This window comes from Heteronotia binoei, chromosome 5, assembly GCF_032191835.1.
Source record: "Heteronotia binoei isolate CCM8104 ecotype False Entrance Well chromosome 5, APGP_CSIRO_Hbin_v1, whole genome shotgun sequence".
NCBI lineage: Eukaryota > Metazoa > Chordata > Lepidosauria > Squamata > Gekkonidae > Heteronotia > Heteronotia binoei.
The window spans coordinates 40,527,253-40,599,341 of record NC_083227.1 but is presented as its reverse complement, the minus strand read 5'-3'; the positions used below and the strand labels follow the sequence as shown (position 1 = coordinate 40,599,341).

Here is a 72,089-nt window from a genome sequence, read left to right as displayed (position 1 = left end):
ACTATATTTTTCTCAATAAATTGTAATTGGTTTTACTAAATTAGAGTCCTTTTATTGAGCATCACCCTCTGGATGGTTGAGCCTGGTATATATTGGTAAAAAGATTCCTAGTGAGCCAGGTGCCCACCTAACTAATTCCCCAACCTCGTTTTGAGGGCATTTCGGCTAACAAGACTTCCCAGATAGTAGACTGACAGTGACCACTATACATGGCTGTCTATTCTTGCACTGCCTCATAGGAGCTGCAGTTATTTTTCTGAGGAAGATTATAGTTTTATAGATAAACACATATTCCTACTATGTCATGGTGCCTTCACATGCTCTTGACCAGCATACAAGGCAACTTATATACAAAAGCTCACAATGCCCAGTCATTTCATATTTTCCCCTGGGTCTTAGGGCACAGACCATTGACCATGAGATTTCTGTAGTGAATGTCAATAAATCAAAAGTAGGCTTGCAGTTTACAGATACACACCTTAACAGCATAGTCAAGACTGCTACAGTACAGACATTGTCTCCAGATTTTGATGTAATAATTCACAGCAAGAGGTGTCAGTTATCAGACTGTTAAACAAAATATTGCAAATCCGGAGCATGTTTTAGTTTAAATTTAAAAAATCTTTAGTAGTGTTTGTCTGTGCACTATAAAGTTTATATCTCTGCTACCTGGCATTACATTTTATAACACACATGGTCTGGCCCAGCAAAGATCTCATTTATGTCAGATCTGGCCCTCAAGAAAAAATGAGGTTGACACCCCTGCTCTAGAAGTTTCCTTTATGAACCTAAGTAAACACTGCAAAGTTCTGTGTCCGTAGCTACCCTACCCTATGAACCAGACATGGATTGCTGGATTCAAAAATTCTTTTCCAGGAACAGATGGGCAATTTAGATTTGGACTATGATACGTAAGGAGAAGGGCTTCAAACCACCAAGTACTTTTACAATCTGATACAAGCCCAGGTGAGCCAGTTTTTGTCCCATTGGGTAAACTTGCCTCACTGTTACTTGTATGTTTCTCCAACACAAGAGGGCAAACAGGAAGCTTCCAGGGCAGCCAAGTTAGGTTAGCAAGAAAGTACAGGAAGGAAGTTTTCACATTTTTGCAAACCAAACCTCTATTGTATAGTTTATAGGATGTTCCGTTCCAGGCTGAATTAAATTGTCTCCACATGTGTAATCTCACTTTAAGTCACAGGCAAACTATGACAGGAATAAATAAAAGTTGTAAGCGTAGCATTCCCAAAGCATGTCTGCTTGACTGGGCCACGGCAGATAAGCAGGGGCACAAGAAACTTGTGTAGAGTTCTCTTGGGATACAGACTGTATCATACACTCTTGTAAGCCTTCCAGTAGGGCAGAATCTGGCCCAGAGATTCTGTCTCCAGCAATAGATAACGATAACTAAGCATTTCTGGAGCTCAAGATAATGCTACAGAAGTAAATGGCCCTTCCTTGATATGTAACCCAGCATCTGGCGCTCCCATTACAGCAAGCGAACTGCAGAACGGAATCCAGAAACAACCTTCAGCCTCATGAGTACTGATCTTTTGAACCTACTTGGGCCTTCCCCCGCCCACCCACCCCTGAACATAATTTAGATTTTTTGACAGAACATAATTAATTTTTTCAGGCTTTGAGTCAGATGACTTTGATGGCTTCTTAAACTAAATTTATGTCAACCAAACCAAGATACATTTTAAAGCAATTAAAACTGGAGAGATGTGCTGAACTCTCTCACACTTATCTCTGGTGTGCTGGAGTGGTTAGAGTGCTGAATTAGGATGTGAGAGAACCAGGTTCGAATCCACACTTATGCCATGGAAGCTTGCTGAATGACCTTGGGCCAGTCACACACTCTCAGCTTAACTTTCTTCATAGGTTGTTGAGAAGATAAACTGGATGGGAGGAGAAAGACAGGTTGCTTACCTGTAACTGTAGATCTTCGAGTGGTCATCTGTGCATTCACACTCATGGGATAGAGCGCCTGCGTCGATCCCCAAATCAGTACCTAAAAAGCCCGGGATTTTTTCGTGCTCAGCACCAGCGGGCATGCGCAGGCATCCCAGTACGCATGCTCGCCGACGCCAGCACGAGGATCCCACCAGTTCCTTCCTGACCACTGGAAGCCCCTACTGGAGGGAGACCGTCAGCAGTGGGGAAGGAGGGCGGGTAGTGTGAATGCACAGATGACCACTCGAAGATCTACAGTTACAGGTAAGCAACCTGTCTTCGTGGTCTCTGTGCTTCACGCTCATGGGAGATTAGCAAGCAGGACATACCTGGAGGCGGGAAGACGGTCAACCAGAAGAAACAGCTTGCAGCACCACAGCTCCCAGACGAGTCCTCTGCTGAGCATGCACATCCAGGGCGTAGTGCTTTATGAAAGCATGCGGAGAGGACCAGGTGGCAGCCTTGCAAACGTCCATCAGATAAACACCTTTCAGGAACACCACCGACGTCGCCATCGCTCTTGTAGAGTGTCCGTGAATGGGCCCAGGCAACGGCTTCTTTGCCAACAAATAACACAGTTTGATAGTCTCAGTGAGCCATTTTTAAAGCTGCTGAGACGAGATTCTGGAGCCCAACTTAGGAGCAGCATAAGAAACAAAAAGATGCTGGTCCTTAGGAAAACTCTTGGAGAGACTCAAATAAAACAATAAGGCATGCTTAACATCTAGAGCATGCCACCTACGTTCCTCATCCGAGGAAGGTGTAGGATAAAACGTGGGCAACCAAACTTCTAAGTTAAGGTGAAACTGAGAAACCACCTTGGGGAGAAAAGAAATATCAGGAGCTAACGACACTACAGACTCCTGAAAAACTAAATATGGGTAATCACAACGCATAGCCGTGAGCTCCCCTGCACGGAGTGCGGATGTGATGGCTACCAAAAAAGCAGTCTTCCAAGAGAGAAGCTGTAACGAACATGTGGCCATTGGCTCGAAAGGATGCCGAGTCAGCCTGTCCAACACTAAAGTCAAATCCCACAACTGTGGGGGTAATTTCGATGGAGGATGAAGCCTAAGCAAACCCTTCAAAAATCTTTTAGAATGAGGGTGCGCAAAAACTGAATGCCCCTCAGCTGGCTCATGGAATGCAGATAGTGCTGCCAAATAAACTTTAATGGAAGAAAAAACAAGGCCAGCATCCACCAGAGATAACAAAAATTCAAAAATCACCGATAGTCCCACCCTTTGGGGTGAAACTGTAGGATTAACTAAAAACTGAAGAAACTTCCTATCATAGGAAGCACGGGTAGACAACTTCCTGCTGTTCAGGAAAACATGTTGGACTCTACTGGAGAACTCACAGGGTCGATGAACCACGCTGTCAGCTTCAGGTGAGGCATGTTGTGATGGAATACATGACCATCCTGAGCTGACAGAAGGTCCGGTTCTGCTGGAAACTGGTAGAAGACCCCCCTCGCCAGTTGGAACAAGATCGGGAACCAGTTCTGCCGAGGCCACCACAGAGTCACCTGGATGCAGCATGATCTCTCTCTTGCGATCTTGTTGACCACTCTTGTCAGCAGTGGCAGAGGCGGGAACAGATATAGGAACCGACCTTCCCACGGGAACAGCAAACCGTCTCCCAATGACTCTGGATCCGTGCCCCCTCTGGAACAAAACAGATGACACTTCCGATTTCTGGCTGTGGCAAACTCATCCACCTGAGGGTACCCCCAGAGCTAAAACACAAGTTGAAGAAAGCACCACTGTATCTCCCACTCGTGCGGGGAAGCTGCACCCCTGCTGAGCGAGTCTGCTTGCAGATTGAGCACCCCTGGGAGGTGCGCAGCCTTCACAAAGATGTCGTGCTCCAGGCACTCTGACCACAGTTCCAGTGCCAGCGCACAGAGCCGTCGAGAGACTGTCCCTCCCTGCCTGTTGATGTAACACAGGGCAGTAGTATTGTCTGTTAGCAGAGCAACAGCCTTCCCCGCCACCATGGGGCAGAAGGACCGAAGAGCAAAGTGAACTGCCAGCAGTTCCAGGGAATTGATATGACAGTAAGTCAATTGAGAAGGCCAAGGGCCCCCCACACACAGAGAGTCCATGTGAGCTCCCCTACCCCACAAAGACGCATCTGTTGTGATCATCACTGTTGTTGCAGGTAGGTGGAAGGGAGCTCCCTGACAAATGTTGTCCTTTGATTTCCACCACCTCAGTGTTCAAGGTATCACAGGTGGAATTACAAACCTCTTCCGAGGTGAGTCTCTTAATGGTCGAAACTGACGAAGAAACCATAGCTGTAGGCCTCTCATCCTCAACTTCGCAAAGAGCAACACGCTTGTAGTCGCTGCCATCAGCCCCAGCATCCGCTGCAGCTGCTGCGCCGTGCCCCACTTTCGACTCTGTAAAAGTTTGACAAGATTGATAATGTCCATCACTCTCTGCTGAGGCAGAAAAGCGCGATGAAGGTTCGTATCTAGCAAAGCCCCTATGAACTGAACTGTCCATGATGGAGTAAGATGTGACTTCTCCAAATTGACCTGTAGCCCTAAGGTGTGAAGAAGACAAAGAGTGATGGCAATATGGTCTGACAAACTCTCCTTCGACTCTGCCACAAGGAGCCAAGTGTCGAGGTATGGAAAGACGACTATCCCTTGAAGCCGGAGATGAGCAACCACAATGCTCATCATCTTTGTAAACACCCAAGGTGCAGTGAACAGACCGGATGGAAGGGCTTTGAACTAGAAGTGTTGAGAACCTACTGCAAACCGAAGGAAACGTCTGAACACAGGATGGATGCTGACGTGGAAGTAGGCATCCTTGAGGTCCAGCGTTGCCATCCAGTCCCCTTGGTTGATGAGGGGCAGAATTGTTTGCAGTGTGGACATTCTGAACTTCTGTTACAGAATAAACTTGTTCAGATTCCGAAGGTCCATGATTGGTCTCAGACCCCCGTCCCGTTTGGGAACCAGGAAGTAATGAGAGTAGAAACCTCCCGTTTTGGCCTCCACCAGGACCCTTTCTATGGCTTGTTTCTGTAGGAGGTTGCTCACCTCTGCCAGCAGAGGTGGAGAAGGGGGTGTGGTGATTACCACAGATTGGTTCAGAATCTGAGCGATGTCTATTTTGTAGCCTTCTGCAATGATGGAAAGCGCCCACCTGTCCGTAGAGATGGACTCCCAGGTCGGCAGGAATGGACGGAGGCAGATAGAAGAAGAACTGGGGATGGTGATGCATGCTACTAGAAAGTCAAAGGCCCTGCTTTTGGGAGCGAGCGCCCTTGGACTTGCCAGTGGTCTGTGCTGAAGAGTATCGGTTTCTGTTGTTCCCCCTGTATGGGGACCTACTCTCAGGTTGGGCAGAGCGAGGTCTTCATTGCTGTTCCAGGGAAAGCTTTTGATATGGTTTCTTGGACCAGGGTTTGTGCCACTGTTTTGGTTTAGCGGCTCTGGAAGACGCCAGGACACCCAGGTTCCTGGAGGTCTTTATGCTCTTATCCATTTCCTGAAGAGCATTGTCAGTGGTTGAGCTGAAGAGGCCTCCACCCTCAAAGGGCAGATCTTCAACGAAGGCCCTGGTGTCTTGCTGGAGGGCCGTTGATCTGAGCCAGGAGTGGCGGCGGAGGCAGACAGTAGACGTGATGATTTTTGCTGAGACGTCCACCATATGCTTTGCTGCAGCCAGTTCTTGTTTGGCTACAGCAAAGCCTTCCTTCTGCAACTTCTTTGCAGCGGACCTCTTCTCCTCGCTCAGGGAAGACAGGAGAGGGGCAGTTGTTCTCATACTGAGTATTGGTGTCTAGCCATGCAAGCAGCATAGTTAGATACTTTTACCCCCAGCGCTCCAGCAGAATAAAACTTCCTCCCAACGTTGTCCAACTTCTTTCCCTCCTGGTCTGGTAGAGAGGAGTGAGTCTTGCGGGCCTTTGATGAGGAGGATACAACCACTGAGTTGGGCTTTGGGTGCGTGAAAAGGAATTCATCACCAGCCTCTTGGACGCGGTACATGTGGTCCAGTTTTCTTGATGACACAGGTGTAGAAGCAGGCTTCACCCAGGGCTCCTTCACTTCCTGAAAGATGACCTTTGTAACAGGCAGGGCAACCGCTGTAGATGTATCCCGCTGCATGATGTCGAATACGGTATTGTCTACAACAGGTTGCGGTTGTGTCACTGGGAGAGAGGGGGAGAGTGCCATCCTCTTCACTAGGTCCCCATACGACTTCAGATCCTCCGATGGTGAAATGGAAAAATCCTCAGCAGTATGAGACACTGGCGGTTCCAAAGTCCTGTCCGGATTGTTGGTACTGACCTCGGAGTCCGACGATGAAGACCCTCTCCTCAAGGAATGTTCCGAGAGCACCGGCATTGACTCTCTGACGGGTGACTGGATTGACACCGATGCCCTAGGCTGGACTTCCTCCACCACCATGCCGCGTCTTTCGGGTGGAATGGACATCAATGCTGAGGGATGCCGCCTAGAGTGCTGAGAAAGCCTTGACATATGAGATGCCTCGGATTGCTGGTCCCAATCTGCAAAATCATGAGGGGGGTACCATTGGTACGGTGGGTATGGGTAAACATAGGGAGAAGGCCACTGGCACTGATCCCACGGTGGAAGCTGTGGGAAGCAGCGAGTTATGGTAGTTTATTATTATTTATTTATTACATTCAACTTATATCCCGCCCTCTCTGCAAGCGGATTCAGGGCGGCTCACAACATCAGTAATAGTGATCTCGGTTTAACAGAGGCTATAAATTAATATCAGATCGTCCCGAACATGTATGCTTTCTTCTGAATCGCCTTACACCTTGCCATTACCAAGCCACTGTCCACTGCTTCACCCCCTGATGGGAAAGCTTTTCTCAAGGCACTGTCAGAAAATACAGCTTTAAATGCCTATGCTGGAAGCTGAACATGAGTCACAACATCCTGATTGGCGATGTAGTTGGTTCCAGCTCTCTCCAACCCCTCGCCTGATACAGCGGTGCCAACAGCCCATTGGTACCGACACCTCTGCCTCCGAGACAAAGTCGCTTTCACTCCGAAACCTCGACCTGGAAGAGTGGGAACGCTGAGTAAAGTCGATCTCTTGTTCTGATGCCGATAGACGCAACTGCTGCGAAGCACTGCCTCTCAACACTGAAGGGCTACGATGCGGGGACGCCAAGATCTTCCTAGGCGGAGCGGCTGATATCGATGTCGAAGTGTCCTGAGAAGGGGAAGGAGTGCGGGACGATCTCTTCTTCCGCTTCTCCTTGGATTTCACCTTCTTCAGTGCGGATGATCGGATCCCCGAGTCATCCCGACGCTTCTTAGCTGAGGTGTCCACTAACCTTTCAGATGGTCATTTTGTGGAATGCCCGCGCTCAACCAGCATCTCGGTCCTGATTGGCGATGTATCGGCCAATGTGACCATCGGGGCCGTGGTCTCTCCCATCGGTACCAACGGGCCTGATGCCATCTTTTGAGGACGAAGTGCTGATTCCACCAATGTGGCCGAAAGCCTCACCACTTGATTCTTGCGTGTTTGTTTAGAAAAACTCAGGCAGTGCGAGCAACCATCAACACGATGTCCCTCGCCCAAACAAAGGAGACAGAGGGAGTGGCCGTCAGGAGGGGCAATTTTCTTTCCACAGGAACGGCACCTCTTAAAAAACCCCCAATGCCTTTCCATAGACACCAAGGAAAAACCCACACAGGAAAAACCCTGAGGGAAAAAACTGGGCCCAGAAGGGTGAAGTCCAACAACTTTTTTTTTAAACAACACTAACTATCTAACAACTAACTAACTAACTACCCTAAGAAAACAACAAACAGGCTATATACAACAAGAAAGATAATCCTAAGATTACTTTACCGACCAGGGACCCGAAAAGAGATCCTCTCAGCGCAGTGGTCAGAAAGGAACTGGCAGGATCCTCGCGCTGGCGCCAGCAAGCATGCGTACTGGGACGCCTGCGCATGCCTGCTGGTGCTGAGTGCGAAAAAATCCCGGGCTTTTTAGGTACCGATTTGGGGATTGGCGCAGGCACTCTATCCCATGAGTGTGAAGCACAGAGACCACGAAGAAGATCAATATAAATTGCTAAATGAAGTAAGTAAATACCCTTTCTTGTTACACAAGTCTGTGATTAATCTCAGTTTTTTAAAAATGTAATTTGTGGTACTTCAGTCATGAAGGGAAGATGGATCTTTGCCCTGCTTTCCTACAGTGAGTATTCCCCTTTCTCAGCTGTGTTACCCCTGAGGAGAAAACTTGTATTCAATTGTCAGTTTTCCCCCAGCAAGGGGATTTAAAAAAACAAAAACAAAACAGGAATGGTTAAAAGTGATATGAAAGTGAGTTTAAAGTGAATGATGCTGTTTAAACTCCCCTCATTCAAGCTGGTTGTCCCTCCCTCCCTTCATAACAGTGTGCTGCATTCCATACAATAAATAAAAATATCATTATAAAGGATGGTACAACTGCATAATGCATGAATGTGTAAAGTTAAGAATTACCCAGCTTCAGAAGATCTCTTTGTTTATGCATGAGTCCCTGTGTGAAACAAAAAACAAAACATTACACCTAGGTTGTGTCCCCAGCTTCAGTTAACCATTGCCTATTGTAAGCATTTTCCAGATACATTTTCCACGGATACATGCCAAAGCAGAATCTGGGAGTTTACTTTCCTTTCAAGTGGTAAGTATGAGCCTAATATTTGGGAGGCTTAGATTCCCCAGCCCATAAAAAGAAATGTGCTGGGTGAACTTGAGCTGGACACACTCTCAGCCTAATCTACTGCACTGGCTTGCTTTTTGCACACACACACAGGCATGTGGTATCAAGTTGAGGGGAAGAGGGAGGAGGACCCAGTTGCCCTTGGAAGAACTGCATAATCAGCCCAACAGAACACACAAATGCAGAGAGTAGCAAGGCACAAGAAATCTCATATCTTGAAGAAAACTTTGTTGGTCTTAAGGTGCTGCTGGTCTCAAACTTTGCTTTGCACACACAGAGACGTGTAGCAGCAAGGTAAGGGGATAGTGGACCCAAGCAATGAGGGAGTGGGATTTGCATGGGAAAAGAAGCTGCTCACAGCCCCTAGAAAAAGCCAGTAATGTGGTGCTGCTGATTGCACCCCAACACGAAGCAGTAAATTTTTAATGGGGGTAGGTGGAATCACAGGGGCTCTACCCATGGGCTGGATCAGACCTCAGTGGGCTGGTTCTGGCCCATGGACTGTATGTTTGGCACCTCTACCTTAGAAGGTGCTGGAACTCTGTATAATGAAATACTGCCACAGAGAGAGAGAGAGATTTTCAGCATCATGTAATAGAGTTGTCTTTGGTTTGCAGCAGTTCCTGTATATGGCCATTAATTCCACTGGAATGCTGAATAAAGCCCATGATCACAATATGATAACTGCTATGGGGTTCTGAATTTTATTTTACATAGTAGGTTTTCTAACCTTCTGGGTTAGAGCAAAACATTAAATCAACCCCGAGACCCATATATCATTTAAATTAAGGTCTTAGAAAGTAGAGTTTATGAATGTCTGGTAGTCCAAACTTGGGTTCTTTGTAACTGTTGCCTCCAATGCTTGCACATATGATCCAAGATTCTCAAGTTTCCTTGCCATTAGTAACAATTTTTAAATTAAAAAAATACGTTTAAGTCTTTGTGCGGTGAAAATGAATCATGCAAATGCTTTAGACAGTAAGTTGTGTTCATTTCTGTAACACGCATCAGTCTATGAAGTATTTCACAGGGCTGCTACAATGAATTCCACATTTGCTCATCTGTCACCATAAAATGTTGCTCTTGCCCTCAAACGTAGCCTAGGAATCTTCTTTCTCCAAGGGATGGGCAAGAACTGGGTTTTTGTGGTTTGGTTTGTGATTTGTGGCTGAACCATGAACCAATAAACCGTTGCAATAAATAAATGCACAGAGGTGACGGATTATTAATTTTCAATGGAAGCTCTTTAAGTACTGTAAAGGAAGGGGAACAACTTTGGTAGATAAAGTAACAAAAGGTTAAAAATCTACATAACAGCCTAAGGTAAGCTTACATAAAATATCAGGCAGCGGCACCCACAACAAACATACAGGCTGACAGCTAGGCAGCTAGCCAAGTGCAGACAGGTGTGAGGTTAGCAGCTCTTAGATATATGACCATTTATTTGAGTATTAGCTAATACATAAATATAAACCCTTAAGTCAATGAAGTGAATGGTTACAGATTTTCATGGTTAAATGCTTCCATAGCTATATATGTGTCCTTATATTATTATTTATTACATTTGATTAATCGCCCTATCCCAACTAGTGCCAGGTTCAGAATGATGTACAACAGTAAAAAATACATACATACATACACACACACACACACACACACACACACACACACATATATATATATATATATGATTCTAGATATGCTAAAGATAAATTTGTGGGTTTTTCTAACAACCAAAGTGAGTTCGATAATACATGGCCCAAACGAGAAATCGATTAAGAAAATATACTTTATTGTTGCAAATGAAGATACAAGATGAAATTGTAAAGGATTGTATGATTAAATGGGCTCAGAATATAGGTCATTATATTGATTTGGATGTTTGGGAAGAATTATGGAAGTTAATTTTAAAGAAAATCTGTATACAATGTTTTATAGATGGTATATGACAACTGAGAAACTAGCCAAGATTTATACTAATGTATCTAATAAGCAGGACTTTTTTTTTTGAGCTGGAACGCACAGGAACGCAGTTCCGGCTGGCATGGTGTCAGGTGTGGCCTAATATGCAAATGAGTTTCTGTTGGGCTTTTTCTACAAAAAACCCGTGTGAAACAATAGTGAAATCAGGGGTGTGGCCTTATATGCAAATGAGTTCTTGCTGGGCCTTTTCTACCAAAAAAGCCCTGCTAATAAGTGTTGGAAATGTAATTATCGGAAGGGAACATTTTATCATGTATGGTGGTCCTGTGAGGCTGTGAAAAAATATTGGAAAATTGTCCATGAATTATTGCAAAAGATATTGAAAACACAAATTCAATTTAAATTGGAAGTATTCTTATTGAACATTTTTTCAAAAGATTATCCAAAGGAAATAAGACATTTGATGGCACATATCATCTCTGCAGCAAGGATTTTAATTGCAAAGAAATGGAAACATCCAGAAATGCCAAATAAACAAGAACTGACTGAAAAAATACTAGAAACAGCTGAAATGGATATACTTTCATCTTTCTTGAAAGATAACAGTACATGAGATAAAAAACCTTTGGAATCCTTTTTTTTATATGGTTTGATACATAGATGTAATCCTGTTTCTTACATGTAATACTAGTAGAAAGAAACTAATTATTTTGATTGATTTATACTTGTCTTAAAATATTATATATCATAGGTAAAATTGTGTTATGACTTACAGTTACTGGCTTGCTTTTTATTTGAGATATGGGCTTTGCTGATATATCTGTACATGAAATATGCAGAAATATAATAACGGGCTTCTTTCTTTTCCTTTTCCCTTCCCAACCTTTGTTTAAAACTCAATAAAATATTTTAAATGTAAGATAATAAAAATAAAAGCTGCAACCATTGCCTTAATCCCTGTCATCATGGCAGCCCATACTATGTCTTCTTAGATGGCTTGATTGTGGTAGAAGGTACTGTCAAGGCACAGCTGATTTATAACCACCCCTCATGGGGCTTTCAAGGCAAGAGACTTTCAAGATGTGGTTTGGCATTGCCTGCCTCTGCACAGCAGCCCTGGACTTCCTTGGTGGTCTCATAACTTGTGCCAATTGCTTTAAGCAAGCCTGCTCTTTAGAGGCATTAGTTTGCTTCAGAACCATGCTGGGCCCACTTTTATCTATGGATTCTCCTATGGGTGACTTCAATGGCAACCGGAAAAAGCCCACAAGAAAAAAGTTCACAGAAAAAACCCATGATCACAAATGCTCACAGGAAAAAAGCCCACAAAGAAAATGCCCACATGGAAAAAGCCACACAGAAAAAAGCCCACATGGAAAAATACCATGTAAAGCACCATAGATGTTTATAATTGTGGATAACCATTCACCTCCATTTATGAGAATGAATAGGTATTACCTATATTTTATGTTGTTTTAGGATTAAAATATGTCATATTCACATGCAACAATTTGGGGTTGTGATTTTATCAAGTATAATTAAATAATAATTTTGCTAAGTTATCTGTATATGTGATGGGATGCATATGAACATATGAATCAGACCCTTGGTCCATCAAAGTCAGTATTGTCTACTCACACTGGCAGTGGCTCTCTAGGGTCTCAAGCTGAGGTTTTTCACTTCTATTTGCATGGATCTTTTTTTGGAGAAGTCAGGGATTGAACCTGGGACCTTCCGTTTACCAAGCAGATGCTCTACCACTAAGCAACCATCCCTCCCCTAAATGAAAAACCATAGCTGTTTCTGCCCGGTTTTGAACCAGGGACCTTTCGTGTGTTAGGCGAATGTGATAACCACTACACTACAAAAACCCATGGCTTGCCCATGGCTGGTGTGTGGGAGAGGTGAGGTAGGTGGCAACCTGGGGTGTCACCTCACCTACAGGGCACTGATGCGTCCCCTCTCCCCACTGCTCTCACCTTCCCAGGTCACAGAGGAAGGAGAACATGCCCCACCTGGAAGAGAACGCACTCCTCCCGGCTGCCCTCACCTTGAAAGTGAGAACAGATGAATGGTGCGCATTCTACTTCTCCAAGCTCAGCTTCCCTTGCAGGCGAAGGCCAAGCTCAGAGGAGAAGAATGTGCCAGGTTCTGCCTGGCCACTCTTGCCTTCAGGCGAGAGCAGCCAAGTGGGGCACCACCTTCTTCTTCAAGCTCAGATTTCCTGATGGAGAACGCACCCGGCCCTGCCGGGCCTGGGCTTGCCACAAACGAACTGGCTAATGCACAAGCAGGCCACGTTAGTTTCTGGCAAGCAGACTGTGTTAGTTTGTGGGAAGGTTGTGTTAGTTTGTGGCAAGCCCAGACCCGGCGCTTGGGCCTCGAACACCCCAGGCTGGCACCTACCCCATCCCCATCTGTGGGGAGGGCAGGCACAAAAGCATGGCAGGAGAGAGCTGAGAGGGCTCCGGGCTAGCCACACCCGGGCTTTCAGAAGCAATCTGAGACTGCCCTTCTTAGGACAGTTCCAGACTGCCTCTGAGAGCACACTCACAGGTGTTCTCCTCTGAGCTCAGCTTCCCTTGCAAGGGAACCTGAGCTCAGAGAACACATCTTGCTCAGCTGTCCTTACCTTGAAGGTGAGAGTGGGTGAGGCCTAGTACATTCAGGGAAGCTAAGCTTCGAGAAGAAGGCACTCCGGTCGGCTGCTCTTGCCTGAAGGTGAGAACAGTCGGGTGGAGCCAGGTGCACTCTTCTCCTCTGAGCTTGGCTTTCCTTGCTCTACTCGTCAGCTCGCTTTCAAAATGAGAGCAACTGGGCAGGACACATTCTCCTCTGAGTCCGGCTTTCCTTGCAAGGCAAGCTGGCTCAGACAAGAGCTTTGCTGACATGCCATCCAACCGCTCTGTTTCCTGGTTCTGAATCCCAGGAAGCCGAGAGCAGCTGGGTGGGGGGAAGGGGACGCCTATCGGTGCCCCATAGGTAAGGTGGCATCCCAGGCTGCTGCCTACCTCACCTACTCCCACACACCAGCCATGGGAAGCCAGGTCTCTCTGCAGCCCATCAAATATACAAATAACTTAGCAAAATTATTATTTAATTATACTTGATACAATCACAACACAAATTGTTGCATGTGAATATGACATATTTTAATCATAAAACAACATAAAATATAAGTAATACCTGTTCATTCTCATAAATGGAGGTGAATAGCTATCCACAATTATAAATATCTATGGTGCTTTACATGGCATTTTTCCATGTAGGCATTTTCCATGTAGGCTTTTCTCCTGTTAGCATTTATGACCGTGGGGTTTTTTTCTGTGAGCCTTTTCCCTGTGGGCTTTTTTCATGGAACCATCTTCAACACATAGTTGGAGGGGGGCTGATCTGGTCCATCTTCCCGAGCAACATTATCTTTTAATTGTAATGAATAACTGTAATTTAACAATGTTAGGTAGCAATGTTAGATTACTACAAAAGCATCTGATTGAAACGTCTCTTTTGGCTTCTAGTCACTACCATCTGGTCCTTTTTTGGTTCTGGAATACCACCATCAACAAACAATTTAAAACATCCAGCAGAGTAATTTCAACTAGTTCAGGTGGGGAGTCATGCTGGTCTCAAACTTTGTTCTATTGAACTAGTTTCAAATGTCAGTTTTTAAGAGGCAATTGCAGTAAGCTGACAGCAAGTTGTCTGCAGAGCCAGTTTGTTGTAGCGGTTAAGTGCGCAGACTCTTATCTGGGAGAACCGGGTTCGATTGCCCACTCCTCCACTTGCAGCTGCTGGAATGGCCTTGGGTCAGCCATAGCTATCACAGAGCAGTCCTTGAAAGGGCAGCTTCTGTAAGAGCTGTCAGCCCCACCTGTCTGTTGTGGGGGAAGAAGATAAAGAAGATTGTTAAGTCTCTCTGAGATTCTGAAAAAAAATACAGATTAGGGAGTTAAAAGATCCTCGCACAAGAGGGTCTTTCACACATGCACACCACATCTAAAGGGTAGAAATTAACAGAACAATGTGAAGTTTATCGCCTTAGAGACAAGATGAGAGATAAGGGCTCATTCTAACCGGTTTCCTGAGATCAGAATGTCCTAAGTGAGAATTATCCAGGATTCCTTTGGCACCTACGTAGTTGTTATCTTGTCTTCTTCTTCACACTGCCTGTGAAGGCGGAACCTCTGAATAATTAATTAATACCCCTATAATAATGAATATAATGAATAAGAGCATGTTTTGCCTCCAAATTAAAACGTCTGATGTAATTATCTGATGGAGCACTAACTCCTGCCTGAGCGGGTGTGTGCCTGAAGCTGGTTAGCTAGATAAGAGAAACGGCCTCTTAGAGGCGTCTTGCTGTAATAGAGAAGTAAGGGAATGATGTCATGGAATGTTACTGGGGAGAACTCTGCGAAGGAGGGATCTTTGAAATCCGATAAGCTTGCTTGCTAGAAAACTCTGTGTATGCAGAGAAAGGAATCTCAGTTCTGTTGGGCCATGCTGCCTGAACTGGGATCTGCTCTGGTACCAGAATAAAATACCTCGCTTCATACCAGAAATTCTGTGCAGACCTCATTATTTTTCTGCTATATCTGCCTATGGAAAGACTGAAGGGTTTGTACATATGGAAACCGCTTTTATTCATCCCCTTTCTGTGGGTTTGGGGCCACCTTCTTTCATCTCTGTTTTTTGGCCATCCGCAGTGTTATTTTGTGGGATAGCCAAATGACACCATCTTCTACTTGTCCACTTTCCAGGCTTTCTTCTTCCTCACTAAATTCTTTCTCAGATCTGATTTTGGTATCGTCTTTCCAGGAAGAACATAGTCCACATCCTTCAACAAGTCCTCTGGATGGGAAGATGTTCATTGTATTATTATCAAATTCCCTTATAGCCTTTTTCACTGAGAATTAAGGTGGATTACAAAGTATGAACAGATAATTCCAGCAGACAGTAAAGAATCCTAAAACAATAGTCAGGGCTGGCCCTTCCACTAGGCAAAGAAGGCATTTGCCTAGGGTGCTGGCCCTGGGGGACACTGAATTGGGTGACCCCCACATGACTTGCAGAGGCATTCCCTGCTCTCATGCTGGTTTTCTCACTCTCATGTTGGCTTTCTTGCTCTCCTGCCACCTTCCCTGATCTCATGCCAGCTTCCCCTCTCTTGTGCCAGCTTTCTTGCTCTCCTGCCGCCTTTCTCACTCTCACACTGCCTTTTATTGCTATCGTGTCAGCTTCCCCACTCTACTCCCACCTTCCCTACCTCCATCTCTCCTCCCTTACTGTGAGGGCAGAGGGGCACTGTGCCACAGGGTGGTGCTGCAGAGGGAGGTAGCGTCATGGAGGAGGGGGGCAGGTGGCGGCAGGCCTACCTAGGGCACCACACATCTTAGGATTGACACTGAGTACAGTAGTACTAAGACAACAGAACTGGAAACAAAACCTGGTCAAAGGGCAACGCCCCCCCCCCCCCAACAATTGTCTAAAGCATAACATGAACTAAAGGGAGTTAAAAATGTAAGACACTGTAGTACCAAAGGAGATATGTACAAAAATCAATACCATAGACTACAATAACATCCCTTATTGAAGCAATCTCCCAAGAAGATTATACTGGTGCTCTAATCCAATTGTAAAAATACCCTCCCGAACATTTTTGTTTTGCACATTCTGTCTTTCTGATCATCTTAGAAATCATATGGCTCATCATATGGCTCATCATATGCATCAAATCCATCACATGAATTATATGTATCAAGTGCATCCAGATCAATTCCAGTCACATCAATTGTAATAATTCCTTCCGAGTCAACCTCGATCACAGGAAACGGCTTGAACGCTTTCCTGTAAAAATCAGAAAAGAAAAAGCCTTTAGGGTTTTTTCCTTCTGTAGAGCTGTTCACAAAGTATTATGTAAATCTACATGGTAACACGTAGAGAAGTCCCAGTGTGTTAGGCTACAGCAATATGTAACTTATATTTGGTAACTGATATACAACTGTAGCTTAAAATTCTTGCGTTAAATTAATGCTATGGGATTATGTCAATTACCAATGGGGGGAGGGTAGACTGAAAAAGTCCTCTGGTGGTGGTGGGGGGCGGTATGGACTATCAAGTGAAGTGTAGAGAAAACGCAGCAGCTATATGACTTCCACAGAGAAGCCTTGTTATATGGAAGCAAGACAAGAGCTCAAAATGCATTCATAGTGCTGTGAATCTTTTTAATGTATGATGGTGTAGACTTGAATATGCCAGTTTTCCAAAGATTCTCTTGGGAGTTGATTCTATGCCAGGAAACTCTATTATATTCATTATAAAACTTACATCTGTTGCCTTTCATTTTTCTTCAGCTGAGGTGTGAATGTTTCTGGAGAGGAAAAAAATTTGAGATTTAGCACCTTTTATCTATGTCAGGCATGTCCAACTTCGAAAAGGTCGTGATCTATTTTTTCCAGATGCAAGTGCTGGTGATCTACCGCTATGAAAATTAAGTTTCAAATTAGTTTCAAATTAGATTTTAACCCACCAAAGTTGGGTTCCACCGCCCCCCCCCCCCCCCCCCCCATTTACAATGCACCTTCTGTCATTTACTGGTAAGCAAAATAAGCAAAAACAAAACAGAGACAAAGATCCAGAAAGAACTGTGAACAGTTTTTCTTAAATTTTTATTGTTATAACTTTCTTTAACTGTCTTAATAACGTTCTTTAACTTTTATTGAGTAATTTGTGTTAAATGTAGGTCAAGTATTGATCCAGGCTGATCTTGCGCAATCTTTAAAACTTGACTCTTGCTAATTAGTGAGACGTCTGAGCCTGCATTTTATCCACCAGCTTTTTGAAGTTGGGTGAATATTACATGAGGGCCAGTCTCAGGGAATTCTGGAGATGTTCATCTGTCATGTTGGAACGCTGTGTACTCTTTGTCATTTTCAGATGGGAACATGCAGATTCACACAAATAAGTTGAGCCAAAACAGGAGTGTACAGCTTTACCGCATCTTCTCAAGCTGGGAAATTTGTCTCTAGGCACTAGCTTCCAAAACGATTCTTACTCAGCACGGGTCTTGAGAAAATGTCATTTTTAAGGGTTACTATTTGGTTTTCAAGAGATGCCTTGTTCAATGAGTAATTTTTACTGATAGCAGCTGCAGTTTCCTTAATGTCCATATCTGCTTTGAATGGGAATGACAAGTACTCCACAACTTTTTCAATTCTTTGGAAGTCACAGAATCTTTTTTCGAATTCTTGGATAACAGAGCAGATTTCTGTCACATACTTCTCGTTCTGAAAAACAAAATTTGGGTATTGTCCTAGATGGTCCTGCATATTAGGAAAATTATCAAAAGTGTTGTTTGCAAGGTCAGTCATCATTAGCTCAAATTTGCTTATAGTATGAAACTGTACTCATCATCTTGCCAATGCATTTGTTTTTACCTTGTAGTTCACTGTTCATATCACTTAGTTCGCCTGTAAAGTCAGCGAGAGATGCCAGATCACATAACCACTCCTCATCTTCCAACTCTGCTTTGTCATCTCCCCTCTCCTTCAAAAATCTTTATTTCATTCAGCAAATTACAAAATCTTTGCAGAAATTTGTGCCTACTTGGCCACCTTACATCTGTGTGCAAAATGATTTTTGCTGCCCCTTCATCAAGAGTAAGATTGAAAAGCCGTCTTTGAAGTGATCTTCCACGAACTGAATTTACAATTTTGAAAGTGATGTCCATGACAGTCTTTGTATTGAGTCTCTTGCTTGCCAAAACTTTCTGGTGAATGATGAAGTGGTAAGAAAGGAAATCTGGAAAGTCGTCATGCTGTCTACAGAGGCCTATGAAACTGTTAACCTCACCTGTCATTGCTCTTGCTCCATCAGTAGTGACAGAAACAAGTTTATGCAATGGAAGATTACACTTTGTCACAAAAGAATGGAAAGAGTTGAATATTTCCTGACCGGTAGTTCTCCCTTTTAAAGAAATCATTCTAAGTAGTTCTTCTTTAACACTGAAGTCTTCAAAAACCATCCGGATAAAGACTAGTAACTGGGCTATGTCTCTTATGCCTGTAGATTCATCCAGTTGGAGTGAGAAAGCAACACCAGAAAACTTCCGCCCCATTAGTTTATTATCTATAGTGGGCAAATTGTATGCAAAACATTTAGAACTCCGATTAACTGACTGGATGCGCCTAGGCAACATCATAGGTCCTGAACAGATTGGCTTCTCCAAAGGCAAATCTGCTATGGATCACTGCTGCACTCTGGCCTTCCTTGCTGAAAAATATATGCATACCGGGTCAAAAAAATTATATGCTGCCTTCATCGATTTGAAGGGTGCTTTTGATTCAATAGATAGAGCCCAACTATGGATCAAGCTAGGTTACCTGGGAATGGACCCTCGTTTGCTGTTTCTCTTGAGGAAACTTCATTCTAATACCTTTTGCCAAGTGAAATTTTCTTCTAGCGGTGACTTGACTAGTAAAATCCCAGTGTTAAAGGGGGTAAAACAAGGTTGTGTGCTGGCCCCACATCTTTTTAATTTATTTTTAACTGACCTGGCACAATTTTTGACCCCTATCAATGGTCATCCGCCTAAACTTGCAGGCCGAGCGGTCCCCTTATTACTTTATGCCGATGACACTACCATCCTCTCTTGTACAAGAGTGGGCCTGCAAAGGTATTTGAACGCCTTTTATGACTACTGTAATTGTAATTCACTCTCTATCAATTATGCCAAATCTAAAGTAGTTGTCTTTTCAAATTGCTGGGGCCCACAGAGATGGTTTATTGGCAATTCAACAATCGAGCAAACAAAAAATTTTAAATACTTGGGGATCACTTTTAACCACAAGTTAAGCTGGGTTTCACATCGTAACAACACCATCAACTTGGCTAAGTGTTCAGCTGCTCAAATTAAACAGTTTTTCTTTGCAAGGGGCAACCAATTAGTTCCAGCAGCTATTAAAGTATTCAAAGCCAAAACGCTTGCCCAAATCCTCTATGGTATCCCTATATGGATCTCAGCTTTTACCAGGAAAGTGGAGGGCATTCAAGCCTCATTCTTTAGACAAATTCTTGGTTTGCCAAAATGTGTGTCCTACTTTGCTCTCTGCTCTGAAGTGGGTCAGTCTTTGGTGGAGACAAAAGCCTGGATTGCAGTGTTTAAATTCTGGCTCAAAATTCATTTTAGAACAGATCCCAACAGCCTCCTTGATTGTATGAAAAGAGACCCATATATTTCGTCCTGGACAGCACTGCTTCTGTCTAAACTCAATCAATTGGGGTTAGAGGTAGATGATTTTTCTACCTCTGAAGAGTCATATATCTTCAGATGTATTAAACTGAGACTGTGGGAATTGGAGGAAACGAAATTACGGCCAACTCTCCCTTATACTTGCTCTCCAGCTTCCTTAGGTCTTTATGCTTTTTGTGGCAAAATGCCCAATTATCTATCAGACCTAACCACTACAAGTCATCGCAGGGCATTTATGTTGGCCAGACTAAACGCGTTTCCCTCCAAAGTTTTACAAGGGAGATATCAGCGAGTCCCTTTAGCCGACAGACTTTGCTCCTGTGGAGCGAATACCCCTGACTCAATCCAGCATATATTGCTTGATTGTTCTTTTTACCATAACCTCCGTAAAGATTTATTTGGCAAGCTTTCTTTTTCTCCAGATTTGTCTATTCTGCCACCCTGTTATTATTTATTGAGTGATACTGAGGGGGTGGTTAGTGAGGCTGTGGCAAAATTTCTGGCTGACATCCTTAAATTTAATTCTGACCATGTTTGAATGTATCTGTAAGCTCGGTTTTATTTTGATTTTATCTCCAATGTTTAAATTTTTATATTCTGTGTATTTTTATCTGAATCTATTATGCCATTAAAGGTTTGGTATGGTATGGAGAAAGCAACACAAACTGAAACATCTCCAACAATTGTTCAGTTGTGTCTCCACACGTCTTTTCTATTCGCTACACGACAGTGTTTCTTGACAATTGTACATCTTGAACAGCAGCTACGATCTTTTTCTTATTCTTAAATCCTTCAAAAAGATTGTCTGCTGCTTCAAGAAAACAATCTTTTACAATTTCTCCTTTTGCGATCAGGTTACTGACCTTGCATTTCTTTGCGATCAGGTTACTGACCTTGAAGGATGCCATGGTTGCATTGACCAAATGTGACCTTGACTTCGCCATCAACTGTTCCTGTGCAGCCAATTTAGATTTAAGTTATTTGAGCGTCAGTTTATGAATTTAACTTTTGGGTGGAAAATCAGCATCAAACTTATTGCTATGCAAAGCCTTATAATGACGCTCCAGATTACCCTTTTTGGGCAAGGATTTACCCAAATCCTTGGGTGTAGCGGTGTTACAAAGTAGACAGCAACACTTTGTCTTTCACCATGATGAAAAAGTAGTCCATTTCCCATTCATCATGAAAGTGGTTGGTTTTGCTTTTTCTTGGAACACTCATCTTTGTTATACTGGGGTGGCAAGTTAACACTGGCTGAATCTGATCCAAAACTGTCACTGTCCCAAAGTATTAAAGATCAACAGGAACTGAAGACCTCTGGATGATGCCAAAACCACACATGCAGTTCTAAAGTAAAAATAAGAATTCATCATACTGGCACCAATAATCAAATACCACCACACCAAACAATCATCAAAAAACCCCAAACACTTGTCCAGCAAACCATGAGACCAAGTGGGGCTGATGATATACCTCTGACCCCTCTGCGATCTACTGGTAGATCGCGATCTACCTGTTTGATATACCTGATCTATGTCAAAATTTATCTAACTGTGCATTAAATAAAGGTAAAGGTAGTCCCCTGTGCAAGCACCAGTCGCTTTCAACTCTGGGGTGACGTTGCTTTCACAACGTTTTCACAGCAGACTTTTTTTTTTACGGGATAGTTTGCCTTCCCCAGTCATCTACACTTTCCCTCCAGCAAGCTGGGTACTCATTTTACCGACCTCGGAAGGATGGAAGGCTGAGTCAACCTCAGGCTGGCTACCTGAACCCAACTTCCGCTGGGATCAAACTCAGGTCATGAGCAGAGGGCTCTGACTGCAGTACTGCAGCTTTATCACTCGGCGCCGCGGGGCTCTTGTGCATCTAAATACAGACTGAGAAAAAGATCTCACACAACTTTGGGGTGTTCTCAGAGTAAGTGTGGCTGTAACATCAAGCTGTTGGATTTTTATATATGATGTTGCTATACTATGACTGTCTGTATTGAAGGGCTGAAGGCCCTGTAATTTCTTTAAGTAAAAGAGATGGCTAGAGATGGCCGAATGAACTTTTCTGGGAACATTTGGTACTGATTAGCGGCTGGCCGGATGTGTGGCAAAGTCTCAGTATCTTGGTATGCTGTGTGGTTGTACAAAAATGCTGTAAACAAAGTTAACGGTCCCAGAGCATCATTTCAGAACATCTTCTCAGAACATTTTGACCCAGGACATTTGGAGTTGGAAACAACAAGCCTATTACTCATTACGGAAGGCAACTTTATGATACAGTATGATATTATGCTTTATTATAATATATGTATCAAGGTATTGGTTAAGAATGGGTGAGATAGGGTTCTCAGACTTTCATGGGAAGAGTTTGTCCAAATGGGATTCTCAGGTTTTCCTGAGTTGTTGGTCCCAGATGGGTTTTGCCCTTTTGGTTCAGTTCAGGTTCAGTGGCCTATCTGGTACTAATTAGTATTTGCAATAACAAGTGGTTTTCTTATGTAACAGGGTTTTCGGCTTTCTAGCCAAAAGATGATGGAGGTTGACTTCTTGGGTTCTAATTGGATAGAAGGAAAGGGGTACTTTCTGGGTTCTGATTGAATAGATCAAAGGGGGGGGGAAGGTTTCCTGAATTCTGGTTGGACAGAAAGGGAAAAGGTGGATAGTGGAAAAGGTATAAGTGGGCTTACCAAGGAAGGCGTGGTTGGTTAGTTAGTTAACTAGTTAACAGTGAGTTTAGGAGAAGCCTCCTAAGAAGCAAGACCCCTCCACGTACTTCTGTATAGACCAAAAGCCATAGGGAAGGTGAGAATGAAATGCTCTTTGCTATCTTTATAATGGCTTTGCTTTTACTAAACGTAATAGGCTAAGGGAATAGGAAATATTATAACCATGTAACTAAGGAGCCATTTAACCATGAGTCATGTAATCACACACACCCATGAGTCTATGTAATCATGTACTCTTGTTAAAATGCTGCAGTAACTAGGATTTAAAATAAATTTCCAATATATTTCAGAACCTAAGTCTGGTGTTTTTCTCCCTGAGGGTGTTCTTCCCAGAGTATCTGAATAAAGATCCCCTTTTATTATATAGGGCTAGAACCCTGTATACTTTATCTGTTAACAAAGCTATTGAAAAATGGTACATACTCAATTCATTGGCTGGTTGCTTCAAAGTCCATCATCTAACCCCTACACTTTCAACAGTACAGGGAACCTCCTGAAATTCCCACCTTTGATATTCTTCAGTGTCACTTTTAGAGCAGCCGTCTTCTGAGAAAATTCAGCAACTTTTTGTGTAAGACTGGAAGTGCTCACAGGCTTCTGGAAATCCCTGGACCTAGAAGAAATGTTTTTGAATGTAATTCTCATTGGTATGTATAATCCAACATTGATTCAAAGCAGTTAAATGCCAGTGGAAGACAGATATCCAAGTGACCCTTCCCCATCTCATGGCTCACCTCCCTTTCCTCTCCATTCTGCCCAATTTCACCTCCTAGACGCTGCCATTTTTCCACATGCTTCTTCACTGACCTCCTGTGCCATACAATGACTTATGAGTGCAATCCCGTACCCCCTACCTCTATGTTGTGTGCAGAGTAGAGATGTAAAATTTCCAGAAATTTTGAAAAAAAAAATTTCCAGATTTTTTTCCAAATTTCCAGAAATTTTGAAAAAAAAATTTTTTAGAAAAAAAACAGGAATTTTAGGAAAAATTGAAAAAAATTGCTACATTAGCACTTCTTTTTTCTTTTCCAGATTGAAAGCCATTCTGTTACTTTAGGAACATAAAATATGACTATGGACAATTTTACTTGGCATGAAATTATCACAACTAGCACATAAAAAATGTAGTGCCTCCAAACAATTATTACAAACAGAATTTACTTTTTATGTGGAACAGACAAAACAAACCTCCACAAAACAATTTTTAAAAATCCAGAAGTAACAATCATATTTCCTCTCCACAGTATTAAATAAAAATAAAAAACTCATTCTTATAAAAAGAACTGAAGAGGGGTGAAGTGTATAGAAGGGAGTGTAGGACTAAGTTTAAGTGAATGGGCATGGCCTAGAACTTGCTTGTCCTCAGCGCACAGAAATTAGAATAATCTGATACCATATATATTTATTTAGAAATAATTTGGAAAATATTTGAACACCTTGTCTTAAAATATTTTATTCATCATGTTAAAATAAAACGTTCCATAATCAATTTCTTTTCTTTTTTTCAAGTTTTCCTATTTTTCAGGGAAAAACAAAGGAATCAGGAAAAAATGGGTTTTTTCTGAATTTTTCCATTTTCTTTCCGGGCCTTCACATCTCCAGTGCAAAGTGAGAACAGAACCCTGTTTCTCCTATTGTTGTTCTCACAGAGAGAAGCCTTTCCACACATCTCCCTGGACCCCAAGTTCTGTTTCACTCCACTTTTGCTTACAGCAGCCTCCAATGCACAGCAGGCTGCCATGGAAGAGCTTCTGCTTCAGGCAGAATGCCTGACTGCAATGGAGCACAAAGTCAGGCAGCAGCAAGGCAGGAGTAGGGTTTTGTTTGGTGGCTGTGGGGGAGTCACCCCACAACCTGTTCTCTGCATACATGCAAATGCCAAGGCAGCATGTCTGGACTACATAAGAACATAAGAGAAGCCATGTTGGATCAGGCCAACGGCCCATCAAGTCCAACACTCTGTGTCACACAGTGGCAAAAAATTTTATATACACACATACACTGTGGCTAATAGCCACTGATGGACCTGTGCTCCATATTTTTATCTAAACCCCTCTTGAAGGTGGCTATACTTGTGGCCGCCACCACCTCCTGTGGCAGTGAATTCCACATGTTAATCACCCTTTGGGTGAAGAAGTACTTCCTTTTATCCGTTTTAACCTTTCTGCTCAGCAATTTCATCGAATGCCCACGAGTTCTTGTATTGCGAGAAAGGGAGAAAAGTACTTCTTTCTCTACTTTCTCCATCCCATGCATTATCTTGTAAACCTCTATCATGTCACCCCGCAGCCAACGTTTCTCCAAGCTAAAGAGTCCCAAGCGTTTCAACCTTTCTTCATAGGGAAAGTGCTCCAGCCCTTTAATCATTCTTGTTGCCCTTCTCTGGACTTTCTCCAATGCTATAATATCCTTTTTGAGGTGCGGCGACCAGAACTGCACACAGTACTCCAAATGAGACCGCACCATCGATTTATACCGGGGCATTATGATACTGGCTGATTTGTTTTCAATTCCCTTCCTAATAATTCCCAGCATGGCGTTGGCCTTTTTTATTGCAGACGCACACTGTCTTGACATTTTCAGTGAGTTATCTACCACGACCCCAAGATCTCTCTCTTGGTCAGTCTCTGCCAGTTCACACCCCATCAACTTGTATTTGTAGCTGGGATTCTTGGCCCCAATGTGCATTACTTTGCACTTGGCCACATTGAACCGCATCTGCCATGTTGACGCCCACTCACCCAGCCTCAACAGATCCCTTTGGAGTTCCTCACAATCCTCTCTGGTTCTCACCACCCTGAACAATTTAGTGTCATCCGCAAACTTGGCCACTTCACTGCTCACTCCCAACTCTAAATCATTTATGAACAAGTTAAAGAGCATGGGACCCAGTACCGAGCCCTGCGGCACCCCACTGCTTACCGTCCTCCACTGCGAAGACTGCCCATTTATACTGACTCTCTGCTTCCTATTACTAAGCCAGTTTTTGATCCACAAGAGGACCTGTCCTTTTACTCCATGACTCTCAAGTTTTCTAAGGAGCCTTTGATGAGGAACTTTATCAAAAGCTTTCTGGAAGTCAAGGTAAACAACATCTATCGGGTTGCCTTTGTCCACATGTTTGTTCACCCCCTCAAAGAAATGTAACAGGTTAGTGAGGCAAGATCTTCCCTTGCAGAACCCATGCTGAGTCTTCCTCAATAACCCGTGTTCATCAATGTGCCTACTCATTCTGTCCTTGATAATGGTTTCTACCAACTTTCCCGGTATTGAAGTCAGACTGACTGGCCTGTAATTTCCCGGATCTCCTCTGGAACCCTTTTTAAAGATGGGGATGACATTTGCTACCTTCCAGTCCTCAGGAACGGAGGCAGATTTCAATGAAAGATTACAGATTTTTGTTAGAAGATCCACAAGTTCAACTTTGAGTTCTTTCAGAACTCTCGGATGTATGCCATCCGGACCCGGTGACTTATTAGTTTTTAATTTGTCTATCAGTTGTAGGACCTCCTCTTTTGTCACCTCAATCTGACTCAGGTCTTTCAACACCCCTTCCAAAATTAGTGGTTCTGGGGCGGGCAAAAAGTTTTCGTCTTCCACAGTGAAGACGGAGACAAAAAATTCATTTAGCTTCTCAGCCATTTCCCTATCCTCCTTCAGTAATCCTTTTACCCCATGGTCATCCAAGGGCCCCACTGCCTCCCTGGCTGGTTTCCTACTTCTAATATATTTGAAGAAATTTTTATTGTTGGTCTTTATGTTTTTTGCAATATGCTCCTCATAGTCCCCTTTTGCCTGCCTGATCACAGTCTTGCATTTGATTTGCCACAGCCTGTGTTCCCTTTTACTAATCTCACTTGGACTGGTTTTCCACCGCTTAAAGGAGTCCTTCTTACCTTTTACAGCTTCCATTACTTTGTTTGTTAACCACGCAGGCCTTTTCTTATGCCTGTTTGTGCCTTTCCTAACTTGTGGTATGTATTTTATCTGAGCTTCTAGGATTATAGTTTTAAATAGCGTCCAAGCTTCCCCAAGGGTTTTGACCGTATGTACCTTTCCTTTCAGTTTCCTCCTCACATGCCTCCTCATCTCAGTGTATTTACCCCTTTTAAAGTTAAACGTGGCTGTGACTAGTCCTCCACCCAACCCTGCTTTTATTTTGGTCAAGGCAATTATTTTTCCCTCTGAACCTCCTGCTGAAGAATTCCCAGACTTTCTCTTTCTTAGAGCCACCACGAGGCTAAGAGTGGCATACTCAAATCTGGAGAACCGGGTTTGATTCCCCACTCCTCCTCCACATGAAGTCTGCTGGGTGACCTTGGGTCAATCAGTTTCTCTCAGAACTCTCTCTGCCCTACCTACTTCACAAGGGAGGGAATGTGATTGTAAGCCACTTTGAGACTCTTTAGGTTAGAGAAAAGAGGGGTATAAAAACCAACTCTTTCTGAACACGATTACCTTTACTGTCACAGCCTCCCAGCTGTGCTATTCTCCTTTTCTATTCTCACACTGTCTTTTCTAGCCCTGCCTTGTATGCTGAATGTTAAACTGCTGAAGAAGACCAGCATTGTGACTAGCATATGACTGGTGCAAAATTACTGAAATGCAAGTGAAGATGGGAGAAATATGTTCACCTGACCTGAGCTCTATGTTTACATTCTTACATTTTTCTTTGCTTACATTTTTCTTAAATGCAAGAAATAAGAAAACAGAACAATTAAGTCCAAAATCCCAGAGATCAAAACCATAACAGGGGACAAATCATAAGAGGGAACTGGCTAGCCCTCCTCCCAGGAAGGAAAAACTCTGAAGCAATTAATTGGCTAAAAACTGGGCTATAATCCAAAAGCTAATAGGCAGCTGGAACCAGAGGAGAGCGATGAAGATGGTGAGGGGTCTGGAGACCAAGTCCTGTGAGGAAAGGTTGAAGCAGTTGGATATCTTTAGCCTGCAGAGGAGGTGGCTGAGATGCTATATTCAAGCACTTGAAGGGCTGTCATATAGAGGATGGTTTGGAATTGTTTTCTGTTGCCCCAAAAGGTAGGACCAGAACCAATGGGTTGAAATTAAATCAGAAAAGTTTCCAGCTCAACATTAGGAAGAACTTCCTGACAGTTAGAGTGGTTCCTCAGTGGAACAGGATTCCCTGAGGAGGTGGTGGGCCCTTCTTCCTTGGAGGTTTTTAAACAGAGGCCAGATGGTCATCTTACAGCAATGTGGATCCTGTGAATTTAGGAGTACGTATTTGTGAATTTCCTGCATTGTGTGGGGGATTGGACTAGATGACCCTGGAGGTCCCTTCCGTATTATTTTATCATTGTAGGGAAGAGGTGTAACCAGTGAGGTCAGAAGGTGCACTTCCCAGCTGAAGAACTGACATGCCAATATTTTTTTTCAGGAATAGAAACAGCCTTTTAAATCAATATCTGGTCTTAAAAAGAATGGCAGGTAATGCTTCCATCCTTTCCCTCCCTACTGCTGAGAACTCCAGTCATTTCACTTGCCTAGTTCTGCTAATGTTTGACGATTCCTTTTGTTGCCCTTTAGCAAAACTCTACTGTGACTGAGAGTTTCTCAGAGGTGCAAGTCAGTTATTTCAGGGAAAGTGTTCAGTCTGTATCAATAAACGCTTCTGAACTGCTCTTGTTCAGCTTCTACATTTCTGACACGAGCAATTTTTAAACATTTATAACACACATTATGCATAGCGAACGGTTACAAAGAAATCACTAATCTTACATTCGTTTCTTTAAATCTTCAGTTGAAAACAGAAGGGAAAACCAGCAAAACACATGGCCTGCTACTTCTGGTTTACTTTGTCACAGATTAAGGCTGCTTCCATACGTGATTTAACTTCAGTACAGAGGATCTAAACCTCAACCTTAGGGTGGCCATAATATCTGCAGGCCAGCCAGGGACACCTTGAGGGGGGAAGGAATGTGTGTGCGCACGCGCCACCGGAAACAGGAAGTGATGGCACTTCCGGTGACGTCGCTTCCGGTGATGTCGTGCCACCGCCGGAAGCAGGAAGTGACATCACTTCCTGTAACATCATTCCCCCCGCGCCACCTGCCGGAAGCAGAAAGTGGCATCACTTCCTGTGACATCATTTCCCCCAAATGACATCATTTCCCCCAAATGCCACCGCCGGAAACAGGAAGTGACTTCACAGCACTTACTGTGACGTCCCCAAAAATCCCCCAAATATCACCGCCGGAAACACCAAGATTATTTATAGAGAGGGAAAGGGGGAAATAAAGTTAAATAAAACTCTTTTTTTACTTTTTTCAAAGTGAGAAGACTAGAGAGAACGGGTTCCACGCTGAGAAGCCAGTCAGATTCCAGAGAGATTCCAGTGAGACTGTGCTGCATAATGCAGCCTATTTATTTTGTCCTGTTTGCTCTGTTGGCTCTATCTGCGCCACCTTCATCACTTTCGGGGTGTGGATCCCCCAGTGGGGTGGTCTCCCGACTCCCTCCGCCGGCTGTTTCTGATAGCCCTGCGCCCCCTCTTTCATTTGATATGTGTCCCGTGCGGGTGCCACCCTCCCGCCGGGAGATGCCGCAAAATGAGCCCCCTTGAGGCTTATGGAGGCAGGGCTTGGGGGAAGCGAGCTAGACTGCTGTTCTTTTGAGGGGTTATAGAGTGTTTCGAGCCCGTCCCTGTGGCATCGGTCCCATCGTTGTGGGACCCAGGGGGCCGGCGCAGCGGAACGCCGAAGCAGCCTGTCACTAATAACACAGGTCGAGATGCAGGACAGGAACCCGGAAGTGACCGACAGGCTGCTTCAGCGGGCCGCACGGGACACATATCAAATGAAAGAGGGGGCGCAGGGCTATCAGAAACAGCCGGCGGAGGGAGTCGGGAGCCCACCCCACTGGGGGATCCACACCCCGAAAGTGATGAAGGTGGCGCAGATAGAGCCACCAGAGCAAACAGGACAAAATAAATAGGCTGCATTATGCAGCACAGTTGAGAAAGTGCCTTATCCCATATACTGATGAAGTAAATACAGGATTTGAGAACAAAATTGCACCAGAAGACACAAACACAAAGCTCCCTTACACTGAATCAGTGCTTGGGTCCACCAAGGTCAGTATTGTCTACTCCAGGGGTGGCCAGAGTTGCTTAACAAAAGAGCAACACAGAATAAAGGTCAGATGTTTGAGAGCCGCAAGACATGAACATCGGATATTTGAGAGCCACGGAAGGAAGGAAGGAAGGAAGGAAGGAAGGAAGGAAGGAAGGAAGGAAGGAAGGAAGGAAGGAAGGAAGGAAGGAAGGAGGGAGGGAAGGAAGGAGGGAAGGAAGGAGGGAGGGAGGGAGGGAAGGAAGGAGGGAAGGAGGGAGGAAGGAAGGGAGGGAGGAAGGAAGGAGGGAGGGAGGGAAGGAAGGGAGGAGGGAGGGAGGGAAGGAAGGAAGGAGGGAAGGAGGGAGGAAGGAAGGAAGAAAGGGAGGAAGGAAGGAAGGTGGGAAGGAAGGAAGGAAGCAAGGAGGGAGGGAGGGAAGGAAGGAAGGAGGGAAGGAGGGAGGAAGGAAGAAAGGGAGGAAGGAAGGGAGGAGGGAGGGAGGGAAGGAAGGGAGGAGGGAGGGAAGGAGGGAAGGAAGGAAGGAAGGAAGGAAGGAAGGAAGGAAGGAAGGAAGGAAGGAAGGAAGGAAGGAAGAAAGGGAGGAAGGAAGGAAGGAGGGAGGGAAGGAAGGAGGGAGGGAGGGAAGGAAGGGAGGAGGGAGGGAGGGAAGGAAGGAGGGAAGGAGGGAGGAAGGAAGGAAGGAAGGAGGAAGGAAGGAAGGAAGGAGGGAGGGAGGGAAGAAGGAGGGAGGGAAGGAGGGAGGGAAGGAAGGAAGGAGGGAAGGAGGGAGGAAGGAAGGAAGAAAGGAAGGAAGGAGGAAGGAAGGAGGGAGGAGGGAGGGAGGGAAGGAAGGAAGGCCGGCCGCCCCCTCCCGCCAGCCGCCCCCCCGCTTTTGGCCCCCTCCCTCCCTGCCTGCCGGCTTACCTTCTCCCAGGGCGCGGCCTCCCCTCCGGGCAGGCTGGCCAGGAGGCGCAGCGGCGGCTGGTGCTGCTGGTGGCACTGGTGGAGGCTGAGGAGGAGGCGGCCGAGCCCACCGACCCGGGGCCTCCCGGCACGCCGCCGCCCGCTCCGGCCACCGTTGCCGCCACCGCCGCCTCCCTCCGCGGGCCTCCAGCGCTGGCCTCTCCGCCGCCTCCCCCTCCGCCACCGCCGCCGGGGCCCTACGCCAGCGAGAGGAGCCGGCGGGCCGTGCGCGCAGGGAAGGTGGCGAGTGAGGGAGGGAGCGTCCCTGCGCGTGCGCACGGCGATTGGCGGCGGTGTGGCGGGGCCTACGCCGCCCACGCTCCTGGCCCCGCGCATGCGCAGAGCCCGCCACACCGCCACCAATCGCCATGCGCACGCGCAGGGATGCTCCCTCCCTTACTCGCCGCCTTCCCCGCCCGCGCGCGCGGCCCGCCGGCTCCTCTGGCTGGCTAAACCGGGATCTCTAATGGTCCCGGTATAGCCAGCCCGGGAATTTGCGGGCAGAAACGGGACTTTCCCGGGTGACCGGGACGGTCTGGCCACCCTACTTGCACTATAGCAGGGAGCCACATGTGGCTTTTTCACACATATTGTGTGGCTCTCAACGCCCCCACTGTCCTGTCAGCCTGCTTGTAAAAGGCATTTGTCTCTAGATCACTTCTCCAAGCCAAGCCAGCCAGCGGCTTGGAGAATGCATTTAAAATTAAAGTTGCTTTCTTTCCACCTCTTCTTCCCCCATCTATTTTCCATCCTTCCTTTCTGTCTTGCAGCTGTCAAACATCTGACGTTTATTCTGTGTGGCTCTTACATTAAGCAAGTTTGGCCACCCCTGCCCTATAGCAATTCCATAAAGCTTCACTTATGCTTGTATAGTTGAAATCTACCTGGCAAACTTTACAGTAACTTACAAGTACATGACCTATCTGACTATGGCAGGTGATGAGAAAGACCTCTACCTGAGATTCTATAGAGCCACAGGCAGTCTGAGCAGACAATTGTGGACTTGGTGGACCCAAAATCTGTTTTGGTATCAGGCAGCTTCATGCGTGTTCATGCAAGCAAGAGATAAGTGAATGAATGGAAGTATGAATAAAAACCCAGGCCCAAAGAAGACCTGGGATGGCAGCGGTAAAGAGACCACCTGCTGGAAGACTCAGAACAGCCTTCATTTTTTTCTGACTATGAAAAATGCTGTCACCTCCCTATTGGGGGAAAGCAATGGGTAGTCCAAGCTAGCCCATGGCAGAGGCACACCTATGTGGCCCCCATGTGGAAGTAGCTTAATTTAGGCTGGCAACACAGGAAGAGGTGGTGTGTGCTGCCAGAGAGACCCAACTGCTAGTGTATAGAATAAGGTTTGTTGTTTCATTTTGTGTATGGTATGCAATGCAATATTAAAGTGTTTAGTTATATCTGTTCTTCAGACTGGAATCAGGGTTGCCAAGTCCAAAAACTATCTGGGGACTTGGGGATGGAGCCAGGAGACATTGAGGGTGGAGTCAGGAGCAAGGTTGTGACAAGCATAATTGAACTCCAAAGGGAGTTCTGGGCCATCGCATTTATAGAGACAGCACATCTTTTTTTGTTTCAAACAATTTTATTGGTAACATATGGTAATAAATTTCAATTTCTTACTTCATTAATAATTATTTTTTTTAAATCTATCCCATATATTACTTTCTACCCACCCCTCCCCCCGTTACTTGACCCCCGCCAATGTTATATACTTAAAATATTAATATTAAAGGTACCCTTAATTAATAAGAACCAAAATTAATATCCTCCTCCCTCTTGTACTTAGTCAATGTCCTTTTATTTTCCACTCTTTTTCTATGTATCTTCTGAACTTTTTCCACTGCATCTTAAATACTTCTAAATCATAGTCTCTTAAGGTTCTTGTTAACTTGTCCATTTCACTCCATGTCATAACTTTTACAATCCAATCCCATTTCTCTGGAATTTTTTCTTGCTTCCACAACTGCGCATACAATGTCCTAGCAGCTGAGAGCAAGTACCAAATTAAAGTTCTATCTTCTTTTGGAAATTTTTCCATTTGTAATCCCAACAGAAAAATCTCTGCAACTTTGTTAAATTCGTATCCCAAGATCTTAGAAATCTCTTGTTGAATAATCTGCTAGTACTTTTTCACTCTTTCACAAGTCCACCACATATGGTAGAAAGAACCTTCATGTTTTTTACATTTCCAACATCTATCTGGCATCTTATTGTTCATCTTTGCCAACTTTTTAGGAGTCATATACCATCTGTACATCATCTTAAAACAATTTTCTTTAATACTCTGACATGTTGAGAGTTTTATAGAGTTCTTCCACAAATATTCCCATGTGTCCATCTGTATTTCTTTATTTACATTAATTGCCCACTTAATCATTTGAGATTTCATTACTTCATCTTCCGTAGTCCATTTTAAAAGTAACTTATAGATTTTCGAAATTAATTTTTCGTTATTTCCAAGCTATATAATGCCGGGCTAGACTCCAAAGTTTCCCCTCCATTACAGCTAGAGTTAACAGACTGCCCTAAGTGGGAACCGGTTACCTGTTTAGAAATTGAACTGCTGATAAAGCAGATTAGAAGTGGGAAAGCCCCAGGGTCGGATGGTGTCCGGATAGAACTGATAAAATCATACCAGGACTGGTGGACGCCTGTTCTGGCTTCCCTATTTACCTTTATAGACGAAACAGGTAAATTGCCAGAGGAATGGAGCAAGGCCATAGTGTCTCCTATATATAAGAAAGGCGGGAGAGAGAAGCCTGAAAATTATAGGCCAATCAGCCTTTTAAATATTATGGGAAAACTATATGCCTTGCACCTACGGGAGAAATTAACAACTTGGATGGAAGAAAATCACATCCTGGCAAATGTACAAGCAGCCTTTAGAAGTAATCGTTCTCACTTGAACAACGTGCTAATACTGAAATTCCTAGTCGATAAGCAGGCTGCAGTAAAGGGTTCTCGTTTATATGCAGCGTTTATAGATTTTAAAGCAGCCTTTGATTCTGTTCCAAGGGACAAGCTGTGGCGCCAACTGTACAGTACATCAATTGACCGTAGACTTTTATTCCTCATGATGAAACTGTACGAAAATTCTAGTATGCAGGTAAAATGCACACCTCAAGGTCATCTGACACATCCAATTCAAACAAGTAAAGGTGTCAAACAAGGTTGTATACTAGCCCCGCAACTTTTTAATTTATATATTAATAGCATTGTAGGGTATTTTACTGACCCCGGTCTGCATCCCCCTAAGATCGGGAAGATTGCTGTGCCCATCTTGATGTATGCAGACGACGTGTTACTACTGTCAAGAACCCAAGTCGGTTTACGCAGGTCGCTTAAGATGCTTTCCCTCTTTTGTCTGGACACAGATCTAGTCGTTAACAGGGACAAGTCTAAAATTATAGTCTTCACCAAAAGATTTAGAGAAATGAATTGGCGTTTTAATGATGAAAAACTGAAACAAGTTAAAACATACAAATATCTGGGGGTTGTTTTTCATCACACAGGATCTTACCAAGGGCACATTGAAAACGTACACTGTAACGCCCAACGCACGGCGCTCGCTCTGCAGGAGTTTTACACCTCCAAGGGCGCTTATAACGCCTTAGCGGCGATTAAGGTTTATAACGCTAAGGTTATACCCCAATTAATGTACGGAGCTGAGATTTTCCTGTATAACAAAATAACCAAATTGGAGATGGTTCAATCGAAGTTTGTACGATGTATCCTTCAGGTGCCAAAATATGCCTCATCTATTGCAAACAGGCTGGAAACGGGGCTTCCAAGCCTCTCCACAGTAATGTGGATTAGAGGTTTGAGTCTCCTTTTAAGAGTGCTGGCCAATCCGGATGACATTGTACACCAAATCTTCTACGACTCATTTGTCAGCAATTGGTTGAGGAAATTAAATTCCAAATTAGAGGAATGTGATCTGAATATTGATTCCCTAGCCCTCATGTTCAAGAACGGGGCAAAAGAAATTATCAGAGACCGATTACTGGAATTGGAGTTAAAACAATCTCTGGCCAAAGTTGGGGGGATGTATATCCCAACCTTTTTTACAAGTGACCTTAAATGTGCCAGGTATCTAGAAAAGATACAGCCAATTAAGATCAGGCGGATGCTGTCCTTGGCACGCCTGAACATTCTGGACACAGCAGTACTGAGGGGCCGTTTCCACAAGATCCCGTTAGAAGACAGGATCTGTCCGTGTGGCCTGGAGGAGGTCGATACGGTTTCCCACCTTATTCTGAACTGTCTTTTCCATACAGAGGCAAGGTACAGACTTTTGCGGAACCATCTAATGCTAGCTAAATCTTTAAATCAGGCCCAAACCATTTACTTTCTCTTAGGGGATGGGAGTGATCAACTTTCTTTGGATCTTGCTAAGTTTCTATATGTTACCGACCTCGACAGGAAGAAATTTAATGCTGTCTGTATTTGAAAGAAGATGCTTTTAGTTAAGTGTTGCCTACGTCAGCTAATTTTATTACCACTTTGATGGATGTACAAGTTTTATATTGTTATGTTATATTTCAACTTGGTGTTGTGTTGTACTGTTATTGATGAGTTGTGTTGTTGCTGTCGATTGGCCTAGAGCCGCAATAAACAGACTGACTGACTGTTATTTCCAAGCAAAACTTTTTCCATTTCTGTTTGCTCTCGTCTTATTCCTTCAGTTTTAACATCGCTTTCCACCAAACTTTTTATTTGTTGCATTTGAAACCAATCATATTTATTATTCGACTCTTCAGCAGTTTTCAATTCTATTTTACCACTTTGTATTTTTAGTAATTGATTATATGACATCCCTTTTTCCTTTCCTGTCTCAGCTGTTATTCTTATTACTTCTGCTGGCACTATCCATAGTGGTTTTCTCTCATTGCCATATTTCTTATACTTGATCCAAATATTTAGTAGATTATTTCTTATATAATGGTGAGAAAAAAAACCATCCGACTTTTTCTTTCCATTGTACATATAAGCGTGCCAGCTGAATTTATTTCCATGACCTTCCAATGTCAAAAGTTTTTTATTCAACAGCGTCACCCAATCTTTTATCCACACTAGACAAACTGCTTCATGATATAATCTTAAATCTGGTAGTTGAAATCCTTCTCTTTCTTTAGCATCTGTTAAAACTTTCATTTTAATCCTTGGTTTATTCCCGGCCCATACAAATTCTGAAATCTTTCTTTGCCATTTATTAAATTGTTTACTGTCTTTCACAATCGGAATAGTTTGAAACAAATACATTATTCTTGGCAAAATGTTCCTCTTAATTGCAGCTATTCTACCAAGCAGTGACAAATTAAGCTTGTTCCATTTTATCATATCTTTGTCCATTTTACGCCATAACTTTTTATAATTGTTTTTTTAAAAAATCAATATTCTTCATTGTTATTTCCACACCCAAATATTTTACTTTAGGGGTAACTTCACATCCCGTTAATCTCTGTAATTCCTTTTGTTTACTTACTTGCATATTTTTACACAAAAATTTTGACTTTTCTTTATTAACATAAAGTCCCGCCAATTCTCCAAAATCTTGTATTTTGGCTAACGACAAAGGTGTTACTTGTGTAGGATTTTCATTTATAAACATTATATCATCTACAAATGCTCTATATTTATAGGAAAATCCTTTAATTCTCGTTCCTTCAATTTCTTCATCATCTTGTATTTGCATCAATAAGATTTCAAGAGTCATCATAAACAACAATGGTGAAAGCGGACAACCTTGCCTTGTACCTTTGCTGTTTATCATTTCTTCTGTAAGATCTGCATTTATACATGACCTTGCACGTTGTTCAGTATAAATTGCTTTTATCATTCTTATAAAGTTTTCCCCAAACTTTATTTTTTCCATTACTGCAAACATAAAGTCCCAATTCAGAAGACTTCCAGTGTAATGGCGTGGTGAAGCGGAGCAAATCTCCCGAGCTCTGGGGGGAAGCTCTGTTTTGGTGGGCAATTGGGAGAGCTTTCTTATGGGAAGTGCCTCCTAAGAGGTATCAGGGGATACCTCATAGTCCGGGGAGCTTTTTGGGGACTGGAAGAGAAGCGGAGGCTCTTCTTTCAGCCCCATTCTGTCCCTTTGGCCGATGCCCTCCAACACTTCGGTGACTAACCGGGCCACCGGGTAAGGAGCAGACGGGGGGAGCGAAAAACCTCCGTAAAAGACTAACAAGAAGAAACAAAAGAACAGAAAACCGATTCCAACAGAAAATATACCTGGATTTAAACACAAAGGTACGGTCACATAGAACGAGGAAACAGAGACGCGGGCAGAGAAGGAGGCGCGGACGCGGAGCTGAAGGGAGGCTGGAGGAGGCTGGAGGAAAGAACTGTGGCGGCATAGAGCCTCGGCGCCGGCAAACGCTTCATGCTTTGGAGGGGGGCTGTTGATAGAGAAGTGAGGAGGAAAGGTTGGAGAGGCGTAGAACTCTGGAGCTTAAAATCTAACCTGCTAAAAGTTAAGCTTGAAGCTGAAGCCCGTGGAGCCCGTGAGGAGAGAAGCGGACAGCAGCAGACAGAGGCGGCTGGCGTTCATATGAAGCTTCGGTGAGTGCAAAGGGTGAACGGGAGCAAGATAAAAGAGGGAAAACAGAGAGACTGAGAGAGGAAAATAGTTTGTAAAGGTGGAATTTGTGAAAGAAAGAGGAATTAAGAACTGGAAGGAAGGGAAAAGAGAGAACTGAAAGAGAGAACTGAAAGTGAAAGAGACGGGAGATGAGGCAGATGGTTCGGAGATTGGAAGACGACAAGGCTTAATGGCGGCTTAAGCGTCTAGGAAGGTAGAAGAAGAAGGGGGAATGGCGCTGCGGGCATGAAAAAATAGAATCGTTCAAAGATTGTTCAAGACCATACAAACTTATCAAAACGTGTAGAAATAAAGCAAATAGAGGACTGAGTTGTCAAGAGAAGAAGCCAGAGGGCAGAAGGTCGGAAAGGTGTGGATACAAACCTTACAAGGGTGAGGAAACAGTTTTAGTGGTGTTTACACTGCGGCTGTTTCCCTGCCGAAGATGGGTTTTTAGACAGTACAGTACAGTAATAGCGTGAAGATTTTGTGAAAGAAGAAGAAAGAGACAGTTGGAAGGAAGAAGAAAGAAGAAAGAAGGTGACAGAAGGAGAAAGAAGAAGAAGGTGATGAAAGAAGGCTGGACTGAGTTGGACTCTGTTTATTAACAGGTTGGACTGTGTTTAATGTGGCTGGACTGTGTTTATTAAGGTTGGACTGTGTTTAATGTGGGGTTAAGGTAATAGGTAACTTTGGTGGTCATATTAGTTACCTTGTAAGAATTGTAAGAACTTTAAATATATTATTCAATAATCAACTGTTACCCACTGCTGGAAGGAGGGACTAGTTAAGATTGATATAACTACAAGGAAAAATATTAATGTTTGGGGAAGTGGGGGACTTATAAGTAGAAGTGATTATTGATGTTTAAATGAATTTCTTGTCTGTAATAGTAAGAATTATTGCACTAGATTAGCAAATGATAATTTAATGAATTGATATAGGTACATTAGGAATTGATTAAGGTATATTAATTAGATGATGTGTGTCTGGTATGGCTACATGGAATGTTTTTGAGATGCTAAATGAGTGAGTAATTGCTAGATTATTGAATAAGCTATTAGGAGCAAACAACTGGGAATTTGGCTAAATAGCTTGACGAGAGCTCGAAGAAAAGAATTATTGAGGCCACAAGAGGGCAGTATATACCAAAAAAAGCAAAAAACGAACAGGGATTTGAGAATAGGATCTGCTAACTCTAGTTAGGAATGGAAACTAAGGTGAAGAAGTTTGGTCAAGGCACCCCCCCAGGCGGGGGGGGGGGGGAATGACTCCAGTACCTGTTAACCAAGACGCACTGGAGAAACTACAACAAATCGTAACAGAAGGATTTAAACAAAATCAGGAAGCTTTGGAAAACATGAAAGTTGACCTGATGGGACAAATAGAAAAAACCAACAAACAGGTGGAAGAATTTCAAAAACAACTATTAGTCAACACGCAGCAAATACATAACTTATCGGCCAAAGTAGAAAAAATAGAAGAAAAGGAGAAGGACACAACCAACTTGGCCCGGGAGAACAAAGCGTGTATGACAGACCTAGAAGAAAGAATAATAAAATTGGAAATGGAGAAGGCTGCATATATACTGCGCTTCCAAAATATCCCGGAAGAAAAAGAGGAGGATATAATGAATAAAATTCTAGACATATTAATTATAGATGAGGAAGATTTACTGGAAGAGGGAAAAAGAGATATTGATTGGGTTAAAAGAGTCTCTTCCAATTACACGAGAAAATTTAATTTACCAAGGGAAGTGCAAGTTAAATTTATTCGCACAACAACACGTGAAAAAATTTTGAAGAAAGCAAGAGAATGCGAATTAAAATGGAAGGATGTAAGTATCAAGGTTCTTAGAGAAATACTGTGGGGAGTAAGACAACGAAGATTCAAATATCGCAAATTAACAACCTGGTTAATGAAGCATTCTATACAATTCAAATGGCTGGTCCCGGAAGGGATATTTTTCTTATACCAGACTAGAAGGTATAATATAACTTCTATTGACAAGCTGGAAGACTTCTGGGAAAAATTTGTTGATCCTTGTAATGGTGAATCAGAAGCAGAAACGGGAGAGGAGCCAGAAGAAGGAGAAGCATTGAAGAAAATAAATAAAGAAGACCTCCAGAAGGCTCCAGGAGGAGTTAAAACAAGATTACAATAGAAAAAGAACCCAAGGAAAACTCTTGATAGTATTGAACCATCAAAATGAATTCAAGGACGGGACTACGTATAACCTCAATTAATGTAAACGGCTTAAATGAACCGGGAAAAAGGAGAAGGTTTTTTCAGCAATTGAAAAAAATAGATTCCCAAATAATCTGTCTACAAGAAACCCACATCAAGGAAGATGATGTCAAATACTTACAAAATGGGAAATTAGGTACATTATACCATTCATCTGATCCGGAAAAAAAGAAAAAAGGAGTCGCTATATATGTGCAAAAACATATCAAATCGAACGGTTTATACTCTGACAAATTGGGAAGAATAATAATTATACAATTAGAACTTAATGGCGACAAAATGATAGTGGGGAACATTTATGCCCCAAATGAGAATCTGGAAAGATTCTATAAGACTCTACATGAAAAATTAAGGGAATTTGAATTTAAAAATGGTTGCATTATAGGCGACTATAATGCAGTATTCGAATTAGAAAAGGACAAAAAAATTGAAGAAAAAGAAACAAGAAGAAGAAAACTTTGTAGTACCCTTCCTAAAACTTTTCTGAAAATGGCAGACGAACTTAATTTGGTGGATGCATGGAGGACTAAAAACCCACAAACGAAGGACTATACACACTACTCCCCAGCACATAAATGTTGGTCTAGGATTGACATGTGTTGGCTATCAGCAGATTTGATCTTGTCCCTCAACCAAGCGGATATACTTCCCAGAACTTATGCAGATCATAATCCGATTCAGATCAATTTGGCAAAAATACAGAAAAATCTTCGCTGGACTCTCAACTTACAAATCTTGAAAGAACCAAAGTTTATAGAAATAGCAAAGAAAGAAATAGAAGAATTTCTATTGAAATTACGGTTTCCTTCCATATATTTGGTATTTTCCCATTTATTCTTATCACATTCATTAATTTTTGAAGTTTCGGTATTAATTCTTCTATAAACGTTTTAAATTTTTTTGCTGTAAATCCATCTGGTCCAGGAGCCTTTCCAGTTTTCATTGTATGAATTGCTACTTCGATTTCTATTTTTTCAATTGGATCATTCAAAACTTTTTCCATATAATCAGTTAAGGGTGCTATTTTAATCTTCTGCAAATATGCTTCCATCTTTTCCTTCTTTACTTTAACACCTTTAATTAGTTTAGCATAATATTTAAAAAATTCTCTCTTCATTCCATCTTGATCTACCATCTCTCTTCAATCAGACACAATTTTATTAATAATTTTACTTTCTCTCTTTTTCTTCAATTGCCAGGCCAAATATTTTCTAGGTTTATTCGCTCCCTCAAAAGATTTCTGTTTTAATTGTTTCAAATTCCATTCCAATTCTTTATTTAACAGATGTCTCATTTGTGCTTGCAATATTGTCATTTCCCTTATAATTTTCTTTTTTCCTGGCCTTTTCCTTAATTCACCTTGTTTTTTCTTAATTTCATTTTGAATGTCCAACATCTGTTTATCTTTTGCTCTCTTGTCTTTATTATTCAATGTTATTAGTAATCCTCTCATTACAGCCTTGTAGGCATCCAATACCATCTGAAATTCAATATCCTTTCAATCATTTACTTGGAAGTACGCTTTGGTTTCATTTTCTAGAGATGTCACTATTTATTTTGTAGCAAATCTTAATTTAATCTCCATCTTCTTCACTTTTTCGACAGTCTTGTAATCCACATTATTGGGTTATGATCAACTCCTATTTTAGGTAATATCTCTATTATCTTTGTTATAAGTCCCAAATCTTTAGTACCCCACAACATGTCAATTCTAGAGAAAGAGCTATGTCTAGCTGAAAAAAAGGTATAGTCCCATACTTCAGGATTAAACTTCCTCCATATATCTTCCAAACTCTCCTGTATAACCAATTCAAAAAAAGACTTTGGCAATTTCCCTTCTTTATCATTTTTTTTCTTCCCAGATCTATCTATCGTATTCTGAATTGTTCCGTTAAAGTCCCCCATCAATAAAATTGGCTCATATGTCATTTCATCAAGATGTGTAATATTTTTGAAGAAAATGTCTTTAGCACCATTTGGAGCATAAAGTCCCAACAACAACTTTTTTTGGCATTCAAAGTAATTTCTACCGCTATATATCTTCCATCCTTATCTTTAAATACCAATTTCGGGTCTAATTCTTGTTTAATATAAAAGACTACTCCTCTCTTCTTCTGTTCAGCCAATGTAAAAATTTCTAGTCCCTATTGTTTATTCCATAAAAATTTATAATCCTTTTGTCTAATATGCACTTCTTGCAAGCATACTATATTACAATTTTGTTTTTTTATCCAATGAAACGTTGCCTTTCTTTTTTGTGGTTAATTTAGTCCATTTACATTCCAAGATATCAATTTGTAATCCATCATGGTGCAAATTCTTTATTTTCTTCATAAAATCTACGCAGTTCCTGTGCATTTGTGATTGTAATCCTTTTCCCTTAAAGTTCAAAGCTCAAACCTTCAGGTATTATCCATCTATACCTCATTCCATTGTCACGTAGTTTTTCTGTCAATTTTTTTATATGCCTTTCTGTCAGTTAACACTTGTCTTGGCAGTTCTTTCATAATTCTTACTCTACTGCCTCCACTGTCAATTACTTTTCAAAGTTTTTATTCATGATTTTTCCCACCATTTCTTTTGTCATAAATCTTATGACCACATCTCTTGGCAGATTATTCTTTTTTGCATAGAGTGAATTTACTCTATACATATAGTCATACATATTTCTCTTCCCTTCAGGATCTTCCTCCAAAAATTCTGCAATTATTTTTATTATGTATTCTTTCAAGTCTGATTCTTCATTTTCAGGTACACCTCTCAGACGGATCTGAGTTTCCATCAGTTTGCAGTCATGAATTGTCACTTTTTCTTGTAATTTTAACAAGGTGGAGTCATGTGTTTTCACTCTCTCTTCCACTTCTTGTACTTTCTTTGTTATTACCACAGTATCATTTCTGAGATTCTCTATTTCTTTTTTAAATTCTTTCTTTGAGTCCTCAATATCCTTTCTTATTTCTTTTTTAGAGGCAGTTATCTTTTCTTTCACCCCCTTCATTATCCTAGCTTCCATTGCATCTAATTGGGCTTGCATTTTCTCTATTGAAGCAGACCTAGCACAAGTTTGTTTCAGGTCTGACATGTAAAAAAAAAATCAAAAATTTTGATCTCACCAAATTAAATTTGAACCATCAGGTTTGATAAAGTAAAGCTTGCCTTTTCCAATGCACCCAATTTCGCTGTCCTCTGAGCCATATTAATGTTTAAAGTTTTTATTTCTCCCAAAATAGCAGTCACAACTTTTGCTTTACTTTTTAAAAAATTCCTTTTTTTCCTTTTACCAGTTCAAATCTTCTTATCTACTATCCAACAGTAGTAATTTTTTAATTGCCAAATCTGTTAACGCCACCAATTTTTAATGTCCCAATCACCTTTAAAACAATGTTAAAACTTAGTCCTCCCAACAACAATGGCCACCGATGTTTCTCTCTGGTACTATAATCCTAGAGTAGGCTGTTTGCTTCGTTGACTTCCTTCTTCTTCCTCCAATACTTCCTGCTTTTCTTGCCTTCAAATCTCGTTTCACTGGTAGAGAAATCTCATGATATCTGACGTATTTCCTGTGTTGACTGTGAACGCTGCAGATCTGTGACGATGGGGCTGCCTCCTCAACCACAGATAGACTAAACAATAAATTCCTTTCTTCTTTTAACACTGTCTTTTAAGTTTACAGAGTTCAAATTTAGCCCGTTATCTTCTTCTCCTTTCAGGCTTTCAGTATTTCCAACTCCCATCTTTTACTTTTGTTTTGTTTAACTTTAATTAGTCCCTGAATTAAGAGTTAGCAATCAGTACCTTTTTCCCGTAGTTTATCGAAGTCAACACCAGTCCTTTGTAGATTAGATGTTTAAAACTGTAAAGAAGGTTTGGATCCTGTCAAGCTTATGCCAAATTGATTAATTTGGAAACTTCTGCTGAGGATGAATATGCAACTTCTCTCTGGAGATCCCTCAAAGCCTCAAAGGAGCCCTCCCCCCCCCCCCCCGGACTCCCTTTCAGCCAAGGTAAGTCTTCTCAAAGTATCTGTGCATATCTTGGACAATTCTCTAGCTGAGAAATGTAGGCAGAAGGCATTAATTTGCCTTTTACTACCCTGAACAGAAGTGCCAACCTGCCCCCGTTAGGGAAAGCAACAGCTCGCCATTTTCCAACCCCGGAAGTCCGAGACAGCACATCTTTTAAATGCCTTCCCTCCACTGGAAATAATGAAGGATAGGGGCACCTTCTTTTGGGGCTCATAGAACTGGACTCCCTGATCCAATCTTTTTGAAACTTGGAGGGTATTTTGGCACTGGAAGCTATGCTGAAAATTTGGTGCCTCTATCTCAAGAAATAGCTCCTCCAAAGTCCCAGATACTCACGAATCAATTCTCCATTATATCCTATGTTCAAGGTTCTGTTGTTGCCTTTAAGGCCCTGAGTGATCTGGGACCTGTGTACCTTGGGGACCACCTCCTCTGGAATGTCCCCAGGAGGGTATTACGCTCCACTGAAGAAAACCTACTGGTGATCCCTGGGCCCAAAGCTATCTGTCTGTCCTCAACCAGAGCCAAGGCCTTTTCCAACCTGGCTCTGACGTGGTGGAACTCTCTGTCATACATCATCAGGGCCAGGTAGGCTTACCAATCCCCAGGTCCCAGAGGGGGTTCTCCCACTTTCCCAGGCTCCTTCCTGCTCCCAGTCAGCTGGCTGGCAGGGGGAAGCTTCGCCCCCATAGCCCCCATGTACCTTTCCACCTCTGGAGGCTTTAGACTCCACTGGAAAGTGGAGTTGGGATGGTGCGTCTGTGTCTTTAAGGCTGAAGGGGTCGGGGAGCAGGCAGAGTAACATGACTGTGAAAGCAGCCCAGATCCTCCGTCGGTTGCACAATCTTTGCAGAGATCGTTTGCAGCCCAGACCCATCGTTGGTCATATAATCTTTTCAGAGGTTGGTTGCTCTGTGTTACTTTGAAGAAGTTGGAAGTTCAGCAACTCTTGAGTAGAGATGCCAATCCCCAGGTGGGAGCAGGCCCTCCCCCACTTCAGAGTAGTCAGAAATGGGGCTGGGGGGAGGGAAATGTCTGCAGGGCACTTCATTATTCCCTATGAAGATCGATTCCCATAGGGAATAATGGAGAATTGATCTGGGGGGTATCTGGGGCTCTGGAGGGGCTGTTTTTTTGAAGTAGAGGCACCAGATTTTCAGCATAGCATCTAATGACTCTCCTCAAAATGCGCTCCAAGTTTCAAATAGATTGGACCAGAGGGTGCGGTTATCTTAGATGTGATGGCCAGAACTCCCTTTGCAGTTCAGGTGTTCTTGTCACAACTTTGCTTATGGCTCCACCCCCAAAGTCTCCTGGCCCCACCCCCAAAGTCCCCAGATATTTCTTGAATTGGACTTGGCAACCCTAGGGCCAGGGCTTTTTTTTTTTTTTTTTTAAAGCAGGAATGCACAGGAACGCAGTTACGGCTGGCTTGGCATCGGGGGGTGTGGCCTAATAAGCAAATGAGTTGCTGCTGGGCTTTTTCTACAAAAAAGCCCTATGTGAAACAGTGGTGACTTCATGGGGTGTGGCCTAAGATACAAATGAGTTCCTGCTGGGCTTTTTCTACCAAAAAAGCCCCGATCAGGGCCAATGTTCCCTGATCTGCAATCCTGCAGAGTCTCGTGAGCAAAAATTTTACTTTGTGAGCTACTGGTATTAAAGTTGTGAGCTACTGGCATTAAAGTTGTGAGCTACTGCATAAATGAATGTGCTCTGGGGGGGGATCATCCTTCCTGAGCTAAGACAAAATGTGTGAGCTGGAGGCTAAAAATCTGTGAGCTAGCTCCCTGTAACTCAGCTTAGAGGGAATACTGATCAGGGCCCTGTGAGACTTAGTGCAGTTCTGCAGGGCCTGCAAGACAAGTGTGTTCTGCCAGGCTGTTGGTTGAGAACAGCAATGGTTTCCATCATGGTTGACACCCTTCTTTTCTCTTCCATCTTTTTTTCCTTTGGCCTTTTCTTTGTCCTGCCCATGAGATGGCAACATGGTCTGGAGTGGGTTCAAGTGCACATTAATGATGCCATCGTGAGGTTATGAAGCAATGGAAAAGTATTGCACAGTTGAAATGTCAGCATGGCAAATGTGGGCCCCTGCCTAAACCACAAGAAAGAGGAAGTTCTTGTTTTGTATCCAAAACTTTCCAAGACAGGAAAGACAGTTGCTAGGTGAATATGCTAATGAATCATGCTGTGTAATCAATGTGAAAGTACATAATGTGTGTGCAAGACTTGTAGGGGGCTCAGACTTTTGGTGTTGACACCACTGAGCCTCGGCTTCAACCTGCACTTCTATGGTTCCTGTCTGTTTCTCCCGCTACAGTTACTTATAACGACTGTTTTCTTATTTTTTAAGTGTTAAATTGATGTTTTCCACCTTGTTTACATCACCCAGAGCCCTGTTTATTTGGGCTTTGGGCAATTCACAAATCTAAAATGAATAAATAAATAAGTAATCAAGGTACCAGGTCCTAATGAGGTGACTGGACCTTCCTTCAGAACTTCCTTCAGAACAGAAGTGTTGTTGGGATTCTGGTCTATTCAGAAGTGCTCCCACTGCTTATTAGTAACACCTGCCGAGCAGTTTTTGTTCCTTGGAGATTGCACCTTGGAAGATTATCTTACAGAGTTTCTATCTCTCCTCCCTTGTTTCTCACAATAGATGTCAATTAACTGGTTGTCCTGATTGGCCATTGAATTGTTGGTTCTGATTGGTAGTGAATATGATTGCTAGAAAAGATGATTTCTTAGTATGCACAGCTCAGCTACTCTTAACCTTTTTCCCACTTTCACATGTCTCCATGCTATTACCAGGTAAGCATGAAGAGGGGCCTGTATCCTATCAGATGAATAAGAGGAATGATGAAAAAATGTCATTCAAAGATGCTTGAAAGTAGTAAGGTTTAAAGTTTTTCAGATATGTAGATTTTAGATAGCAATAGGCTTATTGGACCAACACTGAAGTCCTCAAGAGGGCGGAGGTTACAAGCATCGAGGCACTGCTGTTGAAGACGCAGCTGCGCTGGGCAGGGCATATTTCTAGGATGGAAAACCACCGCCTTCCCAAGATTGCTCTGTATGGCGAACTTTCCACCAGCCATCGAAATAGAGGGGCACCAAAGAAGAGGTACAAGGACTCTTTGAAGAAATCCCTTGGCACCTGTCGCATCAACCATCACCAGTGGTCTGACCTAGCCTCAGATCGCAAAGCATGGAGGCACACCATCCACCAGGCTGTCTCTTCCTTTGAGAACGCACGCATAGCTGGTCTTGAGGACAATTTTTCCCTGCAGCCACTGTGGCCGGATCTGCCTGTCCCACATTGGTCTTGTCAGCCACCAGCGAGCCTGCAGCAGACGTGGACTACTGCACCCTTCTTAAATCTTCGTTCGCGAAGTCAAGCCGAGAGAGAGAGAGAGAGAGAGAGAGAGAGAGAGAGAGAGAGAGAGATTGCCCATGATCGAGTGATTTATGCTTTGCAACACTCCTTAAGTTAATAAATTTGATTTGCATTTCAAGCTGTGTCAGGAATCACTAACTCATAGGTAGGTGCACCCTAGAATGAACCTGGAGGGTGGAAAGCCAAGGCTATGTAAAGGTAGAGCTTTCACATTCATAAAGTAAAAAGGAAAGTGTGTCCTGCCTGCCTGCCTGTAGGAGGTTTGGAGGGGGGGCAGGTTATCCCTATAACAGTGCTTTCCACTCAATCAACAGTTGGAGGACCAGCATGGTGGAGTGATGACTACAAACTGTTAGACTTGGATTCAAATTTTAATCAGCCATGGCACTGACTGGATAACCTTAGGCCATTTTATCTCTCTGGCCTACCTCACTGAGCTGTTGTAAGGAAAAAATGGGGGAAGGGACATAGGATTGCTGGTCCCAGGTATTGAAATTCCGAAGATTTGGGAGTGGAGCCTAGGGAAGGTAGGATTTCTGGAAGGGATAGGCAATGCCATACAATCCATCCTTCCAAACAGTTATTTTCTCTAGGGAAGTTGATAGGGCTGGATTTGCCTAGAATTACAGCTTGTCTCCAGATGACAGAGATCAATTCCTTTGGAGAAAATGGCTGCTTTGGAAAGTGGATGGCATTATACCCCCCTGAGGACCCCTCTCTCCCCAAACCCCATGCTCCCGAGGCTCCGCCCCCAAAATCTAACCTAGAGCAGGCAACTCTAGGAATTGATCTCTTCAGCGTGGACTAGGATCATTGCAATCCCGGAAGATCTCTAGCTCCGGCCTGGAGATTGGCAATCCATAGTGCTTGATAGCCAACAAAACTGTGGCAAGATGAAGCAGGAGAGTCAGAGAATGAATTTAGGCCATTCTGTTATTCTGGTCACCCTCACAGAGTTTTTCATAAAAGTGGGAACAGAGAATCATGCGTGTCACCGGGACTGATAAAAATGTGCCTGGAAGACAATAGCGCTGAGGAAAGATGAAACAGGAGGAGAGGCAGAGAGAATGTAAGTCTGGCTGCCCTGTTAAATTTTAAAATAGTTCATTGGTAAACATGCAAAAGATGGAGGATGGGAGGAGAAGCAAGGTGGCTTGCCCCAGAGTTAAAAAACATTATGCCAAGATCTCCAGATTGCTCAGTTCTTATCTAACCCGTTCTCCGCCACAACTTCTGTGAGTTGTTGTTGGTGAGTTACAGCCCCCGAAATGCTGCCCGCTGGAGGAAATCAACCAATCAGACAGCGCTTAGAAGAGATCCTAGTCGACGTCTCTTTAGTTGACGCCCACGGCACTGAGTCAAAAACTCTGTGCTTCGCCCTGCGGACTCCAGGCGCCGCCAGGCATGGATGCTCCAGAGAGCCCCGTGGAAGGCCTCCAAAAAGTCGCCGTTTGTTCTATCTGCCTCGAGTTTTTCAAAGACCCCGTCTCCATCGAGTGCGGGCACAATTTCTGCCGGGTCTGCATCACCCAGTGCTGCGAGGAGTCCCGGAGACATTTCTGTTGCCCTCACTGCCGCAGAAGAGCTTGCAAGCGAGATTTCAGGCCCAACAGGGAACTGGCGAGCATGGTGGAGCTAGCCAAACGCTTCAAGCTGGAGGAGGAGGTCAAAACCGCAGGAGAGAAAGGCGAGTGTGAGGCACACCAGGAGCCCCTGAAGCTCTTCTGTGAGGATGACCAAATCCTCATCTGTGTGGTTTGTGACAGATCCAAGGAACATCGAAGTCACACGGTGACTCCTGTAGAGGAGGCTGCCGTGGACTACAAGGTCAGTTGATGGTGTTGATTTTCCTGACGGCGGTGTGTACTACGTGGGTGCAGATGCGTGCACACTAAATAACTTATTTATTTATTAAATCGATGTATTATTATTATTTAAACAAACATTTTTAGGCTACCGTCCCCTTAAAAAACAGGGCTCAGGGTTACAGATTTTTTTACAAAAGTTGAATTAATATAACAAAAAAAAAAATATTTCGCAGCAACCTTAGCCAGTCTGATGGCAGTAATCCCTGGAAGTGTTGTTATTGCCTTGTAGAGGAGGGAGGCTTGGGGGGGAGGGAGGAGGAAGAGGAGGAAAATATCATCACTCAAGCTGCATTTGTTCCAGCAGATAACTTCTTACTAAGTTCTTAGTGACTCTTTGGTGTCATAGTGGATTCAGTGATTCTGGAAGGCCCATCTGTAGGTCCAGGGGACTTGGAAATAACATGGGTGACTTCCAGATTGACAAATTCAAAAAGACTGTCTGTGTTCCTTTGTTGTGTCTTGAACAGCAGAATCTGCTGAGGTGGACGCAGATAACGGAAATTTTTGACTTTTTTTTTTTTTAAAGATCACTTCTCTCATCCCCTGTTAATGTCTGGTGAACAGGCTTTGGTCATAAAAGCCGGAGAGGGATGGCAATGGCTTTTTATTAATGACGTTTGCTTCAATCCCCCCATATGTTGAGAAATAGTAATAAAAAACTCCTAAGACCCTGGAGTGCCAACCATCAGAACATAGAAGCCAAACAGTATTTTATAAATGTAAAGCTTTGTCAGGGGTGTCAAACTCATTTGTTATGAGGGCCGGATCGGACATAAATGTGACCTTGTCAGGCTGGGCCATGAGAGTCATAAAATGTAATGCCAGGTAGCAGAGATATAAACTTTATAACAGACACAGACAAACACAATTAATTTTTTGAAAAAAATCAAACATGTATAAAGCATTAGCACTTGTTGGTCTTGCTTTCTTTGTATCTCTCTTGTGCGATCCAGGGAACTGGGCAAGCGAAGTTCTGACTCTTTCCTTCTTTCCTCAGGGGACTGGGGCGGGGGGAGCCTCAGTCAACAGAAGGGAGAGAGACTTGGCTTAGTAGCTCTGTTGTGCAATTGAGAAAGTCTGACAAAGCAAGCTCTCCCTCTCCGCAAGGGAGGAGCCTCAGCCAATGGAGAAAATAGAGACTTTGTAGCACCTGTACAATTGAGCAAGCCTGGCGAAACAAACTGTGATGCAGAAGGAAGCAAGAGAGAGGGAGAAGGAAGTGGATGACAGCCAGTTGCTCAGGGGCCTGATAGGAGTCCTCCGGGGGCCTGATTCGGCCCCCGGGGCCGCATGTTTGATACCCCTGCTTTAAGTGTTAACATTGTATTAACCCCTTCAGAAGCCAGTGCGGGACAGATTTTTGCAGGTTTAAAAGTTATAGTCGAAAGAGCATGCCTTCTGCATTGTGTAATACTGGATGGGGTGGAGTTCCGCCCCTGGGGGTTGTGAACCAGTAAACAGGTGCCCCTCTTTTAATCTATTTTGGAATGTTTTTATCTCAAACAAAACAAACTATGTGCGAATCAATTAAACTGCAACATCCTGGTACCCACTTGCACAGCTTCTCCACTGACTTTTGGATTGGGAAATAGGGCACAAGAGGCTCTTAGGGAGGAGAGAAGGGATAGAGAAAAATGTAATGTAATGTAATGTAAAATTTTATTTATATCCCGCCCTCCCCCGCCAGAGCAGGCTCAGGGCGGCTTACAACATTTAAAATGAACAATACAATAATAAAACATTAAGAACACATTAAAACCAATCAGTGATTAAAACATTCCTAGACTAACAGTGGCGGTAAGCATTATTAATTTAGCAGTAAACATTGGTACCATCATTAGTGAACGCCTGTTTGAAGAGGGCGGTCTTGCAGGCCCTGCGGAACTGATCTAAGTTCCGCAGGGCCCGCACCTCCTCTGGGAGCTGGTTCCAGAGTTGTGGGGCTGCAGCGGAAAAGGCCCGAGTGCGGGTGCTTTGCAGTTTTACTTCTTTTGGCCCAGGGATATTCAGTTTGTTTTTACCTACTGACCTCAGTGCTCTCTGGGGCTCATATGGGGAGAGACGGTCCCTCAGGTAGGTCGGTCCTTGGCCATATAGGGCTTTAAAGGTTATGACCAGCACTTTGTACCGGATCCGGTATACAATCGGCAGCCAGTGCAGTCCGCGCAGCCCAGGCCGTATATGCCTCCATCTTGGAAGACCAAGTAGCAGCCTGGCTGCCGCATTCTGCACTAGCTGTAGCTCCCGGGTCCGGTATAGAGGCAGCCCCATGTAGAGAGCGTTACAGTAGTCCGGTCTTGAGGTGACCGTCGCATGGATCACCATCGCTAGGTCCTGCCGCTCTAGGAAAGGGGCCAACTGCCTCGCCCGCCTCAGATGAAAGAATGCTGACTTGGCAGTGGCTGTTATCTGGGCCTCCATTGATAATGAAGGCTCCAGTAAAACACCCAGGCTCTTTACCCGTTGCGCCGTGTTCAGTGGCGCCCCGTCAAAGGCCGGGAGAGATATTTCCTTCCCCAGAGTGCCACGACCCACCTGGAGAACCTCTGTCTTCGCTGGATTCAACTTCAGCCCGCTCAGTCAAAAAGAGTAAATGTGCATTGCCAGCCGCCAGCAGTCTCGTGGCAGGGTCATCAGTCATATTCTGTTTTTGGAACTCAGTTCTCCCATCTTTTCCATTAACTCTTTTATTATGTGCTAATTTGCTGTTGTTCATTGGATTGCATTTTAGCTATACTTAATTCCTTAGTTACTTATGCATCTTGACTCCAGTTAGCCCTTCCTGACAGCTAACCCATACTCCCCAATCCTCTCTCTATTTATAATAGTTGGCGAAGTCTGTTTCAATGTACCTGAAGACGTGTGCATGCGCATGAAAGCTTATACTCAGGATTAAACTTTATTGGTTTTAAAGGTGCTCCTGGATTCAAACTTTGTTCTGTTGCTTCAGACCAACGCAGCTATCTACCTGCATTTGGAACAAACAGAGAACTGATTTGGCTGAAGTGCCTGGGGAAGTAAGATCTTTATTTGGGGCTGGGGTGCATCTGATTTGTGGCAGTGGATTTCCTGCCCTTCGCTTTCTCCTGTGCTTTACTTGTAAACCAGACAAATATTACAAAAAAACCCCCCACTAGAAATCTCCAATGTTTTTCATCTAAAGGAACCAAAACTTACCACTCAGGGAAGAAGATAACAGTGCAGTACAATAGCTAGATTTGGATTTCCTTGTAACACCTGGTAGGTAAATTAGGAAGAAATAGTGTAGTAAAGTTCAGTGGGAGTAAAAAGGTAGACTGTGCTGCTTTTTTCCCCAAAAAAGAAAAACTGTATTTGCAAGCAACAGTTCATTTCCCTCAATATCTTCCTTGCAGCTACAAGTTTCAACAGAATTTTAAAACCCCAAAGGATTGCGTCACAGGTGAAGAAGGGTGCATGAGAGACTGCTGGAAATACGAACCCCCTCCACACATGCATGCACATGCATAGAAACAAAATACAGTTCTACCTAAGCAAACCTATTTCTTTTTTAGGAACAAATCCAGAATCAATCACAGACTCTTAAGCAAGAGAAAGAAAGACTTCAAGACCTTAAACAAGCCAGTGAGCGGTCAGCTGAAGAGTATCTGGTACGTATCTCTTTCAGTTCACCAACACAGACTTGGGGATATGAGAGCACTTGGTCAGGACCAATCCTAGCTGTGGAAGATGGCAGAGTTGGGTAACTATGGAATCTAATCAAGGAAGATGCAGTGTAATAACTGCTGTGGCTGTCTACTCCATGCATCTAATGAAGCAAGGTCTGACTTGAGTTGTGAAAGCTTATGCTGGAATAAATTTTGTGACTTTTTAAAGGGCCACTGCACTCTTGGTTTATTTCTGGGCAAGGACAGGATTCTGCATTCTCTGCTGGGGCTTACATGTGTCTTACAGATTCAGTCCTGACCAATGTTCCCTGTAAGTTGTAGAGTTGTGAGCAAAAATTCTACTTTGTGAGCTATGGCATCAAAATTGCGAGCTACTGCAAAAATTAGTTTCCTCTGGGGCCATTTTCCCTGAGCTAAGGCAAAAAATGTGTGAGCCGGAGGCTAAAAAAATGTGAGCTAGCACACACTAACTCAGCTTAGAGGGAACACTGGTCCTAACACTGTATAATCATGGTACATTTGATCCTCTATTCTCTTCTGACCTAGCTTGTTTTACTTGCTGTTTAAAACACACAAACCATGTTCTATACCCTGAGCAAGCCATAAAAATACATAATATATAACCTTGGAATTTATATAAAGTTTTAAATGCAAAGTTCCAATATTTATCATTTATGCAAGGAGAGGTCATGACCCCTTGCCCCATTTTCCCCAGCATCAACCAGTCATGAAAATCTTCCTCAAGCCGTTTTCCACTTCTGGCAGAATTTGTTTCATATGTTTTGAGAACACACTGGCTCTGTTAAGGGAACATGTTTTGAAAAGCTTTGTCCCCAGCAGTTCTCATTTTGTTATGGTAGCCTTGTTCATTATCTTACTGTTCCCAGACAGCTACTGAGAGAGACCTGATCATGGTTCCTGGCATGCCTGGAGGTCAAACAGCTGTGTGGCACAGGGTTGGCTAGACATTAAAGACTTCGTGGTGCCTAGAGATGGGAACATAGTGGGGGAAGTGAAGATGTGGCAAGTGGGAGCCAGGCTGCCTGGAATCAGCTTGTGCTTAAGCATCTGATAACCTTATGAGGGGGCCTTTGCCCTCCAGTTGCACTCAGCACCTTTGAACTTAATTAATTGATACAGATGGTTCTAGGCCACCGGCGTACTGAAACAGTGATTTCCTAAAGAAGTTTTCATGCGATGAACTGCTTTTGGAAAGAGGAAGTAAGACATGGTTTGCAAAGCCGGAAGTCTGAAGATATAAAACCTCTCTGTGTAAGGAGAAGAAGAGTGTAGCAGGCAACATGCAAGACACAAACCCCATGTACTGTACCTTGCTCTCTGTGCCACCAAAGAGATCAATATTGGTCAGTCAGGGTCAAAATATACATGATGCCTGAAATTCTCATCCAGAGAATATAATAGATGTGAAGCTGTCTTATACTGAATCAGACACTTGGCCCATCAAGATCAGTACTCAGACTGACAGCAGCTTTCTAGAGGCTTAGGCTGAGGCCTTTCTTATTTGTGTAACTGATGATGCCAGCCAGAGATTGAACCTGGAACCTTCTACATACCAAGCAGTTGCTCTACCTCTGAGCCATAGTTCCTCCCCTGATGTTTAATTAAACTACCTGAAATGGTTCTCTTTCTCTCTGTCTGTGTACACCCAATAAGGGTTAGGGCCATGCATCTGATGAACAGAAGAGGTTTAACTGTTTGTTCCTATGCTGTTTCTCTGATCAAAGAGGCTTCTACTTCCTAGCTAAGATCATCAGATTAAAGGATACATACCCTTGTTGTGCTTGGGTTTTTGTTGTTGTTCTTCTCCTTCTCCTATGATCTTCAAAACCAGTTGGAGAGGAGAGAGCCAGCATTCAGGAGTGGTTAGATTGTCAGACCAGGATCTTGGACAATCCGATCTGAATCACAATTTGACTATGCAAGCTTACTGAGTAACCTTCGCCAATGAGTCCCTCTCTCAGCCTAACCTACGCTACCTTACAGGGTGGTGGTGGTTGTTAGGATAAAGTGGACATGGGGGAAACAATGTTGCCAGCAGTTTTGGGTTCCTATTGGGGAGAAAAGCGAGGTATAAATATCTAAATCTGGGGTGTCAAACATGCGGCCTGGGGGCCGAATCAGGTCTCCAGAATGCTCCTATCAGGCCCCTGAGCAACTGGCTGTCATCCGCTTCCTTCTTCCTCTCTCTTGCTTCCTTCTGCATTACAGCTTGTTTTGACAGGCCTGCCCAATTGCACAGGAGCTACAGAGCAAAGCCTCTTCATGCTTAAAGTGTTCTGCTTTTCAGTTGGTTTTGTAAAACAAATGCAAAACCTGCATAGGCCATCCCTTTTCTTAGCCCAAGTCCAAGTCATGTGTACCTTCTGTTGCTTACCTCTTCCTGCCTTAACTGTTTTAATCACAGGAGAATTTAGATGCTGAACGGAAGAAAATGACCTCTAAATTTGAATTGCTGCATCAGTTCCTTGAAGAAATGGAGCAGCTCCTTCTGGACCAGCTGGATGTGATGGAGATGGACGTCCGGAAAGGACAGAAGGAAAGCGATGTCAGATTCTCAGAGGAGATTTCCATTCTTGAGGACCTGATCAATGAGATGGATGAGAATTGTAAACAGGCAGCAAGTGAATTCCTGCAGGTAAGAGTGTTGATTGGAGGGAGTTTTGTGGAGGGGGAACAGAGCAGGGAACCCTTCTGAGGCTCATTCTTGGTCCAAACAAAGCGCTAGTTTAGAGTGAACAGAGAGGAGGCAGAAGTCTCTTGGATTTCCCAATCCTGAAAGCCACAGCCGTCCAGGCTCACCTGACAGATTGCTGTGTTGTATGGCTCACTCTTATGGCTGCTATTATGTTCCTAGTACTAACTAAATAATAGTCTTAGCATTTAATGCTATTAGCAGATGAATACATGAGTGAGTTTAGAAAATCTTTGTATTCATTATGTGAACTCTCATTTCTTCTTCTTTCTTCTTCCTCCAGAATGTCAAGAAAATGCTCAACAGGTAAGTAGCTGTCTCTTGCTCCTGCAGTCCTAAAGGCTGGGTCACATGTGCGTGGACATGAAGTGAGATGATGTAGACATTTTCTCTGCAGCAGGGCTATGCAAGCCACAGCTACAGAACCTTAGTTCAGTCCAAGGGGTCATTCCTGGAATGCAGAGGCAAAGATAAAAAAGAGTATTTGCAAACTACTTTTCTCTATCTATTAGGTAAGCCTTTGTGTCTCCTGCACTCCACTAAGAGGTGTGTGGTAAAGGTTTATAAAATTATGTACGGGGTGGAGAAAGTGGATTCCATAATACTAGAACTTGGGATGCCCAATAATGTTGAAATTCAGGAGAGACAAAAGGAAGTAGTTCACTGCATAATGCATCATTAACTTGTGGAACTCACTGCCACTAGATATATTGATGGCCACTAAGACTGCTAAAAAATGGATCAAGCAAATTCATGGAGGACAGGTCCATCAGTAGCTATTAGCTCTGTTGGCTAAATGGAACCCCCATCTTTAGAGGCAGAATACCTCTGCATGCCAATTGTTTACATAAAACAAAAAGATGAGCTGGGTCCTCTCCTGAGGCTTATGTTGCCTGTTGCAAAGCTGTCAGTGTATGAAGTGTTTATGGATGACGCATGCAATGGTTTTACCTTTAGGAACAGGCCTGAATGTGGAAGACAGAAAAAAAGGAGTTGTTAAGAGCTTTAACCCTTCCTAGCTTCTAGAAAGTTCATGCATGCAAGCGTGTCTTGTAGGCCTAACCCAAACCTATGGCTGAAGCGGAAATCTGGAGAGAGAAAAATTAGCATTTAGCCCGCACATTTATATTAACCTGCAACTGTATACAGGGCCCGTTAATGATTCAATACCAATCTAAAATAAGATTTTTCAATGCTGTACGTTGGCTGATGCTCTTATGCACCTTGCCCAATAAAGAGAGGACAAAATTCACAAGGAGAGTGGAAGGAAAAGTTAGATGTGTGAGACTGATTTAAAAATGTCCATAGGAAGAGGCAGATTTTTATGAAGTGTTTTTAATGCACCTATGAAGGAACCAGATGGATGGAAAGCAGGGGGCAGCAAGGAAGAGCAAGCAGATGCTGGGGGATTGCAGATTTAATCTTGGCCAGTGACATCAGAGGAACAAAGAGAGCATGAATAAAAAGAGCAGATAAATCAATGAGAGCCACATAGACAAGACATTTACACTAGACTGCTATTTACACTAGTAAATGGAAGTTTGAGCAGAATGTGAGAAGGAAGTGGGGCCAAAACAAAGAGCTTAAAAGAGGAACAACATGGTGATAGTGATGGGTGTAACAAATGATGAGCTGAAGAGCACAAGAGAAAAGAGGCAAGAAAGCCAAGTTCTAGTCATGAGAATGTATTGATGAGTCCACAGCAAAGGAAATTTGCAGAACTGTTTTCCAATGCTGCATTTGCTCCCAGGCTGTAATAGCCTATGCCCTAAAATTCAAACATGAATTAATTTCACTTTGGGTTTTCTCCATGCTAGATCTAAGGAAGAGCCTAATTTGCCTATGGAGATTTCTCAAGACCTAAAAGCAAAACTTGGTACATTTTATAAGAAAAACATTTCCTTAGAAAAAATTCTGAAGAAATTCAAAGGTAAAAGAGAACTGATGTCCAGTCTTAATGCTTCCTTATCTTTGACATTCCTCTCTTTCTCTTCTGAAGTTTCATCTAATAAGCAAACTACACAATACACTCCTTCACTCTTTTATAATGGCTTGTCTGCGTTCCCTGCAGCTGCTGGAAACTGCTTCAAATATAAAATTAAATAAAGGAGAGCCCAAACAGACTAGGAATAGTGGCACAGAGGGAGGAAGCTCTCCTGTCTCACCCCCAGCAATTTTCTTGTGCCAAAACCATATGTGTGTGGGAGCAGGGGGAGGGGGAGTCATTTTCCAGTTTTGTGCATATGGACCAGCAAAACTGGCAAAATAACTCCATGAGTTTTTCATATGAGGAAACTGCTGGGCAGTGGGGGTGGGAGAGAAACAGGAGCCCTTCGTCTCATGGCACAATTCCACGCTTGTAAAGGCTCTTTCTCTCTTTTAAAGAAGCAGTTCCCCATAATTGCTGTGTAGCTGTGGGGACCACAAGCAGTCTAGTGTAAATGAGTGAAAAAATGTATCATGTGGTTTGCCTCTAAAACTCTCCTCCCTATCTTATTTTGTACTTCGGTATTGGCAGACCACTTAATCTCTGTTTTCAGTGTATTTAGAGCGTCTCCACTTTTGTTAGGTGAATGAAAAGAAGTTTGTGTCCAGTGGCACCTTTAAGATCAACAAAGTTTAATTCTAGGTATAATTCTGGTACCTAGAGTTAAACTTTTGTTGGTTGTAAAGGTCCCACTGGACTCAAACTTTATTCTGTTGCTTCAGACCAACATAGTTATCTATTCTGTAATTGACACATGGAAAGAAGGATGAAAAAAGGAAAGGAAAAAAATCCCAGTGCAGGGAATAGCCATAAGAGGGTGGCACTGAGTATAACCAATGCAAGTGTGGATTGATATCTGAGGTAAAGCTGACAGGTACAAGATGGTTTGCTTTTTAACAGTGAGTAAGAACAAAATTTATGTCAGGAAGAAAACAGCTTGAAGTAAATGTTTAAAACATATTTTATTATATCTGTTTAGATACCTATACATAATCTAATAATTGATATAGAAAAACAATGTTAATGAAGTAGCATCCAAAATATATAAACTATAGAGCTTGAATTGCTGCTTTAACAACAACAAAAAACCCATAATGAGGTAAATATTAACAATGAACAAGGAGTTGTGGGATGTTAGACTTTGCATGCCTCAGAAAAATCTCTGCTGTATCCATTGAAGCCCTTCTGGGCATACTGCAACACTTCCAGTAGCTAATCAGGGAACTTAAACTGAAGATCTGATATCTCTTTGGATCATGTTAAACATTTAGATTCAAGTTCAGCACCTCAAGAGACCAAGACTTTCAGGATATAAGGTTTTGGGAGTCAGTGGTCCTTTTCATCGGGTACCTGTCAGATAATAACAAAATCCTCAAAACCTGATGTCTGACTTTCAGCATCGAAAACCTAATTTATGGCTAACAGTCCCCAATACAGTTTGTATTGGCTATTTCACTGCACTTCTTTGACTGGTGTCTGAATTTCTTGGGTATATTTCTGTATTCTACCTGTTACACTAGCTGAAAAGACCATGTTTATGTCTGGGCCAGACAGTTATTTTACATATTGAAGACCACTGGAAAGTCCTGATCTGGATAGTCCAGGCAAGCCCAGTCTTGTCAGATCTCAGATGCTAAGCAGGGCGACTCTGGCAAGTACTTGGATGGGAAACTTTGTTGGAATACCAGCAGTCGGGAGGGCAGGGGCAGGCTTCATTCAGCCACCTCTCTGAATACATTCCATGCCCCCAGTAGGGGTTAGTCACCAGAAGCTGCCATGACTTTCAGGTGCACTCACACACATTAAAAAATGCAAAAAGAAAAAAAGAAAACCACTGTAAACACTTGCTTATTAGTCTGTACAAGAAGAAGGAAGTTTAAAGGAACAGGAAGCTTGATTCATCTGGATTCCAGAAATGTAATTTTTTTGAAAGGGTAAAGGTGCTTATGTTATACCTGCACCTAGAGTGGCAGGGTTAGTAAGCAAGGAAGAGAAAAATGGTCCAAACTAAAGAGCTTACCTCTCCTCTTCCTTGGTAGGAATTATATTTAAGGAGACATGGAAAATATACTGACTTCCATATTTGGAAGTGGTAGATGGCAAAGGACAATGCATATGCATTGTTCTCCTAGCAGGATATGAAAGGAACCTGGAAAAATGGTCACTTTGGAAGAACTGGACTATGCAGAATGGCCTGTTCTCCCTCTCTCCTCCTCTGCCTGACCTATGCACCTTCTTTGTGAAGCAGAAGCATGAAGGCAGAGTTTCCAGAGAGAGAAACTGGAGGGTGTTCCATACCTTGTCCTACAGCTTTTGTCTTCTTTCTGTGACATGTTTTGTCCTCTTTCCTCAACCCACATTCCTTATCCAATTTGTAATGAAATCATTGTTCTAGAAACAATTGAAATGCCTGGGAGTTACAGCAGCTGAAGGAAGGGTTAAGTGCTGTCTATTTCTGCTCTGGAAATCACATCCTATCAGCCTTACTTGGACCCTGGCTTTGAGGACTCAATATGAAGGTTGAATGTGTGCTTCTGCCCAAAGTAGCTTGCTGAATGTAACCATCCCATCTCCTCCTTTGGCTTACTTTTTGAGTATGTCCCCCCTTCCTTTGGAAATGTCCGAAGAGGTTTATGGATGTGCAACTGGAGGGGGGCAACTCCTGTAACAGTGGTCACTGAGAAAATATTTCTGATGTGTTAATTTACTGCAGAATTTAGGGTATTAGGTGTCATGGGCATGACCTCAAACCTGGATTCTCTTCCTCCTGGACTGTTTCCACCCCCTTCACTGTTTTTGTATGTTAATGAGATGATACATGAAATATCAAACAAAGTAGAACGAAGTCAGCACTTTTTCTCTTCTTTTGCTCTTATTTAGACATTTTGACGCTTGAATTGCAAGGAAAAGGAGAGGATGCAACTGTGACTATAGGTGTGCAGACAGATCAAGAAAAAGGAGTCGATGCAGCTGTGACAATAGGTGTGCAGACAGATCAAGAAAAAGGAGTCGATGCAGCTGTGACAATAGGTGTGCAGACAGATCAAGAAAAAGGAGTCGATGCAACTGTGACAATAGGTGTGCAGACACATCAAGAAAAAGGAGTCGATGCAGCTGTGACAATAGGTGTGCAGACAGATCAAGAAAAAGGTAAGTATGCAATTGTGACAGTAGGTGTCAGACAGATCAGAAGTGTTCATGTTGGCAGAAGGATCAGATTCTCCCAAATGGTATTCCCACACTGAAACCTATACCTCCTGTCAGTATGTGAGGCTGAGAATTAACTTGCAAATGAAAGAATAAATAAGGGGAGCAACTGGGGATGTACTAAACAGGTGCCTGAAAGCAGTAATGGGCTGGATGATCAATAAATGGCAGCTTCACTTAGATTGGTGGAGGTGTTGCTTAACAGCATGCCTTTATGCATGTTTTGAGAGGAGTGGTACTCTTCCTTAAAGGTTCAGGTTCTCTTGCATTAAGTGTGGCTTGGGCCAGAGCCTCCAATTTACAGTAGCTCCAATATGTCAGGGCACTACCCAGTAGTAGATTAGTGGTGGAGACAGGCTCTAATCCTGTGATCCCATCTGTCTTGTTGCAGAAGCTATGACATTGGATCTGGACACAGCAGGCCCCTACCTTATCCTGTCCGACAATGGGAAAAGCGTGAAGTTGGGGGATACACGCCAGAAACGTGCCTCATCCCGAGACCCAATGAATGTGTACCCCTGCGTGCTAGGCAGCAAAGGGTTTAGCTCTGGGAAACACTGCTGGGAGGTACTGGTGGTGGAAGGGGGATGTTGGGCTGTGGGCGTGGCCAAAGGATCGGTGAAGAAGAAGAAAAAGCTCGACTTCCGGCCTGAAGAGGGAATCTGGGCTTTAGAGCATTTAGGATTTGATCATTACCGAGCACTGACCTCCCCTCCAACTCCTCTGCCCCTGAGCAAGGCGCACCAAATAGTCCAGGTATGTCTGGACTATGAGGCAGGCCAGGTAGCGTTTTTTGATGTAGAGCAGGATACCTGTATATTTACTTTCTCATCAATTTCTTTTGGAGGGGAGGTCATCTATCCCTGGCTGTGGGTGGGAATGAGATCACAGCTCAGACTGTGTCCCTGAAGTTGCATATACCTTCTGCTCTGGGGGTGGGGTTAGCTCTAAAGGCCACCTAAGAATCCACAGAGATATTCGGTTTAAGTTGTGAATACGTATGAAGCTGAGTATGTGGGAAGAATACACTGAGCCAAACCACTAGCCTGTCTCTTAGTATTATCTACGTTGACTGGCAGCACCTCTCTAATACAGAAAGGTATTCAGCATCTGCTACCTGAGATGATTTAACTTGCAGTACTGTTAGCCAACGGGGTCTATTGCCTGGTGTGCCAGTGCCCAGTGATGAACCCAGCTGGTGAGATTCTAGAAGCAGACAGAACTTTATTTGAATAGAGGAGAACCTCAGTAATCCCAAGGAATCTGTTAGTAAGGCTTCAGAGTTAACTTCTTATACAGTGTATCAAAAAACTTTAAGACATGCTCAGATGTCTTCCTGATACAAACTATAGGCTTTGCTTCTTTCTATATATGTATGTTTGCCAAGCTTGCAATTTCCTCTGACTTATTTGGAGTTCTCCAGAAATAGTAATATTTTTCTTTTTAAAAATAAATTTTATTTTGAATTTGTAAAGGTGTGCAGAATGGAAAAAGGGGAATGGGGGAAAACACATGAAAAATGTAATTACCAGAGACACAATATAAAGGGCAATTTTACAAATGTTAAGGACATTCCTTAGGTTAAAAAAATAATTAAACACACACACACAATGTATACAACAAAAAAGTGACGCTACAGCTTTAAAAATGTGACATGAACCCTGACCTGGATAGTCCAGGAAAGCGTGATCTTGCCAGATCTTGGAAGCTAAGCAGGGTTGGCTGTGGTTAGTACTTGGATGGGAAACTACGTTGAAGTACCCAGTTGTGCGGACAGGGGCAGGTTCTATTCAGCCACCTCTCTGAATGTCCAGGCCTCAAGTAGGGGTCAGTCACCAGAGATCAACATGACACACACACAAAAAGTGACTCAATATTTTTGGTATTATGACTTATAAAGGAGAGCCCCTTGGTGCAGAGTTGTAAAGCTGCAGTACTGCAGTCAAACTCTGCTCACAACCTGATTTCGATCCCGGCAGAAGCTGGGTTCACGTAGCCGGCTCAAGGTTGACTCGGCCTTCCATCCTTCCGAGGTCAGTGAAATGAGTACCCAACTTGCTGGGGGGAGGGAAGTGTAGATGACTGGGAAAGGCAATGGCAAACCACCCTGTAAAAAGTTTGCCATGAAAACATCATGATGTGACGTCACCCCGGAGTCAGAAACGACTGGTGCTTGCACAAAGGGACTACCTTTACCTTTTTTAAATGACTTATAAATATATATGGCATCATAGCTTAGATATGACACAATAGCTTAGAAAATCAGTATTCTGACATTTTCTCATAATAATTATCTTTTTTATCCTTTGTTTAAAGTAACATGAATAACCTCAGAAATTTTATGGAATTTTAATATAATTTTTATAATAGAAATCACATAAAAATATCTTTGTTTCTTATTAAAAGTGTTAGATAGTATTATTATAGACAGTAATATTTTTCTGTGTCCTGCAAAATCATAGAAATCTGTTGTCAGCAACTGTCCTGTTAAATCAGCTATGTCCCCAAGACATAACATCTTACCCTCTTGCCCACTTCACTACATTCTGTTTTTGTCACAGTTGAATTTAGCTTGTTTAAGCAGCCTTAAAGCCACCAGAAGGTCAGAAACAGCAAATATGGCATTAGTTTTGCTGAATGGCGCATCAGTACCAAGAACTGAACTTTCTGCATTCACATCTACAACAGTGTGCAGTCCTTCTCTATGGGAACAGTAAATAAGAATCTTCCCAAACTTGGATAAATGCATATTATACACCAAAGGGACTATAGCTCTTTGCAAACACTTGATAAATATTTCTTATTTTGGGGAGCCTGCAAGAGCCTCAACATTTACTGTGATTGCATCCACTCCTTAGGACCAATCTTATTCCACCCTTTAATTTTCATGAGTTCACTTCTTAAATTCAGGCTATGTAAGGCTACTTATCTCACACAGCTTTTTGTTGAAGCATTCTTGACTTTTTGATTTATAGGTTGCAGCTGCCTCTTAACTGAAGCATATTTCAAAGCAGGAGTGGTCTTCAGCATCAGAAGCAGCTGGCCCAAGCTGGGGGATGGGGAGTGACAGACCACATCCTTATCTTTTCCCCAAACTGAAAGGGGTGGGGGGGGAGCAGAGTAAGAGCAGATTCCAGCCCTGATACCTAGCACCTGGGTTGTTCAGGGTATGGGCTGCCTGCTTCATCTAAGGCTGGGGCAGCATCTCCCACAGACATCTCATAGAGGGCAAAAACTTCTGTTTGCTTGGAACCTCGGGATGGGGTAGGAGGGACCCCTGGCAGGGGATGATGACAATTCTGGGATTCCCTCCTGAGCTTTTACTTAGGACCCCAGAATCCCTAAGAGTGCCCCTGCTTCATAGGAACAGTTAGCCATATTGGAACGTTTGCGTTTTCTTGGATAATGACTTTCTGATTTATTGATTTGTAGTGATCAGTTAGGAAATTACTATTGTACTTTTATCATTTTTGTTTTAAGCCTTGAAGTAAGATATATTTTTAAAGTAAATAAGTGAGAGGTCCCCAATCTTTGGGCACTTTTGGAATTTTGGGCACTTTTGGGATTTTGAAAACAAATAGTGGGTGCCTCACAAAATGGCTGCTGTTGAGGTGGGACCAATCACAAAATGGCTACCAACGGGATGGTTGGGATCTAATCACAAAATGTTCCAGGAAGTTCCAAGCCAAGTAGTCTCCTATAAAGGAAGCAGCTGTGTCCAAATTGGTGCTCCCTGTGGACAAAAGATGCCTTTGGGTTAGGGGTCCCAACCCTCCCGCTCTGGCGGGGGAAACCAGGTTTTCCAGTCTCTTCCCCCGCCCCCCCCAAAAACGGCAGCGGGGGGAGGGGAGGGGAGGGAAACGGCGCCTTCTGCAGATTCAGAAAGGAATCTGACTCTGCAGAAGGAAGTTCTGAGGGAGAGGTGTGCGTGCGTGTGTGAAGCGGCACGCGCAGGTTTCTGTCGCATGCGCAGTGGCTGAGGCTCAGTTTGAGAGAGCGCGCCGTGCTGTTGAGGCGCAGGCTGAGGGAAGGCGGGTCGGCCGGCTCGCGGCTGCCTGGCCTCGGTCTGTGGCGGCTCCGGCTCCCGCAGGACGTTCCAGAGCCCCCGGGGCTATGACCTGCCTCCCTGGCTTCCTCAGCGGCGGCTCTCCCTGCGCCGCCCTCCGCTCCCTAAGTTTCCCCTCCTCGCCTCCACCGGGCTCCCCGCGCCTTCCTCGGCGCAGTCGTCGCCCTCGCCACGGCACCTCAGCGCGGAATCAGTCGTCCCTGGGATCTGTGACTGTCAGCCATGAACACAGATGCCTGTCTCTTGATGAAATTAGATGGGGGTATGTGAAGAGAGCAAGCACACACACACACAGAGCTCTTATGGTTTTTTCTGTGTGCTACACGATAGTGATCTGTTTGGAAGCTACAATGCCTTTTAAAATTTAACTATGCCTCTCTTCCTATATTTCCTTCTGTATATAGTAGGCCAAGGGCTATTTTAAGTTTTAGATTTGGAAACATGTTTTCTTTCTGGCATGATTAGGGCTGTTTGTTTTCTGCCAGCTGCTGGTTAATATTTGGGCGGGGGTGGGTGGGGGGGTTAACATTAGAATAGGCAATAAGCAACTTTAGCTTGACATATATGTAAATGAAGAGTTATATGAAAATAGTCTGTGCCCTATTCTGTGCCCTCAGAGTTCTTGTTTCACATTCACAGTAGAGGAGCTTTTCCTTTATAGAGTGTCACAAGATTGCTAGAAACTATTTTAATAGCTATTTTTGCCATTTTGAATGTGAAGTAAGGTATAAAAACAGCAGGTTTGTTCTCTTTTTTTAAAAAAAGTGGCATATTTTAACTGAATAAAGTATATTTTTAGGAACTCAGCTCACATTCATACTCCATGCAAACATTTTAGTGAAATTATAGGTAGATTTGTGTAAACATGAAGAGTTTTTGTGAGCTCCTCAAGCTGTGGTGTGATTTAGTGAGTCTTGCTGTACCTAATCTGCGGATATCTGGGGCTCTGGGGGCCCTGTTTTTTGAGGGAGAGGCACCAGATTTTCAGTATAGCGTCCAGTGGCTCTCCCCAATATACTCCCTAAGTTTCAAAAAGATTGGACCAGGGGGTCCAATTCTATGAGCCCCAAAAGAAGGTGCCCCTATCCTTCATTATTTCCTATGGAAGGAATGAATTGAAAAGGTGTGCTGTCACTTTAAATGTGATGGCCAGAACTCCCTTTGGAATTCAATTCTGCTTGTCACAGCCTTGATCTTGGCTCCACCCCTAATGTCTCCTGGCTCCACCCCCAAAGTCCCCAGATATTTCTTGAATTGGACTTGGCAACCCTACTTTGGGTTCTTCTGAAGCATATTCTGTCTCTAAGGCTGCCAACTCTGGCTTGGAAAATTCCTGGAGATTTGGGGGCAGTACCTGGGGAAAGTACCTGCCTACTCTGGTGAAGTGAAGAGTGGCAGGATTGGCTTAATCCTTTGGGGATGAAGAAAGTGGATGCCAGGGATCACACTGATGTATGGCGCTCATGGGTACCAAACTGAAGATCACTGAAATAAGCCATGCAAACCTTCAAGGGCTCTGAGCAAGCAGCCAAATTCTGGCCAACCTTGGGATAGATTTGTACTGATGTTTTGATGCATTTAAGGTAGCTCCAAACACCAGACAGACCATTGTGTTGTCAATAAATCAAATATAGGATTTGGAAGAAACTGATGTAAAAAAATTCCTGAGATACTTAGCAATTAAATATTCTTAGGGTTGCCAAGTCCAATTCAAGAAATATCTGGGGACTTTGGGGGTGGAGCCAGGAGACATTGGGGGCGGAGCCAGGAACAAGGGTGTGACAAGCATAATTGAACGCCAAGGGAGTTCTGGCTATCACATTTAAAGGGATAGCACACCTTTTTAAATGTCTTCCTTCCATAGGAAATAATGAAGGATAGGGGCACCTTTTGGGGGGGCTCATAGAATAGGATCCCCTGGTCCAATCCTTTTGAAACTTGGGGGGTACTTTGGGGAGAGGCACTAGATACCATACTGAAAATGTGGTGCCTCTACCTCAAAAAACAGCTCCCCCAGAGCCCCTGAAACCTCCAGATCAATTCCCTATTATACCCTATGAGAATCGATCTTCACATAGGGAATAATGACGTGCTCAGCAGACGTTTCCCCCCTCCCCCCCATTTCTGGCTACTCTGAAGCGAGGGATTGGCCTCTCTACTCATGAGTTGCTGCCAACTTCTTCAAAGTAACACAGACACTCCATCCCTAGAGGAAGCCTTTCAATCGGAGACTGAAGCCTCCGGAGGTTGAAAGGCACATAGTCCTCTGGGGGCGGGGCTTCCCCCTGCCGGTCAGCTGACTGGGGGCAGGAAGGAGCCTGGAAAAGCGGAAGAACCCCCGCTGGGACCTGGGGATTGGCAAGCCTAAATATTCTAGAGGCTCTTTGGCCTTGTTGGTTCTGTCAGCCTTTGGAGTTTTAAGCTCCAAGCTAAGAACTGATGAAACAGGAATATAAGCAGGGACCACCTTTCTTAAAATACTCTGGTGTGGTACAGTGGGGGAGGGGAAAACTGTAGAGATCTTTAAATTTTGTGAGCTGAGGAAGGAGGGCTGAAGACTGTTTAGCATGGTTGTAATTAAAAGCACTTCACAAAATACTGTCTCCTTATAAACCTTACAGTCTGGTAAGTTAGGGCAGCATTATTTCACGTTTGAGAGGTTTGAATGTTCAAATCTCTCCCGTGACATACACCAGAGGTTGCCTTATTTGATTTACTTAATTTATACCTCACCTTTCTCCCTAGCGGTGAGAGAAATGTAGGAATGAAAAATGAGCTGAAACAGACAGAATGTACTTTACAAGGGAAAGAGCCAGATGCTTTAGTAAAGGTAAGAAGCAGAACCAGGTCTCTAAGAACCGTAGAACAGGTGCATGAGCCATTGTTAAAATGCAGAAGCGGAACTACTATAGTAAAAAGGAATTACATGGTTGAACAGGCCATGACAACAGTAAAGATTAATAACAATAGAGACTAATACGTTACAAGTATGCAGGCATAATCAAGTAATTAATATTAACTTACACACCCTGCTTAGCTAATAGGTACATTTAAATGCACATGCAATGTAACATGAGGGGTACATATCAAGGAGAGAGTATGAAGTAGGCAGCCATGGAGCCTGTAACCCCTGACTACCTCAGCCAATGGGGAAAGGGGGAGGGACCTTTCAGCCGTGACTCCCAACTGACACTCTTTTTCTTTGCATCTCCCGGAGGGACCGGGAGAGTCGGACACATTGTCCCTGACAGTGGGGACCCAGAGTGGCTGATGTAATGCTGTTGTTCATTTTATCCTCACAACAACCCTGTGTAGTCAGGCTAGGATGAGAGTGAGTGATTGCCAAACTTTCTTGGCAGAATAGGCATTCGAACCTGGGTCTCCTCGTCTGACGCTCTAATTACTATGCTACACTGGCTCTCAAGCCATTTCTGCCCAGCCCCTAGAGAATTCAGTGAGCCTACTGACAAGAAAGTTGTATAGCCCACATACTTTAAGCCTGCCCACAGGTGCTGAAACCCTTGTTTGGGCAGGCCTAGGGAAATCATGGCAGTTCATTCTTTCACCTTCCAGTTCCTATAGATTGGGAGCTGGGAGAGATCACCAGGGTTTCTAAAACCAAATCTTTACAATACTTGATCATGTTGCACAAAGCTTAAGACAGAACATGAAAATGAATGGCCATCTCTTCTTCTCTGACATGCCTGTCTGAATCAGGGGCTAGAACTCCTTCCTGCTCTTCTTTGTGTTTCTTCAAGTGAAAACAACTGACATTTTGAGAGAACACTACTTACCTGCATTTGATTTTTCTTTAAGGGCTGGTCCTAAGGCTGCTAGCCTCCAGGTAGGGCCTGGAGACCTACAGGTATTACAGCAGAGGTGGGGAACCTTTTTTCTGCCAAGGGCCGTATGGATATTTATAACTTCATTCATGGGCCATAAAAAATTATCAACTTAAAAAACAGTGCTCTGCCGAGGGAGAATGATTCAGGCCAGCAAAATTAATGCAAATAATTGTTTTTCTATTTGAAGTCATGTGGGGAGAGCCTAATCTGGCGCGCGCGCACACACACACACACACGGCCTGCCGCCTTAGGCAAATGCATAGGTACAGGGCTTTTTTTGTAGAAAAAGCCCAGCAGGAACTCAGTAGCATATTAGACCACATTCCCTAATATTAGCATATTAGGTCACACACTCATTAGCATATTAGGCCACACCATCTGGGATAATCAAGTGCAAACTGAACTGTGACAGTAACTTTTCCAGGCCCTGCAGCAATTCTGGCCAGCCAGCCAGGCCCCAGAGAGGCTGCCACATGGCTCGGTTCGGCCCAGCAATCCCCGAGGGCCACATCAAGGGACGGAGGTTCCCCACCCCTGTATTACAGTCTGCAGCCAACAGATAAGTTCGCTTGAAGAAAGTGGCTGTTTTGGAAGATAGACTCTATGGCACTGAACCATCCCTCCTTTGCCCAAACCCTGCATTCCCCAGGCTTAACCCTCCCCAGGAATTTCCCGACCTGGAGCTGGCAACCCTAGCTGACCATACAACTGAACAGAGTAAGGCAATCATTACAGGACGTAGAGATGAGAAGCACTGATGAAGGGTGTGGAGTATTAAGGATTATATTTTTTACCATTGAAAATATATTCCTTATTGCTACAGCAACGAGTTTAATTTGGTTCTCTTCAATAATATTCTCAGCATTTGATTTCAACCCCCTGTAGAACATCCTCTGTACAGTGTACATATTTAGGTTATGCTGTTGCACACCAACGTGTATTTCAACTTTGAAAACAAGCCATGGAACTACTGGTCAGTTTGTGACCCACCCAGAGATTCAGCTCTTGGTGTGTCACATTGCCCATGGAACTCAGAATCCCATCTTTGTTAAAAAAGACGACAGAAGATGATGATATTAGATTTATACCCCACCCTGCACTCTGAATCTCAGTGTCTCAGAGCAACTTACAATCTCTTCTACCTTTCCCCAACACAACAGACACCCAGTGAGGTAGGTGGGGCTGAGACAGCTCTCCCAGACGCCCTTTCAAGGACAGCTCTGTGATAGCTGTGGCTGACCCAAGGCCATTCCAGCAGCCGCAAGTGGAGAAGTGGGGGATCAAACCCAGTTCTCCCACTTAACCACTAAACCAAACTAGGTAGCTCCTGAATTGGGCCATCTCCAGACTCCTCCCAGATACAGAGCAGATAACTTCATGCTAGACCTGTGCAGAGTAAATTATTTATAAACTGTAAATTCTGAACACATGGTGAGGAAGGGCATGATGTTTAAATGAACATATCTGCAATATATTGTTAGAATAGCTGCATCTTTCATATGAGGTCTTAACCCTACCTTTTCTATACTGCTAGCGGTGCCTCAGAAAAAATGCTGTTTCAGAGTGACCTTTTACTCTGTCAAAAATCAGTAGCTGGAAACGGCTGGACAAGACATTGGCTGGTCACCATAACCTATGATTACTTTATCGAGACCTATAAACTTTTGTCCAAGATCCAGAGAACTCTTGCAAGATTCAGAAATTAAACTGGATGAGTGGCTAATTAGCAAGCAATTGATAACCACAACATCATGGTCAATGGGAATCACTGCTAAACATGCGGAAAAGCAACAGGAATTATTGCCAGAGGTTTTTGGCAAGGTTTACAGGGGAAAGGTCTGAGTATTGGAGAATAAGGTTTGTTGTATCTTTAGAGCCTAGCAGATATAGCTGTACAAGAGATTGTGGAAGGAAACAGAAGCATACCTAAGTCACTCTGAAAGCTTAATAGAATAGAAGGTATTGATCTACTTTTGACTTCACACATTAGGAAACACATTAGATCAAAAGGGGACTTTTGCCAACTAAGGTAAATATGCTCTCGACGGTCCCTGTTGAACGTTTGTCCTTGGTAAGCATTCTTTCTGATAAACATTCTTTTGGAAAAACCCTAACATTCTTTTGATAAACACCCCAATGTTCCCACGTAAGCATGAGAAAATAAAGCTATTTGGTTTTCACAGAAGGTCAGGGGGAGGGAAAGAAAGAGGTCTTGCAATGAAGTGACATTAAAGCACAGAGACATAGAACTTCCAGTTTTTTCACATGGATATGATTCAGTGTTAATCACATATAGCTATAACATATTCACAAATAGCTGTGAAAGACTATGTTTTACGACAAAGGAACATACAGATTAATGTTACACATATTATACTCATTGCATTGTAATATTCAGGGCATTTTTTCTGGGGGAACATGGCAGAACAGAATTCCAGAACCTCTTTGTGGAAACAAAATTCTCAAAATGTTTAAATGTTAATGAGGGGCACCTCTGTGTTTCTCTGTCATTTCCCTCTTGAGAGTTCTGGCACCTCTAAAAAAAAAAAGCCCATATCATGAATTGTGTATTGTGGTATTGTAGCAGGAAAACCCCGCTTTGTCAGTTAAAGCAGGTGCAATGACAAAGGAGGCTTGAGGCGAAGTCAGGAAAACAGCAAAGCTTTATTTGATACACACGTGCGGGCTCAGACCAAGATGGGCGTCTGAGCAAAGACCACAGAGGCATGCAGGCCTTATATACCATTTGCACAATCATTTCCCATTCTAACCGAAGGAGCTGAAGGTGCCGGAAGTGCTATCCGTTCAAGCTAAAGGGGCTGAAGGTGCTGAAAGAGCTGAAGGTGCCGGAAGTGCTATGCCTTGCCGTCTATTAGTTTCCTTTAGTACAGCACTAGTCTCTTGCCCAACTATCATAGACCATGGGTTTCCTAGGCAACCTTAACCACAAACCATCTGTGCCTAGCCACAACCCGTCGGTGGTTCTGCTTTTGCTGGTTCTAGTAGCCTCCAAGTTCCTACTGATGCTTCCTTGAGCATTCATTTGCATCAGCGCTGTTTTTGCACCTGCTCTTCTGGCTTCGTTTAAAGCGAGCTGAATCTTTACTATAGCAAGCCTTCTTTATGAGCCTATAGCCTTGCAATATGATCTACTAGCTAGGCAAGCCCAGACATGCCCAAGTAGGCCTATTTCTATTGATCCTTGTATCCTAAAACATTCCCTTTCCCTAGATCCAGATACTCCTCAATATTTCCTTCTTGGCCTGCTGCCATAGTATTTATGTTAGGAATAGGGTAGAGATTGAAATAATTGTTATATCCAATAGCTGGGAATGAGTTAGAAGCTAATGTGACTTTTGTAGAGATCTGGACTCAAGATGGATGTTGTCAGGAGATAATACCAATGGCAGCCAAATTTAGGAAAATATCCCAGAACTGAAGTGGTCAAACTGTGGCTCAGGAGCCACATGTGGCTCTTTCACACACATTATGTGGCACTTGAAGCCCCCACCACCCCATTGACCGACTTGGAGAAGGCATTTGTCTCTTTAAATCACTTATCCAAGCTAAGCCATCTGGTGGTTTTGAGAATTAAATTAAAGTTAAAGTTGCTTTCTTTCTACCTCTCTCTTCCTCCCCAAATCTATTTGCTTTCTTTCCACCTTTCCTTCCTGCCTTCCTTTCAGCTCTCAAACATCTGACATTCATGTCTTGTGGCTCTCAAACATCTGTTTATTCTAGGTGGCTCTTGCATTAAGCAAGTTTGGCCACCCTGTCCCAGAATCTGTGAAGTTTAGGTTATGATATCCTTGGCAAGGGGAAATCCAAACGAGATGGAGGTTTTCTTATGCAAATCTTTTTTATTGATGAACT

General features: G+C 43.3%; 1 protein-coding gene and 1 non-coding gene across 3 annotated transcripts; one reads left to right on the top strand and one right to left on the bottom strand.

The window, feature by feature from the left end:
- Window positions 1–12,402: 12,402 nt before the first annotated feature.
- TRNAV-AAC (transfer RNA valine (anticodon AAC)) lies at window positions 12,403–12,475 on the bottom strand. The gene has a single exon. It is a non-coding gene; the product is annotated as a tRNA-Val (tRNA).
- A 35,769-nt stretch (window positions 12,476–48,244) lies between these two features.
- On the top strand, window positions 48,245–61,779 carry LOC132572333 (E3 ubiquitin-protein ligase TRIM39-like). Of its 2 annotated transcripts, XM_060239252.1 has the most exons (8): window positions 48,245–48,710; window positions 52,285–52,380; window positions 54,824–55,054; window positions 55,395–55,417; window positions 56,929–57,041; window positions 59,979–60,048; window positions 60,288–60,361; window positions 60,697–61,779. In XM_060239252.1, the coding sequence occupies exons 1-8, from the start codon at window positions 48,288–48,290 to the stop codon at window positions 61,212–61,214; spliced, it is 1,548 nt and encodes a 515-aa protein (XP_060095235.1). In that variant the 5' UTR covers window positions 48,245–48,287; the 3' UTR covers window positions 61,215–61,779. The 2 variants fall into 2 exon arrangements, with proteins under 2 accessions (XP_060095235.1, XP_060095234.1); XM_060239251.1 differs by lacking the exon at window positions 60,288–60,361 and having other exon boundaries at window positions 59,979–60,248.
- Window positions 61,780–72,089: the final 10,310 nt, after the last annotated feature.

Bases quoted from the DNA above. Each gene is read 5' to 3' on its own strand.
- LOC132572333 (XM_060239251.1), top strand. From the start codon at position 48,288: ATGGATGCTCCAGAGAGCCCCGTGGAAGGCCTCCAAAAAGTCGCCGTT. The intron at 48,711-52,284 runs GTCAGTTGATGG...TTTCTTTTTTAG, and splicing joins AGGCTGCCGTGGACTACAAG to GAACAAATCCAGAATCAATC. The intron at 60,249-60,696 runs GTAAGTATGCAA...GTCTTGTTGCAG, and splicing joins GCAGACAGATCAAGAAAAAG to AAGCTATGACATTGGATCTG.